General features: G+C 51.8%; 1 protein-coding gene and 1 long non-coding RNA gene across 3 annotated transcripts; both read right to left on the bottom strand.

Annotated features, from left to right (window-relative positions):
• Positions 1-7555: 7555 nt before the first annotated feature.
• LOC140193667 (uncharacterized) lies at positions 7556-10935 on the bottom strand. Of its 2 annotated transcripts, XR_011884912.1 has the most exons (3): positions 10728-10935; positions 8745-8919; positions 7556-7831 (listed from the first exon to the last, which is right to left on the bottom strand). It is a non-coding gene; the product is annotated as an uncharacterized lncRNA (long non-coding RNA). The 2 variants fall into 2 exon arrangements; XR_011884913.1 differs by lacking the exon at positions 8745-8919.
• Positions 10936-30588: 19653 nt separating this feature from the next.
• LOC140193665 (protein phosphatase 1B-like) lies at positions 30589-65071 on the bottom strand. Its single transcript, XM_072250820.1, has 7 exons — positions 64594-65071; positions 56091-56360; positions 54535-55124; positions 45287-45404; positions 35312-35423; positions 34105-34159; positions 30589-31375 (listed from the first exon to the last, which is right to left on the bottom strand). The coding sequence occupies exons 2-7, from the start codon at positions 56347-56349 to the stop codon at positions 31346-31348; spliced, it is 1164 nt and encodes a 387-aa protein (XP_072106921.1). The 5' UTR covers positions 56350-56360; positions 64594-65071; the 3' UTR covers positions 30589-31345.
• Positions 65072-70763: the final 5692 nt, after the last annotated feature.

The raw sequence follows: 70763 nt of genomic DNA, 5'->3' as shown, positions 1-70763 counted from the left end.
CACCGAGGCACGCGAGCCTCCAAACCCTACGACGAGGTTGAGGCCCACTTGGAGAGTTTATGTATGTACACACATCTTATTCCGTATCCATACCTCAACCTGTAACCCTATTAGTGTTTTTGTATAGTTCTTTCTTTACAGCTGTTGAACGCTGCTTTTGTTGTCTATTGCCCTGACAACACACCACAGCAAATTCCCTACACTTGTAAGTGTATATATTGAATACAGTTGACCCTTGATACTAGATCAATCTACCCCTCCCACATGGCCCTCCGTTTTTCCATCATCCATGTGTATATCTAAGAGTTTCTTAAATGTCCCTAATATATCTGCTTCTATCACCAGCCCAGGCAGGGTGATCCACACACCCAGCACTCTCTGTGTAAAAAAACCTATCTCTGACATCGACCCCCCCCCCCCCATACTTTAATAGAACATAGGAACAGGTACAGTATAGGAACAAGCCATTCGGCCCACAATGTTGTGCCGACCCAGCTAAAAAGCAAATCAAAAACACCCAAACACTAATCCCTCCTACCTATACCATGTCCATATCTCTCCATCTTTCTCACAACCATGTGCCCATCCAAACGTCTCTTAAGAGCCTCTAATGTATTTGTCTCTACCACCATATCAGGCATCCACCACTCTCAGAGTTAAAAAACTTACCCCTCACATCCCCCTTGAACCTACCCCCTCTCACCTTCAATGCCCTCTGTTAGGTATTTCTACCCTGGGAAACAGATACTCCCTGTCCACTCTGTCAAAGCCGGCCGGTGGTGTAGCAGCATCCGAACAGGATTTCGAGGCAAGTGGTCTCGGGTTCGAATCCAGCCAGCTCCTCGCACGCTTTCCGCCCGTGCTGGGTTGAGTGTCGAGCTGACAACTCGGCCTCGAAAAGAAAAGCAGACAAAATGCAAAGGCTGCTGCATGATGTGCCACAAGGCACGGGGAGGACACAGAACAGAGAAATCTACAGCACATTACAGGCCCTTCGGCCCACAGTGTTGTGCTGACCATGTAACCTACTCTAGAAACTGCCTAGAATTACCCTACCCATTATTTTTCTAAGCTCCATGTACCTATCTAAGAGGCTGTTAAAAGACCCTGTTATATCCACTTCCACCACCGTCACTGGCAGCCCATTCCACACACTCACCACTTTCTGCGTAAAAAACTTACCCCTGACATCTCCTCTGTACCTGCTTCCAAGCACCTTAAAACTGTGCCCTCTCGTGCTAGCCATTTCAACCCTGGGGAAAAAGCCTCTGACTATCCACACGATCAATGCCTCTCATCATGTTATACACCTCTATCAGGTCACCTCTCATCCTCCGTCGCTCCAAGGAGAAAAGGCCGAGTTCACTCAACCTGTTCTCAGAAGTCATGCTCCCCAATCCGGGGATAACAACGAACTCCATGCCTCTCATAGTCTTATAAACCTCTATCTGATTTCCTTCAATCACCTTAAAATTATGACCCTGGTACTAACCACCTCCTCCCCTGGGAAAAAGGCAGTGTCTGTTAACGTGCATCTTCTCCTCTGGAATATGTTCCAATCACTATCCACTTCCCTGAACTCCCCAGTCGAAACAACTTTCTCCATGGTAAACACAGATACTCTCCTGAGAATTATTCCCTCATCACGGCTGAAGCATTGTGCTGTTAAAAGAGAGAATTTCACATAAAGCAGTCAAACGAAAAAAGAACCCAAGGGAAGCAATCAATGAAAAGCTACAGTCGAACGAAGACCATGTACAGAAGGAGACAAACTGCACAAATATAAAATAATACTGACAGCACGAGTTGTAAGGGGCCCTCGAAAGTGAGCCTGTAGGTTGTGGAGTCGGTTCAGAGTCGAGGTGAGTGAAGATGTCCACGCCAATTCAAGAGCCTGATGTAATAAATCGTCCCGGTTTAAGATGGCGCTCGTGACGCCCAGCGACTGCTTAACGGCGGCAAAACACAAAGCTGTGAAATACCTTGTTAATAACACTTTTTAATAACGATCAAAGCTACCAACGCAGGGGCGGGCCAGAGAGACGGCCGAGGGAAGCAGAGGCGGGCGGGGGCACAGGGAAGACATGTCGAGGCAAGCGAAGGCGGAGACGGGGTCGAAGCAGAACCGCGGCGGCCCCGAGAGCGAGAAAAGTCCCCGTGTCTGATCGACTTAAGCGCCAGGCCGAACGGGGAAGGTCAGGTACGGGTCGAATCGTGGCTGTGGGGTCCAGGCCCCACAGAGCTCCCCAAGAGCGAGAACCGGCCGGATGTTTGAACGATTTAAGCGCTGGACCAGATTGAAAAGGGTCAGGGTGTTGGCATCAGAGGCAAGGGATGGGCCAGTTCAGCTCCCTGCTCTGTGACGTTCACTCGGCTCTGCGCTGAACTGAGGCTCTGGCCTACTGAGGCTGCAGTGAGGCCTGGCTTCGTGTCTGTGATCCCGTGATGTTCACTCAGCTCTTTCCTGAACTGAGGCTCTGGCCTACTGAGGCTGCAGTGAGGCCTGGCTCCATGTCTGTGATCCCGTGATGTTCACTCAGCTCTTTCCTGAACTGAGGCCTGGCCTACTGAGGCTGCAGTGAGGCCTGGCTCCATGTCTGTGATCCCGTGATGTTCACTCAGCTCTTTCCTGAACTGAGGCTCTGGCCTACTGAGGCTGCAGTGAGGCCTGGCTTCGTGTCTGTGATCCCGTGATGTTCACTCAGCTCTTTCCTGAACTGAGGCTCTGGCCTACTGAGGCTGCAGTGAGGCCTGGCTCCATGTCTGTGATCCCGTGATGTTCACTCAGCTCTTTCCTGAACTGAGGCCTGGCCTACTGAGGCTGCAGTGAGGCCTGGCTCCATGTCTGTGATCCCGTGATGTTCACTCAGCTCTTTCCTGAACTGAGGCTCTGGCCTACTGAGGCTGCAGTGAGGCCTGGCTCCATGTCTGTGATCCGTGATGTTCACTCAGCTCTTTCCTGAACTGAGGCCTGGCTTTGAATCTTTCGTAAAGCTTCAGTTCTGAATGCCATTTGCTGATTTTTAATGTTTTTTCTTCCTGTTTTTTTATTGTTTTTTTAAATTCTTTTTTTTCTCTTTGCGTACTGGGTGTTTGATGGTCTTTTCTTGCGGGTTCTTTGCTTTGCGGCCGCGGGAAGACAAATCTCAAGGTTTCTATAATATACACGCTTTGATAATAAACGAACTTTGAACTTTTGGACACCCCCAGACACCCCATTTGCCTTTAAACAGTTTAACACACCCCTCTCCCCACCGCCAGGCCAACAGCTCCAGCGAGTTTACACAAATGTTTACCACTGGCCGTTACAGGGAGTCCCAGGTCAGAGCGTCCATGCCAAATCATCTGCTGTTTGTCCGCAGAGAAACCCGATCTGTCCTCCCATTTAAAAAAAAACAGGCCCAGATAATTCCGTCCAGGTTCCAGGAAGCCAACGTTTAGCGGAATGGAATGTGCTGTGAGTTGTTGTTTAACCAGGGAGAGGGCCAGGGAGGCAAAGGGGTAGCAATGAGTGTGGAGAGGGAGTGAGTCCGAGTGAGGGTCACAGGCATGATTGAGAATGTGGAGGGGGTGAGGGGGGAAGGAGGTGGAGGGAGGGAGGTGATAGAGGGAGTTGTGAGAAGGAGAGAGACTTACACAGTCAGGGGGAGGGAGAAATGGGGAGAGAATGTGCTCCAGGAAATTTTCACCGACCCTCTCCTGTGGGATGGGGGCATTACATTTCAGAACAATACTGGTGAATAATCAAGTGGCCACGACACAGCGAGCAGCCGTCAGCGTCGGCAGCCCGAGGGACGACAGGCAGCAGAGGAAAGCCAGGGCTAGAAAGAGTAGAGAGAAAATAAAATTTACAAGGGTGTTGCCGGGACTAGGACCTCCCAGCACCCAGGACATGCCCTTTTCTCACTGTTACCATCGGGTAGGAGGTACAGAAGCCTGAAGGCTCACACTCAGCGATTCAGGAACAGCTTCTTCCCCTCTGCCATCCGATTCCTAAATGGACACTGAACTCATGAGCACCACCTCACTTTTTTTTTAATATACAGTATTTCTGTTTTTGTACATTTGTTTTAAATCTATTCAATATAGGTAATTGATTTACTTGTTTATTTATTATTATTTTTTAAATTTTATTTATTATTTTTTTCTTTCTGCCAGATTACTGCAGTTGTACAAGGCCTTGGTGAGACCACATCTGGAGTATTGTGTGCAGTTTTGGTCCCCTAATCTGAGGAAAGACATCCTTGCCATAGAGGGAGTACAAAGAAGGTTCACCAGATTGATTATTGGGATGGCAGGACTTTCATGTGATGAAAGACTGGATGAACTGGGCTTGTACTCGTTGGAATTTAGAAGATTGAGGGGGGATCTGATTGAAACGTATAAAATCCTAAAGGGATTGGACAGGCTAGATGCAGGAAGATTGTTCCCGATGTTGGGGAAGTCCAGAACGAGGGGTCACAGTTTGAGGATAAAGGGGAAGCCTTTTAGGACCGAGATTAGGAAAAACTTCTTCACACAGAGAGTGGTGAATCTGTGGAATTCTCTGCCACAGGAAACAGTTGAGGCCAGTTCATTGGCTATATTTAAGAGGGAGTTAGATATGGCCCTTGTGGCTATGGGGATCAGGGGGTATGGAGGGAAGGCTGGGGCGGGGTTCTGAGTTGGATGATCAGCCACGATCATAATGAATGGCGGTGCAGGCTCAAAGGGCCGAATGGCCTACTCCTGCACCTATTTTCTATGTTTCTATGTTTCTATTACGTATCGCATTGAACCGCTGCCGCTAAGTTAACAAATTTCACGACACATGCCAGTGATAATAAACCTGATTCTGATTCTGATTTGAGTTATCGGGAAAGGTTGAATAATTTAGGACTGTATTCCCTGGAGTGCAGGAGAATGAGGGGAGATTTGATAGAGGTATACAAAATTATGAGGGGTATAGACAGGGTAAATGCAAGCAGGCTTTTTTCCATTGAGGTTCAAGTTGGATGAATTTCTTCCCCATTTAGAAAACAGTCTACACCCTTATTCCTTCTACCAAATTGCATGACCATACACTTCCCTGCACTATATTTCTCCCCCAATTCTTTGCCCATCTCCTAATCTGTCTTTCTGCAGACTCTCTGCTTCCTCAAAACTACCTGCTCCTCCTTCTATCTTCATCTCATCTGCAAATGTGGCCACAAAGCCATCAATTCCGGCATCCAAGTCATTGACATATAACGTAAAAAGGATCGGTCCCAACACAGACCCCTGTGGAACACCACTAGTCACTGGCAGCCAGACAGAAAAGGCTCCCTTTATTCCCACTCTTTGCCTCCTGCCCATCAGCCACTTGTTTACCCATGCTAGAAACTTTTCTGTAATACCATGGGCTCGTAGCTTGTTAAGCAGCCTCATGTGTGGCACGTTGTCAAAGGCCTTCTGAAAATCCAAGTACACAACATCAACTGATTCTCCTTTGTCTCTCCTGCTTGTTCTTTCTTCAAAGGATCCCAGCAGATTTGTCAGGCAAGATTTTTCCTTAAGGAAACCATGCTTACCTGGGTCTATTTTATCATGTGCCTCCAAGTACCCAAAACCACATTCTTAGCAATCGACTCCCAACATCTTCCCAACCACTGAGGTTATTCTAGCTGACCTATAATTTCCTTTCTTCTGCCTCTCTCCCTTCTTAAGGAGCGGAGTGACATTTCAAATTTCCCGGTCTTCCAGGACCATTCCAGAATCTAGTGATTCTTGAAAGATCATTACTAATGCCTCCACAATCTCTTCAGCCCCCTGTTTCAGAACCCTGAGGTGTACACCATCTGGTCCAGGTGACTTATCTACCCTCAGACCTTTCAGTTTCCCAAGAACCTTCTCCCTAGTAACAGCAACTGCACTCACCCCTGCCCCGGCACTCTCGAATCTCGAGCACACTGCTAGTATCTTCCACAGCGAAGACAGACACAAAATATTTATTACATTCATCCACCATTTCTTTGTCCCCCCCCCCCCCATTACTACCTCTCCTGCCAAAGGATCTCGGCCCGAAATGTCGACTGTTTACTCTTTTCCACAGATGCTGCCTGGCCTGCTGAGTTCCTCCAGCATTTTGTGTGTGTCGCTGCCTCTCCAGCATCGTTTTCTGGTGATTTTGTGCAAGGCCACAAATGTCATGACCTGCACACAGGTTCTACTTCATCAGTTAACGGAGAGGAACGCGGTGCGGTCTTCTGCTGCTGCAGCCCGTCCACTACAAGGTCCGACGTGTTGTGCGTTCAGAGATGCTCTTCTGCCCACTGCCGTTGTAACGTGTGGTTAATCTGAGTTACTGTCGCCTTCCTGTCAGCTTGAACCAGTCTGGCCATTCTCCTCTGAATCAGAATCAGGTTTAATGTCACCGGCATGTGTCGTGAAATTTGTTAACTTAGCAGCAGCAGTTCAATGCAATACATAATGTAGAAGAAATGAATAAATAAATCAATTACAGTATATGTATATTGAACAGATTAAAAATCATGCAAAAATGGAAATAATATATATTAAGAAAGTGAGGTAGCGTTCACGGGTTCAGTGTCCATTTAGGAATCAGATGGCAGAGGGGAAGAAGCTGTTCCTGAATCGCTGAGTGTGTGTCTTTAGGCTCCTGTACCTCCTCCCTGATGGTAGCAATGAGAAGAGGGCACGTCCCGGGTGATGGGGGTCTTTAATGAAATATAGCCACTGCCATGCCCTCTTTGTAGATGCATTGATATTTTGGGTCCAGATTAGACACCCAGGAACTTGAAATTGGAAGTAGCAAGTCCCTCTGTAAGGATTTGTGTGTGTTCCCTCCTCTTACCCTTTCTGAGACACCACTCCCTGAAGACGTTCTGGGTATTTGTAGGCTAGTTGCTGCCACGTGATTGGCTGATTAGATATTTGCATTAACAAGCTGGTGTATCTAATAAAGTGGCCACTCAGTGAATGTTCGGGATAATAAACAAGAATTGATTTTATGTTCGTTCTGAGGGAGGTTTTGAATTTATTGAGAAGTTGGTCTCTCGAACTTTCATCCGCCATTCGCCCTCCTCACCAGGACTGCAGGATTGTGCCTCTGGGTTGAAGGTCGCTGCTTTGTTTGTGCCAATTGTTCAGGAATAATTCACTCTGGCTCATTGAGCAGAGGCGAGACGGAATGCACCCACCGCATATCAGTCGCTGACGGACAAAATCGGCTTCATTCCGTGGGAGTTTGTGGCATCTTGTCAGGGCAGCCCCTCGAATGTGGCACACCCCCGTCATCGCCCCAACCATCAGCGGTCCGAGCTGGGGAGAGGGGCCTTGCTTAGTCCTCATCCTCACATAACCCTCCCGTCACCTAGCCCATCCCTTGCATAACACTCCCCCTCGCATTAACCCCACCCTCTGCTGTAGGGAAAGCACAGAGAGGGTTAACGACTAGCAACTAGGGATGTGGATTGTGCTAACGTGGTAACGGGGAACCGCAGACAAAGAGATATGGAATGTAGCCGTGACAACATCAAAGTTTCAGAAACTTCACTGATCATGTTACAGTGTGCAGTCATTATTATAGAAAATTATATTTACTGTTCGACCTGCGGGGAATCATTTGACCCTGTAATCAGGACCCAGTCTGTTATTGAATGAAGTTTTCCTGTCGCCACCAATCTCTTATCAAACTGTAGTTGTTCTGGTAATGTCGTCAACTGAGAATACAGAATCTATAACAAATCCATCCTCGGGTAGATCAGCTTTGTCTGGCCTCCTGGTACGAACCAGTTTTTAATAAATCGCCCGATATTTCCAACTCCAACTCCCTGTGACCTTTCTGTTGTCTCTGAAATGAAACAAATTTCAAATCAAAGTCCGGGACTTCAACCAGGCTTGTTTAAAGAAATCCCTTCCCAATCACCATCAGCATATAACCTGTGGAGGTCCCGACACACTAGACCACTGTTATACTAAGAGAAGGAACGCCTACCGTCCGAGCCCAGACCGCATTGCGGTAAATCTGATCACTGGGCTGAACTTCTCCTACCTGCTAAAGGGCAAAGTTCCAGAGATGAGGACAACAAAGGGGTGGTTGTTCGAGGTGGAGGAGAGGCCCTGGGATTGCTGAGAGTCAGTGGACAAAGACTCATCTGGGGATCTGAATAAATATATCCTGCTTGTCATGGACTTTATTAAAATGGTTGCAGGTGAGTCTGTCCACACAAAATCATTCAGTCTTCCCCCAAGCAGAAGCCTTGGATAAACCATAAGGTCGGCACTCTGCTGAGGGCCGGATCAGAGACGTTCAGGCCTGGTGACCAAGAAAGTCACAGGAGATCAGGGTACGATCTCCAAAAACCCCATCTCACCGGCGAAGCGGCAATTCTGGACCAGACTTGAAACAACGAAGGACGCCCAACAGTTGCGGCAGGGCTTGAATGCCATCAGCTCTTATTAAAGTTCAATTCAGCAACACAGAGCCTCCCCTCCAGATGAGTTCAATACCTTCTCTGCCTGCTTTGACTGTCAAAACCTGGAGGAACCGTCTCAGACTCCCACAGACCCCAGCGATCGCACAATTTCCAGGGCCGACGTGCGAGCAGCCCTCAGGATGGTGCGCCCACTGAGAGCATCCGGTCCAGACGGGGTACCTGGCCGTCACTAAGGACCTGTGCTGACCAACTGGCTGGGGTGCTCACCGAGATGTTTAACCTCCCGCCCCGGCCGTCCGAGTGCCCCAGAAGAACGCGGTGACCTGCCTCAACGACTATTATCCAGTAGCACTTCCATCCGCTGTGATGAAGAGTTTTGAGGGGTTGGTGTTGAAACATATCAACTCCTGCCTGAGAAGCGACCTGGATCTGCTCCAGTTTCCGTCACAACAGGTCCTCAGCAGATACCATCCCGTTGGCCCTTCACTCAACCCTGGAACATCTGGACAGCAAAGGTGCATACATCAGGACGCTCTTTATTGACTACAGCTCAACATTCAATACCAGCATCCCCTCAAAACTAATCAATAAGCTCCAAGACCTTGGCCTCAACACCCCTTTGTGCAACTGGACCCTCGATTCCCTCACTTGCAGACACCACTCAGTTCAGACTGGCAACATCTCCTCCACGATCTCCATCAGCACGGGTGTGAACTTCACCCCCCCCCCCCCCAGCTCTCCTCGCTTTACACCCATGTCTGTGCGGATAAGCACAGATCCAATGCCATGTTCAGGTTTGCTGACGACACCGCTGTCCTTGGCCAAATCAAAGGAGGTGATGAATCAGCACACAGGAGGGAGATTGACAAGCTGGCTGAGCGGTTCCACAACAGCGACCTCTCACTCAACGTCAGCAAGACCGGGGAGATGATTGTCGACTTCAGGAGAGGGAAACCAAAGGTCCATGAGCCAGTCCTTATCAGAGGATCAGAAACTTTAAACTCCTCAATGTTATCATTTCAGAGGACCTGTTCTGGACACGGTACATGAAAGTAATTACCAAGAAAGCACAGCAGCCTCTAATTCCTCAGGAGTTTGTGAAGATTTGGCATGACATCTAAAACTTTGTCAAACTCCTATAAATGTGCAGTGGAGAGTGTATTGACTGGCTGCATCACAGCCTGGGATGGAAACACTAATGAATGGAAAATTCTACAAAACGCAGTGGATACAGCCCAGTCCATCACGGGTAACTCTGCCATAGTTGGATGCATCAGCAGGGGAGATGAGGCTGAGTACAGGGCTACGGTAGGAAACTTTGTCACATGGTGTGAGCAGAATTATCTGCAGCTTAATGTGAAAAAGACTAAGGAGCTGGTGGTGGACCTGAGGAGAGCTAAGGTACCGGTGACCCCTGTTTCCATCCAGGGGGTCAGTGTGGACATGGTGGAGGATTACAAATACCTGGGGATACGAATTGACAATAAACTGGACTGGTCAAAGAACACTGAAGCTGTCTACAAGAAGGGTCAGAGCCGTCTCTATTTCCTGAGGAGACTGAGGTCCTTTAACATCTGCCAGACGATGCTGAGGATGTTCTACGAGTCTGTGGTGGCCAGTGCTATCATGTTTGCTGTTGTGTGCTGGGGCAGCAGGGTGAGGGTAGCAGACACCAACAGAATCAACAAAGTCATTCGTAAGGCCAGTGATGTTGTGGGGATGGAACTGGACTCTCTGACGGTGGTGTCTGAAAAGAGGATGCTGTCTAAGTTGCATGCCATCTTGGTCAATGTCTCCCATCCACTACATAATGTACTGGTTGGGCACAGGAGTACATTCAGCCAGAGACTCATTCCACCGAGATGCAACACAGAGCGTCATAGGAAGTCATTCCTGCCTGTGGCCATCAAACTTTACAACTCCTCCCTTGGAGGATCAGACACCCTGAGCCAATAGGCTGGTCCTGGACTTATTTCCTGGTATAATTTACATATTACTATTTAACTATTTATGGTTTTATTACTATTTATTATCTATGGTGCAACTGTAACGAAAACCAATTTTTCGTTAAAGTATGACTACTACTACTAAAGCCCTCCCAACTATTGAGCACATCTACGTGAACACTGTCGCGGGAAAGCAGCATCCATCATCGGGACCCCCACCACCCAGGACCTGCTCCCTTCTCGCTGCTGACAGCAAGGAGCAGGTACAGGAGCCTCAGGACCCACACCTTCAGGTTCAGGAGCAGTTGACACCCCTCAACCGTCAGGCTCCCGGACCGGAGGGACGCAGCACGCACAATCTCACCGGGCTCGACGCTCTCTTTACTTCGGCCTCTCTCTGCGTTCAGCGGGAGGGAGGCGGCTCTGCTGCCGACGGGCTGAAACGTCAGTGCGGCCAAGGAGCAGATTAGCGGGGTCACTAAGTATCCGGGGCAGGCGAATTGGTCGGCCGGTCACCATGGGGACCGGGCTCAGGCTGAATCCGCAGACAATGCCACCACTGTGTGGACAGGTCCCCGGGGGCCGTGAGACATTAGCAATACTTAAAAGGCACTCGCACCGTACATGGATAGAAAAGCATTAAAGGGATACGCTCCATACCGCCGGACAAGATCGGCTTCAGTCTGAGCGCGTTTGTGGCAACTTCCCAGCACAGTTGGTTAAGGCTTTTGTGGCCTGGGGAGATAGAGGGGACAAGCTCCCACTACCTATTAAATGGTGTGTGTCTCAAATCGCCTTCGACAACCAAGTCCAGCTCCTGGCTTTCACTGGCTTAGTTACTAAACCCCTGGTGGAACCCAGGTTCTACTGACAGGAGAAGGGGCAAAGGGGCGCCTTAAATCCAGTCTCTTCGGGCAGACAGGGCTCGCCAGCCGCGGTTGGCAGCTCATCTCAGAGAAGGAAGACTCTGATCTCAAACCCCCGCTGCCTTGGGACGGTACTCCGCCCGTGGGGAAAGGCTTCGGGAGTGAACCCCGGAGCTGGAGTCCCTGAGGGAGTCCCACAATGGCTGCCAACTCCTGCGATGCCGCTGGTGCCAAACTGTGCCGGTCTCTGCCGGTCCTTTGGGTTCATCAGATGCGTGGAGAGGGCGACCCCGCTGTGTGGGCAACAGCTGGCCCTCCGCATCGTACTGCCCTGGCCTGTGTATGACACCCGTGGTCAACCTCAACCAACGGAGGGCCTCTATCTGGCAGGGCAGCCCCTCGACTGGGGTCCTGGGAGTGGTGGGGCGCCCCATCAGTACCTTCCAGCCGTCGGGCTCCTTGTCCGGGGTGGAAAACTTCACTCGCCCGGAACTGATTTCACGGCCGTGGACTCGCTCTGTTCTCAGTGTTATTTATTTCATTCTTTGAACTATTTGCCCTCTTTGGCACGTCGGATGTTTGTTGGTCCTTGTGAATGTGTCTTTTTCATGATAGTCTGTTCTGTTTTCCTCTGGGTGCCCAGAAGAAAATCAATTTCCAGTTTGTAATATGACAAACACACTTTGAGGCACTTTGAGGTAGTGGAGCGGTTAGCGCAACGCTCCACAGTGCAGGCGACCAGGTTCAATTCCTGCTCCTGCCTGGAAGGGTTTTCTACTCTCTCCCCGTGAGTGCTGGGATTTCCCCCGGGTGCTCCCCCTCCTCCTCTGGATGTGCCTGGACACATCCTCCTTCCCCTTCCCCAGGGAGTGTTAGCCTGGACACATCCCCTCTCCCCGGGGGTGGTCACGCACTCCGGAGGAGCCTGGACACATCCCCTCTCCCCGGGGGTGCTCACGCACTCCGGAGGAGCCTGGACACATCCCCTCTCCCCGGGGGTGGTCACGCACTCCGGAGGAGCCTGGACACATCCCCTCTCCCCGGGGGTGGTCACGCACTCCGGAGGAGCCTGGACACATCCCCTCTCCCCGGGGGTGGTCACGCACTCCGGAGGAGCCTGGACACATCCCCTCTCCCCGGGGGTGCTCACGCACTCCGGAGGAGCCTGGACACATCCCCTCTCCCCGGGGGTGCTCACGCACTCCAGAGGAGCCTGGACACATCCCCTCTCCCCGGGGGTGCTCACACACTCCGGAGGAGCCTGGACATATCCCCTCTCCCCGGGGGTGGTCACACACTCCGGAGGAGCCTGGACATATGCTCCCTCCCCTGACGAAGAGTTCCGGCCCGAAACGTCGACTGATCTTTTCCACGGATGCTGCCCGACCTGCTGAGTTCCTCCAGCGTGTTGTGAGTGTTGCTCCCCCTCCCCCCCCCCCGGGGGTGGTCACACAATACGGAGTCTGGACACATCCATTGTTGGCAGAATCTCACATGGTGATGTGAGGGCGAGATACCTCAGCTGGTGGAGAGGTGCCACAGCAACTCCGCGTCAGTCAGACCAAAGAACTGATTGTTTCCTTCAGAAAGGGTAAGAGGAGGGAACACACACAAGTCCTTATAGAGGGACTTTCTACTTCCAATTTCAAGTTCCTGGGTGTCTAACCTGGATCCAAAATATCAATGCATCTACAAAGAGGGCATGGCAGTGGCTATATTTCATTACGGACCCCCATCACCCGGGACGTGCCCTCTTCTCATTGCTACCATCAGGAAGGAGGTACAGGAGCCTGAAGACACACACTCAACGATTCAGGAACAGCCTCTTCCCCTCTGCCATCCGATTTCTGAATGGACATTGAATCCATGAACACTACCTCACTACTGATTTAATTTAACTATTTGATATATATACTGTAATTCACATTAATTTTCTCTATTATTCTGCACTGCATTGTACCTCTGCCGCAAAGACAACAAGTCTGACGGCATACGCCGGTGATATTAAACTGATTCTGATCATAAATCTTCAGGGGGTTTCTGTAGTCGCCGGGCAGCAGGGGTAACAGCTGGGGTAAGTCGTAACAGCGCCAGCGAGGATGGATCACAGTGCAGTATACATTTATTACCACAGTACATATATGTCATCCTAAGAGCTGTTGATTTGAGGTGGAATGTGAGCGCTGGTTCCCGGGATTGTAAACCCGCCAGCGAACAGTCCCTCCGGACGGTGAGCGAGAGGTCCCCCGGGGATCTGTCCACACAGTGGTGGCATTGTCTGCGGATTCAGCCTGAGCCCGGTCCCCATGGTGACCACCGACCAATTTGCCTGCCCCGGATACTTAGTGACCCCGCTAATCTGTTCCTTGGCCGCACTGACGTTTCTGCCCGTCGGCAGCAGAGCCGCCTCCCTCCCGCTGAATGCAGAGGCCGAAAGTAAAGAGAGCTTCGAGCTCGGTGAGATTGTGCGTGCTGCGTCCCTGACTCGACACATTCGTACAGCAAGGAAACAGGCCCTTCGGCCCCACTCGGCCATGCTGACCAAGATATCCGTCGGAGCTCTTTGTCCCGCCTTTGGCCTCTATTGTCTAAATCTTTCCTATCCATGTACCTGTCCATATCCCTCTAAACCTTTCCTATCCAAATACCTGTCCATATCCCTCTAAACCTTTCCTATCCGTGTACCTGTCCATATCCCTCTAAACCTTTCCTATCCGTGTACCTGTCCGTATCTCTCTAAACCTTTCCTATCCGTGTACCTGTCCGTATCCCTCTAAACCTTTCCTATCCGTGTACCTGTCCATATCCCTCTAAACCTTTCCTATCCGTGTACCTGTCCATATCCCTCTAAACCTTTCCTATCCGTGTACCTGTCTGTATCCCTCTAAACCTTTCCTATCCGTGTACCTGTCCATGTCCCTCTAAACCTTTCCTATCTGTGTACCTGTCCGTATCCCTCTAAACCTTTCCTGTCCGTGTACCTGTCCCTATCCCTCTAAACCTTTCCTGTCCGTGTACCTGTCCATATCCCTCTAAACCTTTCCTATCTGTGTACCTGTCCATATCCCTCTAATCCTTTCCTATCCGTGTACCTGTCCATATCCCTCTAAACCTTTCCTATCCATGTACCTGTCCATATCCCTCTAAACCTTTCCTATCCAAATACCTGTTCATATCCCTCTGAAACTTTCCTATCCATGTACCTGTCCAGGTGTCCTTTAAACGTTGTTAATGTACCTGCCTCAACCACTTCCTCTGGCAGCTCATTCCAGATACGGACCACCCTCTGTGTGAAGAAGTTGCCCCTCAGGTCCCAGTTAAATCTCTCCCCTCTCACCTCAAACCTCTAGTCCTAGACTCCCCTACCCTGGGGAAAAGTCTGGGACAGTGCATGTCTCTTATTTATTTAGAGACACAGTGTGGAATTGGCCCTTCTGGCACTTCAAGATAACCCCAATTTAACCCTGACCTAATTGCGGGACAATTTACAATGATTAATTAACCTACTGACCGGTACGTCTTTGGGCTGTGGGAGGAAACCAGAGCACCCGGAGGAAACCCACACAGTCACAAATTCCTTGCAGACGTTGGCAGGAACTAAACCCGACTCTCTTCTCACTACCACCTCAATGCTCCTGAGACTGATATTCTTTATTTGCACAGTCTGGCTCTTTTCCAGATTTGCTGTTTGGCAGTCTTTGATAAAGTTCAAAGTAAATTTATTATCAGGGTGCAAATATGTCACCATATACAACCCTGGGGTTCATTTTCCAGTGGGCACACTCAGTATATTCTATATCGTAATAGAATTCCCACCAACCAGGACGTACTCTTTTCTCACTGCCACCAGGAAGGAGGTACAGGAGCCTCAGGTCCCACACCACCAGGTTCAGGAACAGTTATTACCCCTCGACCATCAGGCTCTTGAACAAAAGGAGATAACTACACTCACTTGCCCATCCATTGAGATGTTCCCACAACCAATGATCTCACTTTAAGGACTCTTTATCTCATGTTCTCGTTATTTATTTATATCTGCATTTGCACAGTCTGTTGTTCATTGATCCTGTTTACAGTTACTATTCTATAGATTTGCTGAGTATGCCTGCAGGAAAATCAGTCTCAGGGTTGTATGTGGTGACGTGTGTGGACTCTGATAATAAACTTTACTTTGAACTTTGAGAACCAATGATAGACAGCACCCAATGGGGCAAACAGACAACGAGCTATGAAAATACAAAAATAAAGAAATAATAATAATAACAAATAATTAAGCAATAACTATCGAGAACAAGAGAGGAAGAGTCCTTGAAAGTGAGTCCATAGGTCGTGGGAACAGTTCACTGTTGGGGTGAGTGAAGTTATCCCCTCTGGTTCAGGAATCTGATGGTTGAGGGGTAATAACTGTTCCTAAACCTGATGGTGTGGGACCTGAGGCTCCTGTTACTCCTTCCTGATGCTTAAGGGGTAATAACTGTTCCTGAAGCTGGTGGTGCGAGTCCTGAGGCTCCTGTACCTCCTGCCTGATGGCACAGCAGTGAGAAGAGAGCACGGCCTGGGTGGTGGGGGTCCCTGACAATGGATGCTGCTTTCCTGCGACAGTGTTTCATGTCGATGTGCTCAATGGTGGGGAGGGCTTTACCCGTGATGGACTGGGCCAAATCCACAACCTTTTGTAGGATTTTCCATTCATTGGTGTTTCCATACCAGGCTGTGATGCAGCCAGTCGATATACTCTCCACCACACTCCTACAGAAGTTTGTCAAAGTTTGAGATGTCATGCCGAACCCTCACAGACTCCTGAGGAAGTAGATGCACTGCTGGGTTTCCTTTGCAATTGCTCTTACGTGATGGGCCCAAGACAGGTCCTCTGAAATGATAACACTGAGGAATTTAAAGTTGCTAACCCTCTACACTCCTGATCCCTCGATGAGAACTGGCTCATGGGCCTCTGGTTTCCTCCTCCTGAGGCCTACGATCAGCCCCCTGGCCTTGCTGACGTTGAGTGAGAGGTCGCTGTTGTGGGACTGCTCAGCCAGATTTCCAGTCTCCCTCCTGTGAGCTGATTCATCACCACCTTCGATTCTTCCAACAACACCATCGTCAGCCACCTTGAATGTGATATTAGAGCTGTGCTTAGCCACACAGTCATAGGTGTAAAGCAGGTAGAGCAGGGGTGAAGCACACGGCCTCATGGTGTACCTGTGCTGATAGAGATTGAGGAGGAGATGTTGTTGCCAATCTGAAGACTGAATGATTTCATGGGGACACACTCGTTTACAACTGTTTTTATGAAGTCCGTGACAACCATGGTGTAATATTGAAATTCACAGATGAGTCCTTGAACACGGCCTAGTCCACTGACTCTCAGCAATCCCAGGGCCTCTCCTCCACCTCGAACAACCACTCCTTTGTTGTCTTCATCTCTGGAGCTTTGCCCTTTAGCAGGTAGGAGAAGTTCAGCCCAGTGATCAGATTTACCGCAATGCGGTCTGGGCTCGGACGGTAGGCGTTCCTTCTCTTAGTATAACAGTGGTCTAGTGTGTCGGGACCTCCACAAGTTATATGCTGATGGTGATTGGGAAGGGATTTCTTTAAACAAGCCTGGTCTAAGTACCGGACTTTGATTTGAAATTTGTTTCATTTCAGAAACAACAGAAAGATCACAGGGAGTTGGAGTTGGAAATATCCGGCGATTTATTAAAAACTGGTTCGTACCAGGAGGCCAGACAAAGCTGATCTACCCGAGGATGGATTTGTTATAGATTCTGTATTCTCAGCTGACGAGATTACCAGAACAACTACAGTTTGATAAGAGATTGGTGGCGACAGGAAAACTTCATTCAATAACAGACTGGGTCCTGATTACAGGGTCAAATGATTCCCCGCAGGTCGAACAGTAAATACAATTTTCTACAACAATGGCTGCACACTGTAACATGATCAGTGAAGTTCCTGAAACTTTGGTGTTGTCACGGCTACATTCCATATCTCTTTGTCTGCGGTTCCCCGTTACCACGTTAGCACAATCCACATCCCTAGTTGCTAGTTGTTAACCCTCTCTGTGCTTTCCCTACAGCAGAGGGTGGGGTTAATGTGAGGGAGGGAGGGAGGGTAACTCAAGGTCAAGGGCTATGCAATGATGGGAGTAACGTGAGGCTGTGTTATTCGAGGGTTAGGCTATCATGAGATTGAGGGTAATGGAGGGCGAGGGCTATGCAAAACCTAGGTTAACACAAGGGCCAGTTTACAGTTCTCCCTCCCCTCCCCACCCCGCCACACAGAATTGGGCTCCTAGGGCAACCCTCCAAAGGGTTAATTCCTGTTTCCAGCGAGCGGTGGGCCTGCAGAACACCCTGCCTGGGTGGCGGCAGAGACAGATACATCGGGGGGAAATTTTCCTACCTCTGGTTGGAGGTACAGAAGCCTGAAGGCACACATTCAGCGATTCAGGAACAGCTTCTTCCCCTCTGCCATCCGATTTCTTTCTTTCTTTTAAAATATTTTTATTAATTTTCAAATTCATAAACATAGCAACAATACTAATACAAAGCGATTGGGATTACATTATTGATAATTGCCATACGCAAGTAAAAACTATGGATAATTCAAGTATATTAGGCCTCCCAAACTCTTAATATAATTAAACACGATAGGAAGAAAAATGAAAAAATATCAAGAAAAAAAACCCAAAATAAAAAAAACTAAACTAAAAAAAGCTGGGCATCGAATACAATCATTAATGTCGTTAACTCCACTCCTCTGTCCGTATACTTTAGGTTAATAAAAAGGATTCGGAAAAGGTCAAGCTATGTCATATGAAAGCGTTGAATAAATGGCCTCCAAGCCTCTTCAAATTTAACCGAAAGATCAAAAGTGACACTTCGGATTTTTTTCTAAATTTAAACAAGATATAGTTTGGGAAAACCATTGAAATGTTGTAGGGGGATTGATCTCTTTCCAATTCAATAAAATGGATCTTCTAGCCATTAATGTAACAAATGCGATCATCCAACGAGCTGAAGAGAATAAATAACTATGTTCCATCATCGGTAAACCAAAAATTGCCGTAATAGGATGAGGTTGTAAATCAATACGCAAAACTGTTGAAATAATATCAGAGATGTCTTTCCAAAAGAGGGCAGGACCAGAACATATGAGTCAAAGAAGCCACCTCAGAGTGACATCTATCACAAACAGGACTTATGTCAGAGTAAAAACGAGTTAGTTTATCTTTAGACATGTGGGTCCTATGCATTACCTTAAATTGTATCAGCGTATGTTTAGCACATATAGAGGAAGAGCTATATCCAAGAATAAATCACAAAAACATATTATACCGCAAACAACAGGAATTCAGCAGATGCTGGAAATTCAAGCAACACACATCAAAGTTGCTGGTGAACGCAGCAGGCCAGGCAGCATCTCTAGGAAGAGGAAGTCCTGACGAAGGGTCTCGGCCCGAAACGTCGACTGTACCTCTTCCTAGAGATGCTGCCTGGCCTGCTGCGTTCACCAGCAACTTTGATGTGTGTTGCAACATATTATACCCTTCATTTTCCATATCAAAAAGACGATCCATAACAGAGGGTTGGAAAAAAAATTAGATATAATAGGGCTTGTTAAAATAAATTTACAAAATTGAAACCATATTCGTAATGTGTATTTAATTATTGGATTAACCATTTGTTTATTCAAATTAGAGAGAACAAAGGAAAGCAAAGTCCCTAAAATAGACACCAGTGAAAAGCCCTGTACAGATTTACATTCAAGGTTTACCCATTGTGGACTTGAAATTAAATCCAAATCTTGTGTCCAAAATATTAAATATTGAATATTAATTGCCCAGTAATAAAATCTTAAATTTGGCAATGCCAAACCACCATTCTTTTTGGACTTCTGTAAGTATTTTCTACTTAGTCTAGGATTTTTATTCTGCCATATATAAGAGGAAATTTTAGAATCAACAGTATCAATAAAGGATTTAGAAATAAAAATTGGTACCGCTTGAAATAGATATAAAAATTTAGGTAGAATAATCATCTTAGTAGCATTGATTTGGCCAATCAGTGATAAAGACAATGGAGACCATTTAGTAAACAATTGTTTAACCTGATTAATTAACTGTAAAAAAAATTGAGCTTAAACAAATCCTTATGCTGCTTAGTAATTTTAACACCCAGATAGGTAAAATAGTCAGTAACCAGTCTGAATGGTGAACGTCTATAAATGGGAACCTGCATATTTAATGGGAAGAGTTCACTCTTATTAAGATTCAGTTTGTAGCCAGAGAAGTTACTAAACTGAGCAAGCAGGGATATTACTGCAGGAATGGATTTCTCAGGGTTAGAGAAACAAATCATCTGCATATAGTGATCACTTGTGTATCTCATTCCCACGGGTAATGCCAAGTACGTTAGGTGAATCACGAAAAGCAGTAGCTAAAGATTCCAAGGCAATATTAAATGATAATGGGCTAAGAGGACAACCCTGCCCTAGTGTCACGAAGCAACTGAAAACAGGGAGATCTAGACTGGAGAATGTATTTCTGTTGACCAGACTGGATTTATTAAAAATCATTATTTCTTTTTAATATTAGGAGATTAATAAATATTGTTTATACTTCTTCACCTAGAACTCCAGAATGTGTCATTTCACTGGACACTGAGAAAGCGTTTGACAGAGTCGAATGGGCAGATTTATTTAGTACGCTTGAGAAATTTAATTTTAGTCCGATTGTTATATCTTGGATTAAACTGATATGCCTTACCTCTTCGGCTTTGGTATTTACCAATAATCAAAGACCAGATTTCTGAATGGACATTGAACCTGTGAACACTACCTCACTTTTTTAATATATATTATTTCTGTTTTTGAACGATGTTTAATCTATTCGATACACATTTACTGTAACTGATTTACTAATTGTATTTAATTCATTTTCTCCTTTGATATTATGCATTGCATTGACCTGCTGCTGCTAAGTTAACAAATTTCACGACACATGCCGGTGACAATAACCCTGATTCTGACCTTTAGGAGACTCTTAGACAGGCTCAAGGATGATAGAAATATGGAAGCTATGTGGAAGGGAAGGGTTAGATTGATCTTGGAGCGGGTTAAAGGGTCAGCACAACGTTGTGGGCCGAATGGCCTGCAGTGTGCTGTACTGCCCCATGTTCTAATGTGATGTCGTCGGCTGTCAGAACCAGGCAAAGTCCCTCTCCCCAGCTCCGACCACTGACAGTCGGGGCGGTGCCAAGGGTGTGCCACGCTGCCCCCAGGACCACAGCCAAGGGGCTGCCCTGACGAGATGGCACAAACTCCCACAGGATGAAGCCAGCCATGGCTGATATCCGGCGGGTGCATTCCGCGGAATCTCGTCTCTGCTCGACGCTCCAGAGTTAATTATTCCTGCACAATTGGCACAAAGCAATGGACTTCAACCTGGAGGCACGATTCTGGAGTTCTGGTGAGGAACGCTAATTACAGTGATAAAAGATCGAGAGTCCAACTGAGGGAATTAAAGTCCTCAATAAATTGAAACCCTTCCAGTCAGAGTGAACGTAGATCAGTAGAATCAGAATCTGGTTCAGCATCCCTGACGTATGTTGTGAAACTTGTTGTTTCGCAGCCCAGACTAGTCACAAACCTATCAACCTCTGCTTTAAATCTACCCAGCAGCTAGTACGTTCTCCCTGTGCCCACGCGGATTTCCTGCGGGAGCTCTGGTTTCCTCCCACAATCCAAAAGCACACCCCTCGGCAGGTTAATTGGGCTTTGTAAATTGTTCCGTGATTAGGTTCTGATTAGATTAGGGGGTTGCTGGGCAGTGTGATCCCATTTTCACAGGACCTGCTCTCTGCTGCATCTCAATCAGTAAATAAATGTCATCATATTTCTCCATTTTCCTGTAAATGCCTCCAAGCTGATGAATCGCAAGGTAGTGCATATATGGTAACACATAAATTTCTGTGACTATGCTTTTCTGCTATTGTAATTATGCGTGACTTGTGCTGTGAATGACTGTTGGTGTTGCATTTTGCACCTTGACCCCAGGGAAACACTGCTTCATTTGGCTGTGTGGGTGAATAACAAATAACCTTGAACTTGATTAAACTTAAACATATACGTACTTTGATGATACAATCACTTTGACTCAAACCTGCAAGTTAACCTTCGAGGAATCCTGCGCCTGTCTCTTTGCGCCTCTGATCTCTGTATTTTCCTTCCGTTAAGAAAATAGTCTACACCCTTGTTCTTTCTACCTAGAAGTGTCAGGCTGTCGGGAAGGAGAAGCGAGATTGGGTTTGGAAGAGCTGCCCTGGGTGCAGACCGTGCTGCCGCCTGCTACTCGGATGTGGCACGAAGGCGGCCGCGCAGTGAGACAGCCAGTGACTGTCTCGGACGTTTCTTCTGCAATCACAAGAACCCGCTTCCCTTGTTTCATGGTGAGACGGGTGGCAAGGCAGCGTGTTGCTTCAGTTGTAGCGAAGAGTAGGCCTCAGGCCGTGGGCTTACATCGTAGTGTGACGTCCGGGGGCAGCCTCTCCCGTCAGTGCCGCGCTCCAGCATTGGATTGGTGGAGTTACGGGCTGGGCTGCCAAGAACCATTAATTAGCGGGACGTTTCTCTCAGGAGCTTGGACGAAGAATGTGTTTTCTATGTTCCACCCCCCCACCCCCCTTTTTCATTATTTTGAATGCGCGTGAACGTTTTTTCAGCTTGGCCCCAGAGGAACTCTGTCTCATTCGCCTGTATCCATGCCTGGTTTGAATGATAATTAAACTCAATTTGATTTGATGCACTTCCCCACACTATATTCCATCTGCTCACGCCATGAGGGAATGTGACAGAGTGTGCTCAGTAAAGACACTCCTGACACTAACACACACACATGGCCTTGTCATTCTGCTGAGTGTGCGCACCTGAATGTCTTCCCATGGAATATTCTCAGATTGGGTCCGAAACCGTAAGACTATAAGATATAGGAGCAGAATTAGGCCATTCGGCCCATCGAGTCTGCTCTACTATTCAATCATGGGCTGATCCAATTCTTCCAGTCATCCCCACTCCCCTGCCTTCTCCCCATACCATTTGATGCCCTGGCTAATCAAGAACCTGTCTATCTCTGCCTTAAATACACCCAAATGACTTGGCCTCCACAGCCGCTCGTAGCAACAAATTCCACAGATTTACCACCCTTTGACTAAAGTAATTTCTCCACATCTCTGTTCTAAATGAATGTCCTTCAGTCCTGAAGTTGTGCCTTCTTGTCCTAGATTCCCCTACCATGGGAAATAACTTTGCCATATCTAATCTGTTCAGGCCTTTTAACATTTGGAATGTTTCTATGAGATTCCCCCCTCATTCTCCTGAACTCCAGGGAATACAGCCCAAGAGCAGCCAGACGTTCCTCATACGGTAACCCTTCCATTCCTGGAATTATTCTCGTGAATCTTCTCTGAACCCTCTCCAATGTCAGTATATCCTTTCTAAAATAAAGAGCCCAAAACTGCACACAATACCCCAAGTGTGGTCTCATGAGTGCCTTATAGAGCCTCAACATCACATCCCGGCTCTTATATTCTATACCTCTAGAAATGAATGCCAACATTGCATTCACCTTCTTCAAAACCACCTCAACCTGGAGGTTAACCTTTAGGATATCCTGCACAAGGGCTCCCAAGTCCCTTTGCATCCCTGCATTTTGTATTCTCTCCCCATCTAAATAATACTCTGCCCATTTATTTCTTCCACCAAAGTGCATGACCATACACTTTCCAACATTGTATTTTATTTGCCACTTCTTTGCCCATTCCCCTAATCTATCCAAGTCTCTCTGCAGGCTCTCTGTTTCCTCACCACTACCCACTCCTCCACCTATCTTTGTATCATTGGAAAATTTAGCCACAAATCCATTAATTCTGTAGTCCAAATCACTGACATACATCGTAAAAAGCAGCAGTCCCAACACCGACCCCTGTGGAACTCCACTGGTAACCAGCAGCCAGCCAGAATAGGATCCCTTTATTCCCACTCCCTGTTTTCTGCCAATCATCCAATGCTCCACCCATGCTAGTAACTCCCCTGTAATTCCATGGGCTCTTATCTTAAGCAGCCTCATGTGCAGCACCCTGTCAAAGGCCTTCTGAAAATCCAAATACACCACGTCCACTGCATCTCCTTTGTCTACCCTGCTTGTAATTTCCTCAACAAATTTGCAGTAGGTTAGTCAGGCAGGATTTTCCTTTCAGGAGACTATGCTGGTTTTGGCCCATCTTGTCATGTGCCTCCAGGTATTCCATAATCTCATGCCTAACAATCGATTCCAACAATTTCCCAACTACTGATGTCAGACTAACAGGTCTATAGTTTCCTTTCTGCGGCCAACCTGAGCTGTTGTAGTTGTGTTGGCTTTAGGGAGCCTTTCCCACCATACACAGTGGAAAATTCCATTTCTTTAGTAATGGAGATGTGTAAATATGTATACTGTATATTATTTGTATACTATATTTAAGGTAGATAATTCTGTTTAGTTTGCAGTATGATCGTAACTACATTGTGGGGTGCATCGTATTCTGATCCACGTGTAGTCTGAAGTTGACTTTGTTGGTAAATAAAGGTGGTGTGTCCCAGTGCCTAATAAACAGGGTTCATCGCTCTCAGTAACAGAGATAGGGAGTGCACACTGGACGAAAATATTTTTGTATTTTCTGCTAGATACCTTTTTGTAAATATTGGCAATTTTTGAGAGTTTGATTTTTGACGCACCAAATAAACTCCCTTGCACAAAAGTGCTGAGCGACCCCAGCTATCTTTCGCTTTGGCTGTAACCCATCAACTGGCCAAGCCAATTCTGGATCCAATCTGTTTCCCTGCATCTTTAGCTTCTAGAATCTAGATTAACCTAGATCCACATAGACACCCACTGGGTTACAACCATCTGTCATCTTCACCACTCAGGTTTGGAAGGTGTGCCCTTCCCCAGACTACCTATTCCCAATGAGCCCCAGTTATTCCTAACGGGTTCCCGTGATGCCGAGCAGCTGGTGTTCCGGACCCCATTCCGTTTCCTGGGATGGCTCTGCTGCTGGAGTTTGGGCTCACACGTGAAGACGATGGGACAGTATTGCCTTCTGCATCATAGAGCCATAGCAAAATACAGCACAGATACAGGACCTTCGGCCCATCTAGTCCATCCTAAAACTATTAAAGCTGCCTTCTCCCATTGAACTACACTGGAACCATAGCCCTCCATACCCCTACCATCCATGTACCTCTCCAAACTTCTCTCAAACATTGAAATCGAGCTGGCATCCACCAGTTGTGCTGTCAGCTCATTCCACACTCTCACCACCCTCCGAGGGAAGAAGTTTCCCCTCGTGTTCCCCTTAAACTCCTCACCTTTCACCCTTAACCCATGACCTGTGGTTGTCGTCCCACCCAACCTCAGTGGAAAACCCTGCTTGCATTTACCCTATCTATACCCCTCATAATTTTGTATACCTCCATCAAATCTCCTCTCGATCCTCTACATTCCAAGGAATGAAGTTTTAACCTATTCAATCTTTCCTTATAACTCAGGTCCTCCAGACCCGCCAACATGCTTGTAAATTTTCTCTGTACTCTTTCAACATTGTTTACATTTCCTGCATGTAGGTGACCAAAACTGTACACAATGCTCACCAACGTCTTGTACAACTTCAGCGTAACACCCCAACTCCTGTACTCAATCAATACTTGAAGCCAGTGGTGCCAAAAGCTTTCCTTAGGTGTTAAGGAAGGATGCAAGGCTGCCCACTAACTAGGGGACAATTATTTTAACTTCCGACTATTGTCGGTAGTTAGCTTGTAATCTCTATTGACTTTTAACATGAATGCTGACTGATCTGCTACATTAATATCTGCATTTACTGTTTGTTACCTTCTGCACTCTAGTTGAGTACACTAGTTGGGCAGTTGTTCATTGATTCTGTTATAGTTTCTATTCTCATGGTTCAAAGTAAGCTAATTATCAAAGCTAATGGCATGCTGGCCTTCATAACAAGGGCAGTTGAGTATAAGAGCAAAGAGGTCCTTCTGCAGCTGTACAGGGCCCTGGTGAGACCACACCTGGAGTACTGTGTGCAGTTTTGGTCTCCAAATTTGAGGAAGGACATTCTTGCTATTGAGGGAGTGCAGCGTAGGTTCACAAGGTTAATTCCCGGGATGGCGGGACTGTCATATGTCGAAAGATTGGAGCGACTGGGCTTGTATACTCTGGAATTTAGAAGGCTGAGAGGGGATCTTATTGAAACATATAAGATTATTAAGGGATTGGACACGCTGGAGGCAGGAAGCATGTTTCTGCTGATGGGTGAGTCCAGACCCAAAGGCCACAGTTTAAGAATTAGGGGTAGGCCATTTAGAACAGAGTTGAGGAAAAACGTTTTCACCCAGAGAGTGGAGGATATATGGAATGCTCTGCCCCAGAAGGCTGTGGAGGCCAAGTCTCTGGATGCTTTCAAGAAAGAGATGGATAGAGCTCTTAAAGATAGTGGAATCAAAGGTTATGGGAATAAGGCAGAAACTGGATACTGATAGTGGATGATCAGCCATGATCACAGTGAATGGCAGTGCTGGCTCAGAGGGCCGAAGGGCCTACTCCTGCACCTGTTGTCTATAAAGAATTATAAAACCTTGAGACTCGTCTCTTTACAAGCAGCCACAAAACAAAGAGCCTGAAAGAACCCACAAAAAACAAGACCAACAAACACCCAATGCACAAAACCGAGTCCTCAGCCTCAGCTCATCACACAGCGGGGCAAAAAGTCACCGAGCTCACAGCTGCGGAGAGGGGAGGGGAGGGGAACAAGCGTCGCGGAGTAGTGATCAGAACCGGACCAACCCCCACCTCCGGCCCCGACAGTCCCTCTGGCCAGCATTTAAATTGTCCGAGCGCCACATCATTTTCCACTCCAGGACCCAGGCCCCAGCATTTCAATCTTCCCGACCTTTCCAAACCAGCCCGAAGGTTAGATCGATCAGACACCGCTCTCGGTTTCAGTGGATGGGCCCCTGAAGCTCATCCACTCCCACTCATCTCCACTTCGCACACCCTAACCATGTCTCAGCCTTGCTCCAACGACTTCTCCTTGAGGTTCCTCTAACTGCATCTCACGGCCCCAGGCCTCAACCCTCGGGTCAACCTCACCTCTTTGTTGTTTGTCATGATCATTTGCCGCAATTTTCCACTGAGGTGTGTTATTAATGAGGAATTTAGTTCTATTTCTTGCTTTATGAACCACCAGCAAGTTGTCACCCGACTCTAGCAGTGCCATCTTAAACCGGAAATTCTATAGATTTGCCTAGTATGCCTGCAAGAAAATGAATGCCAGGTTGTAGATGGTGACATGTGTATTCGATAATAAAATTTACTTTGAACTTTAATCCTGCAAGTTAGGAATTTGAACATAAACCATTTACCAAATGGTCAATATCCGTAACTGAGTCAATTGCGTATAAAAATGGCATTTCTCATCAGACTTCAGAACAGATTGGTGACGCTGTTCTCCATGTGAATAAAGTGCAGTTGAGGAACGACTGTGGGTTTTCAGAGTCTGGAGAATCGGTGACAATTCCACCATCAATCTAAGCTTTCTCTCCAACACAGCCTTTGCCTTACATCCATGTACCCAAGAGAGTCTTTTAAATTCCTCTGATCTTAAAGACCATAAGATATAGGAGCAGAACTAGGCCATCTGGCCCATCGAGTCTGCTCTGCCATTTCATCATGGCTGATCCATTTTCCTCTCAACCTCCTGCCTTCTCCCCATATCCCTTCATGCCCTGACTAATCAGAAATCTATCAACCCCTGCCTTAAATATACCCAATCGCTCAGCCCCTACAGCCTCCTTTGGCAATGAATTCCACAGTTTCACCACTCTCTGAAATTCCTCATCTCCGTTCTAAATGGACATCCCCTCTACTCCAAGGCTGTGCCTTCTGGTCCTAGACTCTCCCCACTATAGGAAACATCCTCTCCTCGTCTACTCCATCTAGGCCTTTCAATATTCAAGAGGTTTCAATAAGATTCCAACACCCCCCCCCCCCACCAAAATCTTCTGAATTCCAGTGAGTACAGGCCCAGAGCCATCAAATGCTCTTCATCTGACAAGCCTTTCAATCCCAGAACCATTTCGGTGGATCCCTTTTGAACCCTCTCCATATATCAGCCTCCAACACCGTACCCCAATCAGAAAATGATAAATTGGTTGCTCTGGAAGTCGAAAATTAAAAGCATAGAGAGTGGAAATTACAGGGGAGAGTTGGAGACTTCACACTATTGAGTAGCTTCCGATCGGCTCAGCAGCGCCACCCGCTGGTCCCAGCCCTCACTGCACCCTTGCCTTCAGCACATCACGGAACAGTACAGGCCCTTCGGCCGACTATGTTGTGCCGAGCTTTTAACCTGCTCCAAGATCAATCTAACTCTTCCCTCCCACAGAGCCCTCCATTTTTCTATCATCCTCGTGCCCAAGTGTCTTTTAAAAAGTCCCTGATGTATCTGCCCCTAACACCACCTGGCCAGGGAGATCCACACACCCACCACACTCTGTGTAAAAACAAACCTAAACCTACCTGACATCCCCCCACCCCGCCATACTTTCCTCCAATCACCTTAAAATTATGTCCCCTCCTATGAGCCATTTCCTCCCTGGTTCAAAGCCTCTAGCTGTCCACTCGATCTATGCCTCTAATCCTCCTTCACCCCAGAGACAAAAGACCCAGCTCGCTCAACCTCTCCTCATAAGACATGCTCCCTAACCCAGGCAGCATCCTGGTGAATCTCCTCTGCACCCTCTCCAAAGCTTCCACATCCTTCCTAAAATGAGGCCACCAGAACTGAACTCAATATTCCAAGTCTGTAGAGCTGCAACATTACCTCACGGCTCCTGAACTCAGTCCCCCCGACTAATGAAGGCCAACACACCAAACGCCTTCTTAGCCACCCAATCAACTTGTGCAGCAACTTTGAGGGATCTGTGGACGTGGAGCCCAGGATATCTCTGTTACTCCACACTGCCAGGAGTCCCCCCCCCCCCATTAACCCTGTACTTCACCTTCAACCAAGTACAGCGAGCACACCGGGGTGAGGCTGTCCCAGAGCTGTGTTCTGTCCACACTCCTGCGTGGGTCAGAATGCTGGCGCAAGGAAGTTGCCTCACAGGTGGATAGGGTAGTTAAGAAAGCTTATGGGGTGTTAGCTTTCATTAAGTCGAGGGATAGAGTTTAAGAGTTGCGAGGTAATGATGCAGCTCTATAAAACTCTGGTTAGGCCACACTTGGAGTATTGTGTCCAGTTCTGGTCACCTCGCTATCGGAGGGATGTGAAAGCATTGGAAAGGGTACAGAGGAGATTTATCAGGATGCTGCCCGGTTTAGAGAGTATGCATTATGATCAGAGATTAAGGGAGCTAGGGCTTTACTCTTTGGAGAGGAGGAGGATGAGAGGAGACGTGATAGAGGTGTACAAGATAATAAGAGGAATAGATAGAGTGGATAGCCAGCACCTCTTCCCCAGGGCACCACTGCTCAATACAAGAGGACATGGCTTTAAGGTAAGGGGTGGGAAGTTCAAGGGGGATATTAGAGGAAGGTTTTTTACTCAGAGAGTGGTTGGTGCGTGGAATGCACTGCCTGAGTCAGTGGTGGAGGCAGATACACTAGTGAAGTTTAAGAGACTACTAGGCAGGTATATGGAGGAATCTAAGGTGGGGGCTTATATGGGAGGCAGGATTTGAGGGTCGGCACAACATTGTGGGCCGAAGGGCCTGCACTGTGCTGTACTATTCTATGTTCTATCTATCTAAGACAGAGAGCGACCCTGCCAAGCAGCCGTCATTCCACACCACGAGCCTCCGGAAGACCCCCCCCACCTATTTTCTGGCCAAGAAAGGTCTCCAACCATGCTCTACTCCTTCAGGGAGGCCACCATCACCATGAGGAAACGCTGGAGATGGATTGGGCAGGTGATGGGAAGAGAGGCCAACTCCATCACCAACATAGCACTTCATTGGAGCCCGAAAGGGCAGAGGAAATACAGGAGACCAAAGGCATTTCTACCGCAGAGGCAGAACTGAGGACCCTGAACCACACCAGAGAAGATGGCCAAAGATGGAGACTGAGGTCCTTCATTACTGATCTAAAAGCCAATGGCATAACAGACAGTAACTAACTACTCATGTCTGATGATCCAAAAGTGTAAAAGTAGTCAGCAGGTTAATTGCCCACTGTGAATCGACCCTCTCAGAAGTTTGGAGAAGAGGAGGGTGAATGCTGAACTGAGTGGACCCTTCCCCGTCCAAAAAAAAGACAAAAAGTGTACAAAAATTGGAGTTGGAAATATTTTAATTATAATCTCAGGTTTTAAAAGTTGCGGAGTCCCTTATTTTCTCCCCCACTGTTTACATAGTTACAACAGAAGGCTTTAAAAGGAAGTCGACGGCGAGAGAGAACTCCCGGGGGGGGGGGTTGTTACCTGGAACGAGGACGAGCACTAGGACCCAGGAGAAGCCCACAGGGAAAGCTCCCAGCCCCCACGGGAGGGGTAAGGAAGTGGGGGGGTGGGGTGGGGAGGGCTTTCAGGCCACTGGGCAAAGCAAGCGAAAAGTCCAGGGAGACAGGGAACATTGTTGAAGTTAGTGCACCCCACCTCCGACTCAGTTGGCGAGGTGGACAGTGTTCAAACTCCGTCCCGTCGAACCACTCCTGTGACATTACTCACTTCCCCACCCCTCCCACCCCAACCCGACCCTGCAAACACCAAGCGATCCCCCCCCTCTATAAAACAGTGGCATTATTAAAAACACCATGACAAATATCTGTACATCTTTCAGGAAGAACACAGCTGGGCCCAGACAAGGTGCCCTAGTCTCCCCCGCCCAGGGGAGCCAGCGGGGAGGAGGGGGGTGGGTAGGGGATGGGAGCTGCTAACTAGGCCAACCACCAACACCCTCCCACCCCCCCAACCACCCCAAATTGCCCCTCAGCCCCGGGGCAATGGGGTTTTTGCAGAGCAGATCCCACACTAATGCACGCCCACACGCTCGCTCGCTCTCTCAGGCGCACTCCCGACTTAACCAAACGCGCAGCCCTGCGCAGGAACGGACTTACCCGCTCAACCGTACGCACCCGCAGGGGACACCTGGTACGCGCGCGCACCCCGTGCCCCCTTGTGTACTGAGGGAAGTCTATTCCCACCCCCCCCGCCCCCACCCCACACACGAACATACACACATGCCAAAGGGCACCCCCCCCCACCCCCGCCACCATACCTGACCTTCAGCGCCCCCCCCCCCCCGCCACCACCTCTCCAGAAGCGGCGCTGGACGAGTGATCATAGATTATTGCCTCCCCCGCAGAAAACCCGCACGCCCTCCCAAGGCTCAGGAGACCCCCACCCCCCCCACAATCGCTCGGGGGGGGGACGCCACCAGCCCACCCAATGGTGGGGACTTCACCCACCCCCTCTATCTCTGCTCCCTGAGGAGAGGGGGGAGTGAAACGCCTGCCACCCACCCACCGTCCTGCCCTCCCCTGCCCAGCCCTCGTGACCACCGTCCTGGCCAACGCACACAAGCGGTGACTCGCCCCCTCCCAGCATGACACAAACACGCCCTCCTCCCCCCCAGGCGCCAGCCCGGACCCCACTGTCGGGGTGTTAACACTGTGCAAGAATTAGTGCAGTACAGGTCAGGGCCGAAAGTTTTTTTAAAAACTAGGTAAACAATTATTAAGCGAAAAGCCCTTCGCACAGCCCCGGAGGGTCCAACGTGAGCGGAATTCCATCGGATGGGAGGGTGGGGAGCGGGGGCTGGGGTGGCGGACTCGGGGGGGGGGGGGGAGGTGGCTTGAGTAATGAGCAGAGGCGAACAGCGATGATGCGAAAGGGGCTATCACAGGGTGACCGGCGAAAGGGAGACGCTTCATAAATATGGCGTGGGATTCTCTTCTACACGCGCGCACACACACACGCACACGCACACACGCGCGCACACGCAACAGGCGTCTCCTCGAGATCCGGGCTGAGACTGTCGGGCGCCTCCCACGCCAATCCACCGGCACCGCCCGTTACAACGAGCCGCCTGCATCTTCCAGCTCCTGCGGGGGGAAAACGGAGACTGTTTACAGCACGGGACGCGGGGACCCCCACCCCCCCCGGCCCACGTCCGGTCACCCCGTCCCCTGGGATCTCCAATTTCAGATTCAGCACGTCAGCAGGGAGATTCGGAGTCCAATTCCCGCCGCTGCCCACTGTCTCCCCGTGACCGCGTGGGTTTCCTCCGGGTGCTCCGGTTTCCTCCCACAGTCTGAAGACGCACCGGTCAGCAGATTAATTGGTCATTGTCAATCGTCCTGTGATTAGGCCAGGGCTGGACTGGGGGATTGCTGACCAGCCTGGCTCACTGTTCCACCATGTCTCTCTAACTCAGGGCTGCCCAAACTGGGGTCCACGGACCCCTCGGTTAACAGTAGGGGTCCGTGGCATAAAAAGGGTTGGGAGCCCACCATGCTTCGGGGCTTTGTCACGAAACTATAAAGACAAGCCTCAGCCTCCATCACCTCAGGCAGTGTGCTCCAAACTCCAGCCAGGACGTTGAGGGGAATTCCTCCCCCTCAGACCCTCCCAACTTCAACCCATCCCCTTGTCAGGAAGCAGGCTGGGGCAGCCACCCCTCCCTCTGTCCGTGGTGCTCAAGTGGAGACGCCAAAACGTCTGGGTAGCCTCCAACCTGACGGCATGAACTTTCATTTCTCCAGCTTCTGGTAACTTCTCCTCTTCTCTCAGTACCTTGTTCCATTCTCTATTCTTACCCCTTCTCCTCACATGCCCATCACTTCCAACCGGTTCCCCTTCTTCCCTTTCTCCCATGGTCCACTCTCCTCTCCGATCAGATTCCTTCTTCTTCAGCCCTTTACCTCTTTCACCTATCACATCCCAGCTTCTTACTCTACCTGGTCTCACCCATCACCTCCCAGTGTCTCACTTCATCCCCCCCTCTCCCCCACCCACCCACCTTCCCCCTCACCTGGTCTCACCTATCACCTCCCAGTACCTCACTTCATCCCCCCTCTCCCCCACCCAACCTTCCCCCTCTCCTGGTCTCACCTATCACCCCCCCAGTGTCTCACTTCATCCCCCCTCTCCCCCACCCACCTTCCCCCTCACCTGGTCTCACCTATTACCTCCCAAAGTTTCACTTCATCCCCCTCTCCCCCACCCACCTTCCCCCTCACCTGGTCTCACCCATCACCTCCCAGTGTCTCACTTCATCCCCCCTCTCCCGCTTCATCCCCCCATCTCCCCCACCCACCCACCTTCCCCCTCACCTGGTCTCACCCATCACCTCCCAGTGTCTCACTTCATCCCCTCTCTCCCCCACCCACTCACCTTCCCCCTCACCTGGTCTCCCCTATCACCTGCCCGTTTATACTCCTCCCACTGTCCCCCACCCTCTTATTCTGGGTTCTTCCCCCTTCCTCTACACTCCTGATGAAGGGTCACAGCCTGAAACTTTGGCTGTTATTCCCCTCCATAGATGCTGCCTGGGCCTGCTGAGTTCTTCCACCATTCTGTGTGCGTCGCTCGACGTGTAATCATTATGTTAATGCACCAAGCTAGCGAGAGAGAGAGGATTTCCCTTTACCGCAGACACAAAGGCAACAAAGGGATCTGGGAATACAGGTTCATAATTCGCTGAAAGTGGTGTCAGAGGTGGATAGGGTCGTAAAGAAAGCTTTTGGCACACTGGCCTTCATAAATCAAAGTACTGAGTACAGGAGATGGGCTGTCACGTTGAAGTTGTAAAGACATTGATGAGACCTGATTTGGAGTGTTGTGTGCAGTTCTGGTCACCTACCTACAGGAAATACGTAAATAAGGTTGAAAGAGTGCAGAGAAAATTTACAATGATGTTCCCGGGTCTGGAGGACCTGAGTTATAAGGAAAGATTGAATAGATGAGGACTTTACTCTTCAGAACATAGAAGAATGAGGGGAGATTTGATAGCGGTACACAAAGCGATGAGGGGTATAGATGGGGTAAATGCAAGTAGGCTTTTTCCATTAAGGTTGGGTGGGCCTAGAGCTAGAGGTCATAGGTTAAGGGTGAAAGTGAGAAGTTTAAGAGGAACACGAAGGGAAATTTCTTCACTCAGGAGAGAAGTGACAGTGTGGAATGAGCTTGATTTCAACATCTAAGCAAAGTCTGGATTGGTACGTGGATGGGAAGGGCATGGAGAGCTATGGCCCTGGTGGAGTAGGCAGTTAAAATAGTCTTGGGATGGACTAGATGGGCCAAAGGTCCTATTTCTGCGCAGTACTTCTCTGTATATCACAGACACTGTGGAAATATATCTGTAGCCCCGAAGTCTTCATGAATTTGTAACTTTTGTAAAATGTAATGTGACAAAACGGAACCTGTGAAATTCCAAGGTGCTCTGTTGATTTGGATGGGAGGCTTACAAGGGTCTGTGTGTATCTTGTGATAGGAAACTGTGTTTTGACCACAGAGGTAAACAAGACAGAGCTGCTAAGGAACAAATGTCAGAACCAGATAAGGATGAAGATAACAGAGGAATGTTACGGAATGGGGCAAACTAATTACCGCTCTCTGTAAAAAGTATAAGAGTGCTTTGTTTGAGATACAAGATCAAAGCTATTTTCCAGATGATACTTGCGTGAAGACAGAATTTCCTTGCAAGCAAATAACGAATGTGTCTATAAATTGATTCACTCTGAATTTGCTGTAATTTGCCTCTGTATATTAGAAGTCTGAGCTAAACGGTACACGACAATGCTAAACGGCCGTTGTTAATTTTTTGTTTTACCTGATCGGCCTGCTCCGGGACCAGCTGGTTGTAGACAGATTCAATGACGCTCCGCCTGAAACAGCAGGAAGTGAAGGATTTTCCCGGTTAAACCCAGACGGTGCCAGCATAAGATTTGACAGGGTTGAGAACGGACCGCTCCCCCCACCTCCCAAACCAACCGGTGTCACCGGGAGTGCCACCCACCCCGTCTTCAAATGTCATCGGACACAAACACACCAGCCTCCCCCCGTGACTCTGTCTGCACTCCACACTGCAACCGGCAAAATCAAAGACCCGCCCCACCCCAGACATTCTCCCTTCTCCGCCTCCCATCGGGCAGAAGATACCAAAGCCTGAAAGCTCGTCCCACCAGGCTCGAGGACAGATTCTACCCTGACGTTATCGGAGCCCTGACCTCACAGTCCACCTCGTCATGGCCCCTGTGCCTCATTGCCTACCTGCACCACACCTTCTCAGTAACCGTAACACTCTAGTCTGCATTCTGTCACTGCACGACCTCGTTCTACCCTCAGCGCACTGTGTAACAATCCGATCTGTATGGACAGCGCACAGGACAAGCCCCTCACTGTGTCTCGGTGCCTGTGATGATGCAAATGTCCGCGGGGGTATTGCTGAAAGCGTGCCGACCGCTCGCATCGATCGCGCAGGGATGCGAGACGGTGGCGGTCTCAGCCCAGTACGGCCCTCTCCACCGTCAGCAGCGCCTCCAGAGGTCAGAGATCCCCACCACCCGGGATCACAGTCTCACAGTCCCATCGGGCAGGGGGTACAGGAGCCTCAAGTCCCACGCCACCAGGTTCAGGAGCAGCTACCTCCCTTTGACCATTGGGTTTTGCACGAACACCCACCCCTACCTCAACAACAGAAGCCCACCGATCAGCCCCTGGCACAACCGGGGACTTGCATCTCATCCTCCGAGGACCACCGACCCGGGAGGAAGTGTTGCCGGTCAGGCGACGACCCTTCGCCTGTACCCTGACGCACCCCTGCCCACGGCTACGGCCCTGACTCGGGAGCACTCGGGGGGGGGGAGAGAGGCAAGGAGACCGAGAGAGATCGGGGGTGAGGGGAGAAGGGGAATGAGGGGGAGAGAAGGGGACGGGGGAGGAGAAGGGTGCGAGAGGGGCAGACGAGGGTCGGGGGGAGGGGTAAAGAGGACGGGGGTGGAAGAAGGAGGGAGGAAGGGGTCAAGGCACTTGCTTACTTGCTGGTGAGCCCCCCTCCTGGGGGCAGGTTGGGAATATTCTCGATGAGCATGGTGTGCATAACGTCCAGCATTCCCGGCGGCCCATCCGGCCCGGCGTTGGTCACCAGCTCTGCGGGGAGGGGGTGGGGGGGGGAGAGAGAACAGGAGAGAGACCTGTGGTACTTGGGAGGCACGTCACGACGTTGGACCCCTCACCGATACCCTCCGCCTCCCGCCCCCCCCCCCGCCAGACCCCGGGAGCCACATTCTAACCCTCCCGCGAATGTCACAAGCACACGTCCGTCCGCCGGACACTACGGCGACTCCAGACCGGCAGGCCCGGTGGGAATTCCGACTCCGAGCGTGCTGATCAAACGGAATAATCCCTTCCCAACGGCGGTGGGTGTGGGGCATCTTGGCCAGCATGGCCCGATGGGCCGAATGTCCTGCTTCCCTGCTGTAAGTTGGTGACCGCCTCCCAGGCTTCGCCACAGCCCCCATCCAGGGTGCACATTAGCGCACAGCACAGAAACAGGCCCTTCAACCCATCAAACCCCTGCTAACCCTCAACCACCCGTTCTCACTGAATCATCTCCCCACCTCGACCCCCCCAACAGATTCCACTCCTCATCCTCAAACCAGCAAAACCACATGTTGGGTGTGGGAGGGAACTGGAGAAGGGGTGAGGGGAGAGAGGGTGGGGGGGCCAGGGAGGAGAGGGAGGGGGGGCCAGGGGAGAGAGGGGAGCGAGGGGGTCAGAGCTTGGGGAGAGGGGGGAGAGAGGGGGTCAGAGCTTGGGGAAAGGGGAGAGAGGGGGTCAGAGCTTGGGGAAAGGGGAGAGAGGGGGTCAGAGCTTGGGGAAAGGGGAGAGAGGGAGTCAGAGCTTGGGGAAAGGGGAGAGAGGGGGGCAGAGCTTGGGGAAAGGGGAGAGAGGGGAGAGAGGGGAGAGAGGGGGTCAGAGCTTGGGGAAAGGGGAGAGAGGGGGTCAGAGCTTGGGGAAAGGGGAGAGAGGGGGTCAGAGCTTGGGGAAAGGGGAGAGAGGGGGTCAGAGCTTGGGGAAAGGGGAGAGAGGGGAGAGAGGGGGTCAGAGCTTGGGGAAAGGGGAGAGAGGGGGGCAGAGCTTGGGGAAAGGGGAGAGAGGGGGGCAGAGCTTGGGGAAAGGGGAGAGAGGGGGTCAGAGCTTGGGGAAAGGGGAGAGAGGGGGGCAGAGCTTGGGGAAAGGGGAGAGAGGGGGGCAGAGCTTGGGGAAAGGGGAGAGAGGGGGTCAGAGCTTGGGGAAAGGGGAGAGAGGGGGTCAGAGCTTGGGGAAAGGGGAGAGAGGGGGGCAGAGCTTGGGGAAAGGGGAGAGAGGGGGTCAGAGCTTGGGGAAAGGGGAGAGGGGGGTCAGAGCTTGGGGAAAGGGGAGAGAGGGGGTCAGAGCTTGGGGAAAGGGGAGAGAGGGGGTCAGAGCTTGGGGAAAGGGGAGAGAGGGGGTCAGAGCTTGGGGAAAGGGGAGAGAGGGGAGAGAGGGGAGAGAGGGGGTCAGAGCTTGGGGAAAGGGGAGAGAGGGGGTCAGAGCTTGGGGAAAGGGGAGAGAGGGGGGCAGAGCTTGGGGAAAGGGGAGAGAGGGGGTCAGAGCTTGGGGAAAGGGGAGAGAGGGGGTCAGAGCTTGGGGAAAGGGGAGAGAGGGGGGCAGAGCTTGGGGAAAGGGGAGAGAGGGGGTCAGAGCTTGGGGAAAGGGGAGAGAGGGGGTCAGAGCTTGGGGAAAGGGGAGAGAGGGGAGAGAGGGGAGAGAGGGGGTCAGAGCTTGGGGAAAGGGGAGAGAGGGGAGAGAGGGGGTCAGAGCTTGGGGAAAGGGGAGAGAGGGGGTCAGAGCTTGGGGAAAGGGGAGAGAGGGGAGCAGAGCTTGGGGAAAGGGGAGAGAGGGGGTCAGAGCTTGGGGAAAGGGGAGAGAGGGGGTCAGAGCTTGGGGAAAGGGGAGAGGGGGGCAGAGCTTGGGGAAAGGGGAGAGAGGGGGGCAGAGCTTGGGGAAAGGGGAGAGAGGGGGTCAGAGCTTGGGGAAAGGGGAGAGAGGGGGTCAGAGCTTGGGGAAAGGGGAGAGAGGGGGTCAGAGCTTGGGGAAAGGGGAGAGAGGGGGTCAGAGCTTGGGGAAAGGGGAGAGAGGGGGTCAGAGCTTGGGGAAAGGGGAGAGAGGGGGTCAGAGCTTGGGGAAAGGGGAGAGAGGGGAGAGAGGGGAGAGAGGGGGTCAGAGCTTGGGGAAAGGGGAGAGAGGGGGTCAGAGCTTGGGGAAAGGGGAGAGAGGGGGTCAGAGCTTGGGGAAAGGGGAGAGAGGGGAGAGAGGGGGTCAGAGCTTGGGGAAAGGGGAGAGAGGGGGGCAGAGCTTGGGGAAAGGGGAGAGAGGGGGTCAGAGCTTGGGGAAAGGGGAGAGAGGGGGTCAGAGCTTGGGGAAAGGGGAGAGAGGGGGGCAGAGCTTGGGGAAAGGGGAGAGAGGGGGGGGAGAGAGGGAGGGCAGAGCTTGGGGAAAGGGGAGAGAGGGGGTCAGAGCTTGGGGAAAGGGAGAGAGGGGGTCAGAGCTTGGGAGAAAGGGAGAGAGAGAGGGGGGCAGAGCTTGGGGAAAGGGAGGAGAGAGGGGGGTCAGAGCTTGGGGGAAAGGGGAGAGAGGGGGGCAGAGCTTGGGGAAAAAGGGAGAGAGGGGGCAGAGCTTGGGGGAAAGGGGAGAGAGGGGGTCAGAGCTTGGGGAAAGGGGAGAGAGGGGGTCAGAGCTTGGGAAGGGAGAGGGGAGGGGAGAGGGAGGGGGCAGAGCTTGGGGAAAGGGGAGAGAGGGGGTCAGAGCTTGGGGAAAGGGGAGAGAGGGGGGCAGAGCTTGGGAGAAAGGGGAGAGAGGGGGGTCAGAGCTTGGGAAAGGGGAGAGAGGGGGTCAGAGCTTGGGGAAAGGGGAGAGAGGGGGGCAGAGCTTGGGGAAAGGGGAGAGAGGGGGGCAGAGCTTGGGGAAAGGGGGAGAGAGGGGGTCAGAGCTTGGGAAAGGGGAGAGAGGGGGCAGAGCTTGGGGAAAGGGGAGAGAGGGGGGCAGAGCTTGGGGAAAGGGGAGAGAGGGGGGCAGAGCTTGGGGAAAGGGGAGAGAGGGGGTCAGAGCTTGGGAAAGGGAGAGAGGGGAGAGAGGGAGAGAGGGGGTCAGAGCTTGGGGAAAGGGGAGAGAGGGGGTCAGAGCTTGGGGAAAGGGGAGAGAGGGGGTCAGAGCTTGGGGAAAGGGGAGAGAGGGGGCAGAGCTTGGGGAAAGGGGAGAGAGGGGGTCAGAGCTTGGGGAAAGGGGGAGAGAGGGGGGCAGAGCTTGGGGAAAGGGGAGAAGAGGGGGGCAGAGCTTGGGGAAGGGGAGAGAGGGGGTCAGAGCTTGGGGAGAGGGGAGAGAGGGGGGCAGAGCTTGGGGAGAGGGGGAGAGAGGGGGGCAGAGCTTGGGGAAAGGGGAGAGAGGGGGTCAGAGCTTGGGGAAAGGGGAGAGAGAGGGGGCAGAGCTTGGGGAAAGGGGAGAGAGGGGGTCAGAGCTTGGGGAAAGGGGAGAGGGGGAGAGAGGGGAAGAGGGGAGAGAGGGGGTCAGAGCTTGGGGAAAGGGGAGAGAGGGGGTCAGAGCTTGGGGAAAGGGGAGAGAGGGGGGCAGAGCTTGGGGAAAGGGGAGAGAGGGGGTCAGAGCTTGGGGAGAGTGAGAGAGGGGGGCAGAGCTTGGGGAAAGGGGAGAGAGGGGTCAGAGCTTGGGGAAAGGGGAGAGAGGGGGTCAGAGCTTGGGGAAAGGGGAGAGAGGGGGGTCAGAGCTTGGGGAAAGGGGAGAGAGGGGGTCAGAGCTTGGGGAAAGGGGAGAGAGGGGAGAGAGGGGAGAGAGGGGGTCAGAGCTTGGGGAAAGGGGAGAGAGGGGGGGCAGAGCTTGGGGAAAGGGGAGAGAGGGGGGCAGAGCTTGGGGAAAGGGGAGAGAGGGGGTCAGAGCTTGGGGAAAGGGGAGAGAGGGGAGAGAGGGGAGAGAGGGGGGTCAGAGCTTGGGGAAAGGGGAGAGAGGGGGGTCAGAGCTTGGGGAAAGGGGAGATAGGGGGTCAGAGCTTGGGGGAAAGGGGAGAGAGGGGGTCAGAGCTTGGGGAAAGGGGAGAGAGGGGGTCAGAGCTTGGGGAAAGGGGAGAGAGGGGGGGCAGAGCTTGGGGAAAGGGGAGAGAGGGGGGTCAGAGCTTGGGGAAAGGGGAGAGAGGGGGGCAGAGCTTGGGGAAAGGGGAGAGAGGGGGTCAGAGCTTGGGGAAAGGGGAGAGAGGGGGTCAGAGCTTGGGGCAAAGGGGAGAGAGGGGAGAGAGGGGAGAGAGGGGGTCAGAGCTTGGGGAAAGGGGAGAGAGGGGGGCAGAGCTTGGGGAAAGGGGAGAGAGGGGGGCAGAGCTTGGGGAAAGGGGAGAGAGGGGGGCAGAGCTTGGGGAGAGGGGAGAGAGGGGGTCAGAGCTTGGGGAAGAGGGGAGAGAGAGGGGGTCAGAGCTTGGGGAAAGGGGAGAGAGGGGGTCAGAGCTTGGGGAAAGGGGAGAGAGGGGGTCAGAGCTTGGGGAAAGGGGGGAGAGAGGGGGTCAGAGCTTGGGGAAAGGGGAGAGAGGGGGTCAGAGCTTGGGGAAAGGGAGAGAGGGGGGCAGAGCTTGGGGAAAGGGGAGAGAGGGGGGTCAGAGCTTGGGGAAAGGGGAGAGAGGGGGTCAGAGCTTGGGAAGGGGAGAGAGGGAGAGAGGGAGAGAGGGGGTCAGAGCTTGGGGAAAGGGGAGAGAGGGGGGCAGAGCTTGGGGAAAGGGGAGAGAGGGGGGCAGAGCTTGGGGAGAGGGGAGAGAGGGGTCAGAGCTTGGGGAGAGGGGAGAGAGGGGGTCAGAGCTTGGGGAAAGGGGAGAGAGGGGGTCAGAGCTTGGGGAAAGGGGAGAGAGGGGGTCAGAGCTTGGGGAAAGGGGAGAGAGGGGGTCAGAGCTTGGGGAAAGGGGAGAGAGGGGGGCAGAGCTTGGGGAAAGGGGGAGAGAGGGGGGCAGAGCTTGGGGAAAGGGGAGAGAGGGGGTCAGAGCTTGGGGAAAGGGGAGAGAGGGGGGCAGAGCTTGGGGAAAGGGGAGAGAGGGGGGCAGACCTTGGGGAAAGGGGAGAGAGGGGGGCAGAGCTTGGGGAAAGGGAGAGAGGGGGTCAGAGCTTGGGGAAAGGGGAGAGAGGGGGTCAGAGCTTGGGGAAAGGGGAGAGAGGGGGGTCAGAGCTTGGGGAAAGGGGAGAGAGGGGGTCAGAGCTTGGGGAAAGGGGAGAGAGGGGGTCAGAGCTTGGGGAAAGGGGAGAGAGGGGTCAGAGCTTGGGGAAAGGGGAGAGAGGGGGTCAGAGCTTGGGGAGAGGGGGAGAGAGGGGGGCAGAGCTTGGGGAGAGGGGAGAGAGGGGGGCAGAGCTTGGGGAAAGGGGAGAGAGGGGGTCAGAGCTTGGGGAAAGGGGAGAGAGGGGGCAGAGCTTGGGGAAAGGGGAGAGAGGGGGTCAGAGCTTGGGAAAGGGGAGAGAGGGGAGAGAGGAGAGAGGGGTCAGAGCTTGGGGAAAGGGGAGAGAGGGGGGCAGAGCTTGGGGAAAGGGGAGAGAGGGGGGCAGAGCTTGGGGAAAGGGGAGAGAGGGGGTCAGAGCTTGGGAAGGGGAGAGAGGGGGTCAGAGCTTGGGGAAAGGGGAGAGAGGGGGTCAGAGCTTGGGGAAAGGGGAGAGAGGGGGTCAGAGCTTGGGGAAAGGGGAGAGAGGGGGTCAGAGCTTGGGGAAAGGGGAGAGGGGGGTCAGAGCTGGGGGAGGGGGGGGGGGTCAGAGCTTGGGGAAAGGGGAGAGAGGGGAGAGAGGGGAGAGAGGGGGTCAGAGCTTGGGGAAAGGGGAGAGAGGGGGGCAGAGCTTGGGGAAAGGGGAGAGAGGGGGTCAGAGCTTGGGGAAAGGGGAGAGAGGGGGGTCAGAGCTTGGGGAAAGGGGAGAGAGGGGAGAGAGGGGAGAGAGGGGGTCAGAGCTTGGGGAAAGGGGAGAGAGGGGGTCAGAGCTTGGGGAAAGGGGAGATAGGGGGTCAGAGCTTGGGGAAAGGGGGAGAGAGGGGGTCAGAGCTTGGGGAAAGGGGAGAGAGGGGGGTCAGAGCTTGGGGAAAGGGGAGAGAGGGGGGGCAGAGCTTGGGAAAGGGGAGAGAGGGGGTCAGAGCTTGGGGGAAAGGGGAGAGAGGGGGGCAGAGCTTGGGGAAAGGGGAGAGAGGGGGTCAGAGCTTGGGAAAGGGGAGAGAGGGGGTCAGAGCTTGGGCAAAGGGGGAGAGAGGGGGAGAGAGGGGAGAGAGGGGGTCAGAGCTTGGGGAAAGGGGAGAGAGGGGGGCAGAGCTTGGGGAAAGGGGAGAGAGGGGGGCAGAGCTTGGGGAAAGGGGAGAGAGGGGGGCAGAGCTTGGGGAGAGGGGAGAGAGGGGGTCAGAGCTTGGGAGAGGGGAGAGAGGGGGGCAGAGCTTGGGGAAAGGGGAGAGAGGGGGCAGAGCTTGGGGAAAGGGGAGAGAGGGGGTCAGAGCTTGGGGAAAGGGGAGAGAGGGGGTCAGAGCTTGGGGAAAGGGGGAGAGAGGGGGTCAGAGCTTGGGGAAAGGGGAGAGAGGGGGGCAGAGCTTGGGGAAAGGGGAGAGAGGGGGTCAGAGCTTGGGGAAAGGGGAGAGAGGGGTCAGAGCTTGGGGAAAGGGAGAGAGAGGGGAGAGAGGGGAGAGAGGGGGTCAGAGCTTGGGGAAAGGGGAGAGAGGGGGGCAGAGCTTGGGGAAAGGGGAGAGAGGGGGGCAGAGCTTGGGGAGAGGGGAGAGAGGGGGTCAGAGCTTGGGGGAGAGGGGAGAGAGGGGGGTCAGAGCTTGGGGAAAGGGGAGAGAGGGGGTCAGAGCTTGGGGAAAGGGGAGAGAGGGGGTCAGAGCTTGGGGAAAGGGGAGAGAGGGGGTCAGAGCTTGGGGAAAGGGGAGAGAGGGGGGCAGAGCTTGGGGAAAGGGGAGAGAGGGGGTCAGAGCTTGGGGAAAGGGGAGAGAGGGGGTCAGAGCTTGGGGAAAGGGGAGAGAGGGGGGCAGAGCTTGGGGAAAGGGGAGAGAGGGGGCAAACCTTGGGGAAAGGGGAGAGAGGGGGTCAGAGCTTGGGAAAGGGGAGAGAGGGGGTCAGAGCTTGGGGAAAGGGGAGAGAGGGGGTCAGAGCTTGGGGAAAGGGGAGAGAGGGGGGCAGAGCTTGGGAAAGGGGAGAGAGGGGGTCAGAGCTTGGGGAAAGGGGAGAGAGGGGGTCAGAGCTTGGGGAAAGGGGAGAGAGGGGGTCAGAGCTTGGGGAAAGGGGGAGAGAGGGGGGCAGAGCTTGGGGAAAGGCGGAGAGAGGGGGTCAGAGCTTGGGGAAAGGGGAGAGAGGGGGTCAGAGCTTGGGGAAAGGGGAGAGAGGGGGTCAGAGCTTGGGGAAAGGGGAGAGAGGGGGGCAGAGCTTGGGGAAAGGGGAGAGAGGGGGGCAGAGCTTGGGGAAAGGGGAAGAGGGGAGAGAGGGGAGAGAGGGGGTCAGAGCTTGGGGAAAGGGGAGAGAGGGGGTCAGAGCTTGGGGAAAGGGGGAGAGAGGGGGAGAGAGGGGAGAGAGGGGGGCAGAGCTTGGGGAAAGGGGGAGAGAGGGGGGCAGAGCTTGGGGAAAGGGGAGAGAGGGGGGCAGAGCTTGGGGAAAGGGGAGAGAGGAGGGGGCAGAGCTTGGGGAAAAGGGGAGAGAGGGGGTCAGAGCTTGGGGAAAGGGGAGAGAGGGGGGCAGAGCTTGGGGAAAGGGGAGAGAGGGGGGCAGAGCTTGGGAAAGGGGAGAGAGGGGGGTCAGAGCTTGGGGAAAGGGGGAGAGAGGGGGGTCAGAGCTTGGGGAAAGGGGAGAGAGGGGGGCAGAGCTTGGGGAAAGGGGAGAGAGGGGGTCAGAGCTTGGGGAAAGGGGAGAGAGGGGGCAGAGCTTGGGGAAAGGGGAGAGAGGGGGGCAGAGCTTGGGGAAAGGGGAGAGAGGGGGGTCAGAGCTTGGGGAAAGGGAGAGAGGGGGTCAGAGCTTGGGGAAAGGGGAGAGAGGGGAGAGAGAGGGGAGGAGAGGGGGTCAGAGCTTGGGAAAGGGGAGAGAGGGGGTCAGAGCTTGGGGAAAGGGGAGAGAGGGGGTCAGAGCTTGGGGAAAGGGGAGAGAGGGGCTCAGAGCTTGGGGAAAGGGGAGAGGGGGGGCAGATCTTGGGGAAAGGGGGAGAGAGGGGGGTCAGAGCTTGGGGAATGGGGAGAGAGGGGGTCAGAGCTTGGGGAAAGGGGAGAGAAGGGGTCAGAGCTTGGGAAAGGGGAGAGAGGGGGTCAGAGCTTGGGGAAAGGGAGAGAGGGGGTCAGAGCTTGGGGAAAGGGGAGAGAGGGGGGCAGGAGCTTGGGGAAAGGGGAGAGAGGGGGGTCAGAGCTTGGGGAAAGGGGAGAGAGGGGAGAGAGGGGAGAGAGGGGGTCAGAGCTTGGGGAAAGGGGGAGAGAGGGGGTCAGAGCTTGGGGAAAGGGGAAGAGAGGGGGAGAGGGGAGAGAGGGGGGCAGAGCTTGGGGAAAGGGGAGAGAGGGGGGGCAGAGCTTGGGGAAAGGGGAGAGAGGGGGGCAGAGCTTGGGGAAAGGGGAGAGAGGGGGTCAGAGCTTGGGGAAAGGGGAGAGAGGGGGTCAGAGCTTGGGGAAAGGGGAGAGAGGGGGGGCAGAGCTTGGGGAAAGGGGAGAGAGGGGGTCAGAGCTTGGGGAAAGGGGAGAGAGGGGGGCAGAGCTTGGGGAAAGGGGAGAGAGGGGGTCAGAGCTTGGGGAAAGGGGAGAGAGGGGGTCAGAGCTTGGGGAAAGGGGAGAGAGGGGGGCAGAGCTTGGGGAAAGGGGAGAGAGGGGGGCCAGAGCTTGGGGAAAGGGGAGAGAGGGGGGCAGTGCTTGGGGAAAGGGGAGAGAGGGGGGCAGAGCTTGGGGAAAGGGGAGAGAGGAGGTCAGAGCTTGGGGAAAGGGGAGAGAGGGGGTCAGAGCTTGGGGAAAGGGGAAAGAGGGGAGAGAGGGGAGAGAGGGGGTCAGAGCTTGGGGAAAGGGGAGAGAGGGGGGTCAGAGCTTGGGGAAAGGGGAGAGAGGGGGGGCAGAGCTTGGGGAAAGGGGAGAGAGGGGGGCAGAGCTTGGGGAAAGGGGAGAGAGGGGGTCAGAGCTTGGGGAAAGGGGAGAGAGGGGGTCAGAGCTTGGGGAAAGGGGAGAGAGGGGGGCAGAGCTTGGGGAAAGGGGAGAGAGGGGAGAGAGGGGAGAGAGGGGGTCAGAGCTTGGGGAAAGGGGAGAGAGGGGGTCAGAGCTTGGGGAAAGGGGAGAGAGGGGGTCAGAGCTTGGGGAAAGGGGAGAGAGGGGGGCAGAGCTTGGGGAAAGGGGAGAGAGGGGGGCAGAGCTTGGGGAAAGGGGAGAGAGGGGGTCAGAGCTTGGGGAAAGGGGAGAGAGGGGAGAGAGGGGAGAGAGGGGGTCAGAGCTTGGGGAAAGGGGAGAGAGGGGGTCAGAGCTTGGGGAAAGGGGAGAGAGGGGGTCAGAGCTTGGGGAAAGGGGGAGAGAGGGGGGCAGAGCTTGGGGAAAGGGGAGAGAGGGGGGCAGAGCTTGGGGAAAGGGGAGAGAGGGGGTCAGAGCTTGGGGAAAGGGGAGAGAGGGGGTCAGAGCTTGGGGAAAGGGGAGAGAGGGGGTCAGAGCTTGGGAAAGGGGAGAGAGGGGGTCAGAGCTTGGGGAAAGGGGAGAGAGGGGGGCAGAGCTTGGGGAAAGGGGAGAGAGGGGGGCAGAGCTTGGGGAAAGGGGAGTGGGACAGAGGGAGATGAAACCCAGGTCTCTGGTGCTGAGGGACAGCAGCTTGACACACTGTACCCTCCTCTCGCTGGTCTGGGGGTCCCAAGGCTAAACCCACCACAGTCGAGTACCGGAGGGACAGGACAGGAAAAGTCGGTGGGGGGGCGGGGGTGTTGAGGTCAGGGAGTGGTGCTAGGAGCCCGGGGGCAGGGGTTCAGGCCGACCGCCGTGCGGGGATGCTTCCTGACCTTTGACCCGTGCCTCCAGGTAGGCGTCGAGCTCGGCTTCCCTCCGTTTGGCCTCCTCCGAGGGCCTGGGTGCATTCTCGAAGCAGACCAGCTCAATGCTCATGTTATCGCGGCTCCCCTGAGGAAAACGAAGCGAAGCCGCAGTCAGTCCCTGTTCTCCACAAACCCCCACCACGACCCCATCTGACAACCAGAAAGGGGGAGCTGTTTCAGGTTCCAGCGGATCTATCCTGCGCCAATTACAAAGACAGCAGCTACGTTTCACAAGGAGTTTGAGGAGATCTGGTCTGTCACTGAATTCTCCACAGATGAGCCCTGGAGAGCGTTGGGACTGGCCACATCACTGTCCGGCCACGGCACAGGATTGGGAAAAGCCGCAGAGAGTTGGAAACTCAGCCGGCCCCAGCGTGGGCGCCAGTCTCCCCGTCATCGAGGCCACCTCCTCAGGAAGGCAGTGCCCACCTCTCAGAAGCCACACCACCCCAGGACTTTACCCGTCTCGTTACGGAAATCCTACAAAAACTCGTGGATGCGGCCCAGTCCATCACGGGTAAAGCCCTCCCCATTACTGAGCACATCGACACGAAACGTTGTCACGGGAAAGCAGCATCCGTCATCAGGGACCCCCACCACCCAGGACAGACTCTCTTCTCACTGCTGCCATCAGGAAGGAGCTACAGGAGCCCCAGGTCCCACACCACCAGGTTCAGGAACAGTTATTACCCCTCAACCATCAGGCAGGAGGTACAGGAGCCTCAGGACCCACACCACCAGGTTCAGAAACAGTTATTACCCCTCAACCATCAGGCAGGAGGTACAGGAGCCCCAGGTCTCACACCACCAGGTTCAGGAACAGTTATTACCCCTCAATCATCAGGAAGGAGGTACAGGAGCCTCAGGACCCACACCACCAGGTTCAGGAACAGTTATTACCCCTCAACCATCAGGAAGGAGGTACAGGAGCCTCAGGTCCCACACCACCAGGTTCAGGAACAGTTATTACCCTCAACCATCAGGAAGGAGGTACAGGAGCCTCAGGACCCACACCACCAGGTTCAGGAACAGTTATTACCCTACAACCATCAGGAAGGAGGTACAGGAGCCTCAGGACCCACACCACCAGGTTCAGGAACAGTTATTACCCCTCAACCATCAGGAAGGAGGTAGAGGAGCTTCACGTTCACACCACCAGGTTCAGGAACAGTTATTACCCCTCAACCATCAGGAAGGAGGTACAGGAGCTTCACGTTCACACCACCAGGTTCAGGAACAGTTATTACCCCTCAACCATCAGGAAGGAGGTACAGGAGCCTCAGGACCCACACCACCAGGTTCAGGAACAGTTATTACCCTACAACCATCAGGAAGGAGGTACAGGAGCCTCAGGACCCACACCACCAGGTTCAGGAACAGTTATTACCCCTCAACCATCAGGAAGGAGGTACAGGAGCCCCAGGTCTCACACCACCAGGTTCAGGAACAGTTGTTACCCCTCAACCATCAGGAAGGAGGTACAGGAGCCTCAGGACCCACACCACCAGGTTCAGGAACAGTTGTTACCCCTCAACCATCAGGTAGAAGGTACAGGAGCCTCAGGACCCACACCACCAGGTTCAGGAACAGTTATTACCCCTCAACCGTCAGGCTCCTGAACCAGAGGGGTTAACTCCACTCACCCCATCACTGAACTGTTCCCACAACCTAGGACAACTTTCAAGGACTCTTCATCTCCTGTTCTCGATATTTATTGCTTATTTATTTATCATTATTTCTTTCTTTTTGTATTTGCACAGTTTGTTGTCTTTGCACTGTGGTTGAACACCCAAGTTGGGCCATCTTTCATTGTAGATACTATTCTATAGATTTGTTGAGTATGCCCACAGGAAAATAAATCTACACGTACTTTCATAATGACTTTTACCTTGAACCGCCACCGGGGAGGAGGTACAGGAACCTGGAGACACACACTCAATGTTTCTGAGACGGCTTCTGCCATCAGAGTTCTGTACAGGCATTGAACCCGTGAACTGTTTTGGCACTACTTTTTGAAACAGAATAATTTACGGCACATTTCATGTGCTGCACCGGACTGCTGCCACAACCTGGAGTCCTGTGCCCGAGTCTCAGGCGCATATATGTGTCCAGGGAGCCCAAGACAAAGGGCTGCCACAAAAAAAACACAAATTCCATGACATGTGTGAGTGATGATAAACTGATTCTGATCTGGGTCTCTGTTGTGGACTGGGAGTGGGAAGGGGGCAGGGAGAGGGGAATCATTGTTGGGGAGAGGGGACGGAGCAGGAAGCACCAGAGAGACATTCTGTAATGATCAATAAACGAGTTGTTTGGAATCAAATGCCCTTGCCTGGTGTCTCAGGGCCGGGTGTGCCTGCCCCCTCCACCTGTCCCACACCCCTCCCACGGCGATCCACCCTCGCCATTCCCAACATCCTTTGTTCCCGCCAGATTTACAAGCTCGATCTCTGCTCCAGGTTGACAAATTCAGCATTGCCCAAAAGTCACTGAAAGCAAGCATGCAAGTACAGCAGGCAGTGAAGAAAGCTAATGGCATGCTGGCCTTCATAACAAGGGGAATTGAGTATAAGAGCAAAGAGGTCCTTCTGCAGTTGTACAGGGCCCTGGTGAGACCACATCTGGAGTACTGTGTGCAGTTTTGGTCTCCAAATTTGAGGAAGGACATTCTTGCTATTGAGGGAGTGCAGCGCAGGTTCACAAGGTTAATTCCCGGGATGGCGGGGCTGTCATATGTCGAAAGATTGGAGCGACTGGGCTTGTATACACTGGAATTTAGAAGGTTGAGAGGGGATCTTATTGAAACATATAAGAATATTAAGGGATTGGACACACTGGAGGCAGGAGGCATGTTCCCGCTGATGGGTGAGTCCAGAACCAGAGGCCACAGTTTAAGAATAAGGGGTAGGCCATTTAGAACGGAGTTGAGGAAAAACCTTTTCACGCAGAGGATTATGGTTCTGTGGAATGCTCTGCCTCAGAAGGCAGTGGAGGCCAAGTCGCTGGATGCTTTCAGGAAAGAGATGTATAGAGCTCTTAAAGACAGCAGAATCAAAGGTTATGAGGATAAGGCGGGAACTGGATACTGATAGTGATGATCAGCCAGGATCACAGTGAATGGCGGTGCTGGCTCGAAGGGCCAAATAGCCTACTCCTGCACCTGTTGTCTATTGTCTGTTGTCTTAGGCACCCTGGTGATATGTATGTGCCCAAGAATTTTACACAGCGCTGGACTCGAGTGATAATAAACCCAATTCTGACTGACACACACAAAACACTCAGCCGGTCAGGGGTCACCGACGGAGAGGAATAAACAGTCGAAGGCCGAGACCCTACCTCAGGGCCTCCGATTCCCGTCTGTTTGCTCACAGTGGCAGTGCCGAGCAAAGGCAAAAAGTTTACTACAAAACAGTGAGGCATGGAAACAGAATGATGAAGCCTGTTTTAGAGTGCTGTGTGCAGTTGTGGTCACCCAGGAGTAAATAAGTTTGCAAGAGTGCAGAGAAAATTCACAAGGATGTTGCCGGGTCTGGAGGACCGGAGTTATAAGGAAAGATTGAATAGGTACGGACTTTATTCCTTGGAACGTTAAAAGATTGAGAGGAGATTTGATAGAGGTAGACAAAATTATCAAGGGTATAGATCGAGCTAAATGCAAGCAGGCCTTTTCACTGAGGTTGGGTGGGACGACAACCAGAGGTCATTGGGTTAAGGGTGAAAGGTGAAAAGTTTAAGGGGAATAACTTCTTCACTCAGAGGATGGTGGGAGTGAGAAACTCAAGAGGGGCATGTGAGCCCGATTTCAACGTTTAATGTCTGGATATGTCCATGGATGGCAGGGCTATGGAAGGCTTTGGTCCTGGTGCTGGTTGATGGGAGCAAGCAGTTTAAATGAGGAGAAGATGGCGGCGCGACGACAGCGCGCACGGCCTCTCCGGTGAAGGACATCTGTAATCTGTCAAGTAGGGGACCGTGCACAATTTTGATTTGATGGAGACGGACGTGAGAGTACGGAGGAACATCTGGAAAACTTCTGAAATGCTGCTTCGCTGCCACTGTGTGGTAACCGGAATCTCCAGAGCAGAAGGCCCAAAATCCTCGGCTTTGCTTGTTTCAGCGGCCAGGGCGAGGTCAAAGGCGCTGGGCAGAGGATGGCGCTCCGGAGGCTGTATCGGAGAGGCTGGTCGGAGGCTCAGAGTTTTCGGATGGACGGACTCAGTGTTGGCTGTGGTCGGCTGCTTCCAAGGCATCGGCAAGTTGACGGTGCCTGGAGGTTTACGGCAGGGAGTTTCTCCCTTTTGCAGCCTGCTATCGGGGACTCAGGAGTCGATCGACTTGGGACTTCGAGACTTTTTTTTTTTACCGTGCCCATGGTCTGTTCTTTATCAAATTATGGTATTGTTTTGCACTGCTATAACTATATGTTATAATTACGCGATTCTGTCAGTGTTAGTCTTTGGTTTGTCCTGTTTTCTGTGATATCACTCCAGAGAAACATTGTATCATTTCTTAATGCATGTATGCATTTCTAAATGACAATAAGAGGACTGAGTGTTAAATAATCTTAAGAAAAGGGTTCAGCACAGACTAGATGGGCTGAAGGACCTGTTTCTGTGCTGTACCATTCAGAACTCTGAAGGGAGTTGTCAGAACATCACACGAAATGCCGGGGGAACTCAGCAGGTCAGACAGAGTCTTTGGAAATGAACAAACGGTCAACGTTTCGGGCCGAGACCCTTCATCGGGGCCGGAAAGGAAGGGGGAAGAGGCTGGAACAAGGAGGGAGAGGAAGGACAAGCTGGAAGATGATAGGTGCAGCCAGGTGGGTTTGGGAGAGGGTACAAAGCAAGAAGCTGGGAGGTGATTGGTGGAAGAGGTAACGAGCTGAAGGAGGTGGGATCTGATAGGAGAGGAGAGTGGACCATGGGAGAAAGGGAAGGAGGAAGGACACCAGAGGGAGGAGATAGGTAAGGTGAGGGGAAGAGGTGAGAAGACTCTTCGGTTCTGGTTGCCTCACTGGGGCAAGGCCGGGGAGGCTTTACTGAGGGTGCAGAGGCAATCTACCTGGATTACAGAGCGCAAGAGATTCTGCAAGGCAACAAGACAAACCCCTTGCCCCCACCCCCCCCATCGTCTACCCCTCGCATTAGAGAGCACGTCTCACGAGGGTAGGAAATGAATAAACGGTCGACACTCCGGGCTGCAGGCTGCCAAATATTTCGACATTTTGTGGGTGTTGCTCAACCTGCAGAATTTCCTGTGCTCAGAACACCACGTTCAAGCAACAGGACATCAAAACCAGGATGTGAACACTGAGGCTTTATAAGGCATCGGTCAGACCACACTTGGAACACTGAGGGCTGTTTTGGGCCCTTTATCTAGGAACAGATGTGCTGGCCTTCGGGACGGTCCGGAGGCGGCTCAGGAGAATGAGTCTGGGAACGAAAGGGTTAACATACAAGGAGCGTTTTGGTGGCTCCGGGCCTTTCCTCACCGGAGTTTAGAAGAATGAGGAGGGATTCTCATTGAAGCCTATGTAAGGCCTAGATAGAGTGGACATGGAGAGAATGTTTCCTATAGTGGGGGAGTCTAGGACCAGAGGACACAGATAGAGTGGATGTGGAGAGGATGTTTCCTATAGTGGGGGAGTCTAGGACCAGAGGACACAGATAGAGTGGATATGGAGAGGATCTTTCCTATAGTGGGGAATCTAGCACCAGAGGACACAGATAGAGTGGATGTGGAGAGGATGCTTCCTATAGTGGGGAGTCTAGGACCAGAGGACACAGATAGAGTGGATGTGGAGAGGGTCTTTCCTGTAGTGGGGGAGTCTAGGACCATAGGACACAGATAGAGTGGACGTGGAGAGGGTGTTTCCTGTAGTGAGGGAGTCTAGGACCAGAGGGCACAGATGGAGTGGATGTGGAGAGGGTGTTTCCTGTAGTGAGGGAGTCTAGGACCAGAGGGCACAGATAGAGTGGATGTAGAGAGGATGTTTCCTATAGTGGGGTATCTGGGACCAGAGGACACAGATAGAGTGGATGTGGAGATGATGTTTCCTATAGTGGGGGAGTCTAGGACCTGAGGACACAGATAGAGTGGATGTGGAGAGGATGCTTCCTATGGTGGGGGAGTCTAGGACCAGAGGACACAGATAGAGTGGATGTGGAGAGGATGCTTCCTATGGTGGGGGAGTCTAGGACCAGAGGACACAGATAGAGTGGATGTGGAGAGGGTGTTTCCTATAGTGGGGGAGTCTAGGACCAGAGGACACAGATAGAGTGAATGTGGAGAGGGTCTTTCCTGTAGTGGGGGAGTCTAGGACCAGAGGACACAGATAGAGTGGACGTGGAGAGGATGTTTCCTATAGTGGGGGAGTCTAGGACCAGAGGACACAGATAGAGTGGATGTGGAGAGGATGTTTCCTATAGTGGGGGAGTCTAGGACCAGAGGACACAGATAAGATGGATGTGGAGAGGATGTTTCCTATAGTGGGGGAGTCTAGGACCAGAGGACACAGATAAGGTGGATGTGGAGAGGATGTTTCCTATAGTAGGGGAGTCTAGGACCAGAGGACACAGATAGAGTGAATGTGGAGAGGGTCTTTCCTGTAGTGGGGGAGTCTAGGACCAGAGGACACAGATAGAGTGGATGTGGAGAGGATGCTTCCTATAGTGGGGGAGTCTAGGACCAGAGGACACAGATAGAGTGGATGTGGAGAGGATGTTTCCTATGGTGGGGGAGTCTAGGACCAGAGGACACAGATAGAGTGGATGTGGAGAGGATGTTTCCTATGGTGGGGGAGTCTAGAACCAGAAGGCACAGACTCAGAATAGAGAGACATCCATTTAGAACAGAGATGAGGAGAAATTTCTTTAGCCGGAGAGTGGTGAATCTGTGGAATTCATTGCCAGAGACGGCTGTGGAGGCCAGGTCATTGGGTATATTTGAAGCTGAGGTTGATAGGTTCTTGATTAGTCAGGGTGTCAAAGGTTACGGGGAGAAGGCAGGAGAACAGGGTGGAGAGCGATAAGAAACCGACGGTCTGAATGGCCCTAATTCTGCTCCTGCGTTTTACGGTGTTACAAACTCTCCTGGAGCTAGCAACGCTAACGGGGGAACTTCACTCGGGGCGGAGGGGGGGTGAGTGCAGATCCAGCTGCCGTTGCAAGTGGTGAATACAGGCTTGGCTCAACAGTTGATAGAAGTTTGGACGGGTACACGGACGGGAGAGCTGTGGTTCCGGTCCAGGCAGTGGGCAGTTTAAATGGGTCAACATGGACCAGAGGGGCCGAAGGGCCTGTTTCTGTGCCAGTGTTCCCCATCATGGGCAAACAGGAGCAGGGCCGTGCGAGCGGGTCAGAGGGTGGGGATCCCGCGTTAACTCGCCACCGGCACCAGGCCCCGCGTCAGCAGCGTGTTCACAACGTGAGCCACACAACACAAGGGCCGAATCAGGCCACTCAACCCCTTGAACTGCTGCTGCACTGTGCTCGGCTGATCTCTGAGGCACCCATATCCTCCCCTGGAGGTGTCTGACTGTCCTTGGGGAGTGCAGTGGAACAGAGGGACCTCGGGGCACAGGGACATGGTACCCTGAAAGCCGGGCCACCAGACAGGGCAGAGAAGGGGTCATTTGCCACCTGGCCTTCACCGGCCAGGGCACCGAGTACAGGAGCTCAGACACCAGGTTGGTGCCAGCTAGACGTTGGCCAGGCCACGTTTGGAGTATCGCGTTCCGTCTCGGCCGCCCTGCCAAAGGAAAAATGCCGCTGAGCTGGAGAGAGTGGAGAGGAGTTTTACGAGGGTGTGGCCAGGACTGAGTTATGGAGAGAGGCTGGGCAGGCTAGGACTTTATACCTTGGAGCACAGGAGACTGAGGGGTGACCTTATAGAGGTGTGTAGAACCATGAGGGATACAGATAGGGTGAATACACGCAGTGTTTTTCCCAGGATTAGAGAATCACCAAATAGAGGACACAGATTTGAGGTGAGGGGGAAGAGATTTAATAAGAGCCTAAGGGGCAACTTCTGCACCTAGAGGGTTCAAAGTCCAAAGTAAATTTTATTACCAAAGTACATATATGTCACCATAAACAACCCCAAGATTCATTTTCCTGAGGGCATACTCAATAAATCTATTGTAACTATAACAGCATCAATGAAAGAATGCAGAAGACAACAGACCGTGCAAATGCAAATATAAATAATTAGCAATAAATAACGAGAACAGGAGATAAAGAGTCCTTAAAGTGAGATCATTGGTTGTGGGAGCATCTCAATGAGTGAAGTTATCCCCTTTCGTTCCAGAGCCTGATGGTTGAGGGGTAGTAACTGTTCCTGAACCTGGTGGTGCGAGTCCTGAGGCTCTTGTACCTTCTACCTGATGGTAGCAGTGAGAAGAGAGCGTGGACTGGGTGGTGGGGGTCTCTGATGATGGGTGCTGCTTTCCTGCGACAACGCTCCGTGTAGATGTGCTCAGTGGTGGGGAGGGATTTACCCGTGGTAGACTGGGCCGTACCCACCACCTTTTGTAGGATTTGCCGTTTGAGGGCATCGATGTTTCCATCCCAGTGAGGCAGCCAGTCAACACACTCTCCCCGGCACATCTACAGAAGTCTATCGAAGTTTTAAATGTCAACTAGTGGTCGGCATCTGGAACCAACTGTCAGAGGAAGTGGTTGAGACAGATACGATAGTATCATTTAAGAAGCACTTATCCGGAGGAATAATTGGACAGGTACGTGGATAGGAGAAGTTTAAAGCAGGGTTTCCCGAACTTTTTGTTTTAATGCCACAAACCAAAACCATTAACCAAGGGGTCTGTAGACCCCAGTTTGGAAACCCCTGGTCTAGGGGGACACGGGTCGAATGCAGTGAAGTGCGTCGATTCGCACCAGTGACCCACAGGGGCTGAGAATGTGCTGGGGGGGAGGGGGCAGCCCGCACGTGTGCCAACACGGCACGCTCACAACGCACCCACTCCACCCTTTGTACTGTGGGAGGAAACTGGAGCGCCTGGGGGAAACCCGCGCGGTCGCAGGACAGCGTGCAAACTCATCACAGGCCGCGGTGGGGAATTGGACCCGGGCTGCCACTGGCACTGTGATAACCGCTACGCCACCTGGCCGCCCGCTAACCGGTACCAGCTTTGGCGGGGATCTTTGACTCCAGACCTCTAGTGCGGCGTGGCAAGCAAAAACCCGCCCGCTCACCTTGTACAGGCAGGTGTCCGCCACCATGTTACAGATGAGCTCCAGGTTGTCGGTGATCTCGAGCCGCGACCGGACGAAGGCGCACAGCTCCTCGTTGGTCATGACGTCCCAGATGCCGTCGCAGGCCAGCACGGCGAACTCGTCCTGCGGGGAGCGCTCGATCACCATCACCTCCGGCTCGGGCGACACCAGCTGCTCGGTGGGACCCTTGCCGTCGACGCACTTGTAGTCGTAGTCGCCCAGGGCGCGGGAGACGGCCAGCGAGCCGTTCACGCGCTGCACCATGACGCTGCCCCCCGCCCGCTGGATCCTCTCCTTCTCGCGCGGGTTGCAGGGCTTGTGGTCCTCGGTGCAGAAGTGCTCGGAGCTGCCCCGCTGTAGCACGCCCCTCGAGTCCCCGCAGTTGATGAGGTAGACGTGGGTGGGGGAGACCAGCAGGGCCACCGCCGTGGAGCCGCTCCGGTCCATGTCGTTGTCGGCCAGCGCCGAGTCGCTGCGCATCCGCTCGTCGATGTTCAGGAAGCCGGTACGGATGGCGCGGCGCACGCTCTCCACTGCAGCCGGCGTGTCCAGGCGCCCCTCCAACAGCCCTGGAGAAGAGCGAAGATCAGCGATAGGCGGCTGGGTGGGTGAGGTCTCGTCACTGGGACAGAGAGCTGCTTATCGCTCGTCTGTCCTACCCGCTACTTGTGTTTTCAGTTAAAAATTCATAATCTGATTTGTGGAGGTATTTCAATTTGCGCAGTGTGTGTATGTCAGATTGATTCCTGGGATGGCAGGACTTTCATATGATGAAAGACTGGATCGACTAGGCTTATACTCTCTGGAATTTAGAAGATTGAGGGGGGATCTGATTGAAACATATAAAATCCTAAAGGGATTGGACAGGCTAGATGCAGGAAGATTGTTCCCGATGTTGGGGAAGTCCAGAACAAGGGGTCACAGTTTGAGGATAAAGGGGAAGCCTTTTAGGACCGAGATGAGGAAAAACTGCTTCACACAGAGAGTGGTGAATCTGTGGAATTCTCTGCCACAGGAAACAGTTGAGGCCAGTTCATTGGCTATATTTAGGAGGGAGTTAGATATGGCCCTTGTGGCTAAAGGGATCAGGGGGTATGGAGAGAAGGCAGGTACAGGGTTCTGAGTTGGATGATCAGCCATGATCATACTGAATGGTGGTGCCGGCTCGAAGGGCCGAATGGCCTACTCCTACACCTATTTTCTGTGTTTTCTACATGTGCTTCATGGGTGCTCTGCGCTCCGGAGGAACATGGTTTTGTTTGGTTGTATATACGTACGGTCAGGGCCCAACGCACCTGAGGGGAGAGCACAGAAATCCGGGGAGGAGGGAGGCGAGAAGCAACCTCGCAGGACTAGAGCCGGAGGGACACTCAACGGGGGTTTGACAAGCGGAGGGAGTCTGCCGTTTAACGGCAGGTGGGGGGGGGCTCGAGGCAATGGAGATGCAGGAGGCGTTTTGGAGGGAAGAGGGACGAGAGGAGCGCATGGGAGGGAGAGTAAGGACCGTGGAGGGGGGGGGGGTCACTGTCTCCCACCTGTGAACTCGCGGCTGCCGGTGATGTGGTGCAGGAGGTGCTGGGCGCAGTAGCGGGCCACGCCCGAGCCCGCGTGCCCGTCGTAGATGGCGAAGAAGGACCAGTTCTTCAGCCGGTCGCCCAGCTCGGGCATGGCTGAGTGGGCGTCCTCCATGTCCACTCGCCAGCCCTGCATACTGCACAGCCCGTAGCGCAGTCCGTTCCCCTCCCCGCGCTCGTTCAGCTTCTCCGTCTTCGGGCGGTCCAGGAAGGCCCCCATCTCGATCCCACCTGCAACGTGTCACAGGAGAGAAGGGGCATTCAGCAATAACAGTACCAACACACCCCCTGGGACCCCCTGTAAGTACCAGGACCCTCCCCGGGACATTTGTAAATACCCTGAGTTCCCCTCGAAACCTCCTGTGTAACACTCATGGAGCTCTGCAGGAGTTGGGACCGCTTCTTTTCACATTATATGTCAATGACTTGAATGACAGAATCGATGGCTTTTTGTTCAAGCTTGAGAACGATACAAAGTTTGTTCGCATTGAGGGCGAAGAGAGTCTGCAGAAAGACTTACGAGAAATTGGGAGAATGAGCAAACAAGTAGCAGATGGGATACAGTGTTTGGTCGTGCACTTTGGCAGAAGGAATAAAGGCAGAGACTACTTCCGAAACGGGAGGCAACATTCGGGAATCACAGGTGCAAAGGGATTTGGGCGCGCTCGTGCAGGATTCCCTGAAGGTTAACTTGCAGGTTGAGTCCACGGTGAGGACGGCAAGCTAGCATTCGCTTCAAGAGGGCCAGAATGAAAAGCAAGGATGTAACGCTGGCACTGGTCAGACCACACTTGGGAGCTTTGTGAACCGTCCTAAGAAAGGATGCGCTGGCCTTGGAGAGGGTCCGGAGGAGGCCCACTGTAACGATGTTGGTAATGAAAGGGTTAATGCATGAGGAGCGTCTGATGGCTTTGGACTGGGTGGAGTTTACAGGAATGATGGGGGGGATGAGAGAGAGAGAATCTCATTAAAACCTAATGAATATTGAAAGGTCTGGACAGAGCAGACGTAGAGGAGATGCTCCTTAGAGTGGGTACGTCTCCGACCAGTGGGCACAGCCTCAGAGCAGAGCAGCAGTTCCCACCTTTGTTATGCTGAGGAGCCTTTAACCGAGAGTTTGTGGAGCCCAGGAACATCCCTTTAGTACAGAGATGAGAAGCAACAATCGCTCTCATTTTTTTTTTACAGCTGTGCGGGCTGACCATTGTCCTGAGCAGGAATTACCTTTTTTTAAAAAAAAAACAGCCTTTAAAATGCCAAAACTTCAGATAATTTTTTGTAATCTGCATACTTTGAATACCGAGCATGAAAATTGAAAAGTCTTTGGATTTTATTTATTAATTAAGGGGTACAATGAATTACACTCCAAGTGGACAACAGCCTTGTCGTAGGGTTTGGAGGCTTGCCTGCCTCAGTTACCCAGAGAGCTGTGCTGGCTGGAGTCAGGACTTTGTGCTTTGGCTCTTGATAGGGGAGTTAAGAAAGCTTGTGGGGTGTTAGCTTTCATAAGTCGAGGGACTTAAGAGTCGCGAGGTAATGATGCAGCTCTATAAAACTCTGGTTAGGCCACACTTGGAGTACTGTGTCCAGTTCTGGTCGCCTCACTATAGGAAGGATGTGGAAGCATTGGAAAGGGTACAGAGGAGATTTACCAGGATGCTGCCTGGTTTAGAGAGTATGCATTATGATCGGAGATTAAGGGAGCTAGGGCTTTACTCTTTGGAGGGGAGGAGGATGAGAGGAGACATGATAGAGGTGTACAAGATAATAAGAGGAATAGATAGAGTGGATAGCCAGCGCCTCTTCCCCAGGGCACCACTGCTCAATACAAGAGGACATGGCTTTAAGGTAAGGGGTGGGAAGTTCAAGGGGGATATTAGAGGAAGGTTTTTTACTCAGAGAGTGGTTGGTGCGTGGAATGCACTGCCTGAGTCAGTGGTGGAGGCAGATACATTCGTGAAGTTTAAGAGACTGCTAGACAGGTATATGGAGGAATTTAAGGTGGGGGGGGGTATATGGGAGGCAGGGTTTGATGGTCTGCACAACATTATGGGCCGAAGGGCCTGTACTGTGCTGTACTATTCTGTGTTGGTAGGGTCACCCACACCAAACAGGGTCAAAGGGTAGAGGCCAGTCTAAGACTGGTCCACCAGTCTGGCAGGTTCAGGACTAACACTCCCGGGCCAGTCAAACAAAATTGTTACAGGAACAGCAATGAAGAATCCTTCCCCATCTGAGTGTGACAGTATTCCTAAGTCTCCACCCGGGACTTAAATGACTGACAGCAGAGAAGCTACTGACACCATGCCCAACCGCCTACCTGCCTGTCATCTCAATACAATGTGCATCTTTGGACATTAAGCTCCCAGCTATAATCTTCTTTCAGCCACGATTCAGTGATGCCCACACCATACCTGCCAATCTGTAACTGTGCAGAAAGTTCATCTCCCATATCCTGTATACTGCACACATTCCAGTATTAACATCTTCAGACCCCCATTCACCCTTTTTGATTTTGTCCACCTTTTATGCTACAACTCATCTGTCGACTGCAAAATCAACAGCCTCTCCTTGCTAGCAGTCTCACTACACATTGCCTCTGTTTGTAAACCAACTACCTCATCCTCAACCTTGTCACTTCGGTTCCCAGCTCCTTGTAAAGACACTGCCCAGAAGACAACAAATGGCAAACCACTTCTGCAGAAAAAACACTGCCAAGAACAATCATGGTAATGGAAAGACCATGATCGCCCCACGTCACATGATGATGATATCATACGACACTGCACATAATGATGCTGTCATATGACAAGGCACATGATGATATTGACCAATCACTAGTGTGCTTGTTAACAACTTCTGGTGTGGTATCTTATGCAAGACTGTTACAAAATCCAATAATTCAACCACAGGTGATCAGGAGCAACCTCAGGAGTCTGTGACCTAAAACACTGACCCCGTTTCCCTCTGCACAGATGCTGCCTCACCCAGTTTTATTTCCCTCTTCCACTCCGTGTTCTCTGGTTTCGTTTTGGACTAACGGCATCTGCAGGTTTTTTTTTGAAACAGAACCCGGCTGCGTATCACTGGCATGTCATGGAATTTGTCAACTTTGCGACAGCAGTAGATTGCAATACATAAAGAGTACAGAAAAAACTGGATTAAAGTGTCTATATACATGCACACACACACACACACACACATTTTCAAAATAGTTAAATTAAGTAGTGCAAAAACAGAAATGGAAAAAGTAGTGGGCAGCGTTCACGGGTTCAATGTCCATTCAGAAATCGGATGGCAGAGGGGAAGAAGCTGTTCCTGAATCGTTGAGTGTGTGTCTTCAGGCTCCTGTACCTCCTCCCTGATGGTAGCAATGAGAAGAGGGCATGTCCTGGATGATGGGGGTCCGTAATGATGGACGCTGCCTTTCTGAGGCATCGCTCCTTGAAGATGTCCTGGATACGGCGGAGGCCGGTGCCAATGATGGAGCTGACTGAGTTTACAACTCTCTGCAGTTTACTTCGACCCTGTGCAGTAGCCTCCCGTTCCCCCCCCCCCGCCCCATATCAGACGGTGGTGCAGCCAGTCAGAATGCTCTCCATGGTACATCTGTAGAAATTTGTCAGGTGTCTTTGGTGACAAACCAAATCTCCTCAAACTCCTACTTAAGTATAGCCACTGTCGGGCCTTCTTTGTAACTGCATCGGGATGTTGGGACCAGGTTAGATCCTCAGAGATCTTGACACCCAGGAACTCGAAACTGCTCACTCTCTCCACTTCTGATCCCTCCATGAGGATTGGTATGTGTTCCCTTGACTTTCTGAAGTCCACAATCAGCTCTTTGGTCTTACTGACGCTGAGTGCCAGGTTGTTGCTGCGACACCACTCCACCAGCTGGTGTATCTCGCTCCTGCACGCCCTCTCCTCACCACCTGAGAATCTGCCGACACTGGTTGTATGGTCAGCAAATTTACAGATGGTATTTGAGCAGTGCCCAGCCCCACAGACGCGGCCGCGGAGAGTGGGCCAACTACACATCCCTGAGGTGCGCCAGAGTTGATTATCAGCGAGGTAGAGATTGTTAATACCACTCGGCAGACATGGCGGTCTTCCGGTTTTTGATCTTTGCCATGTGCTCTGGTTATCTGCCCACCAACAGGCCACTCGGCCCATTCTATCTGTACTGGCCATCTACTCAAGTCCCTTTTACCAGCTCTTGGTCTGTGCCTCCAATGCACAAGATCAGAACCAGGCCACAGAGGGTCGTAGGCTCCAACACAGTCCCAACCCTCCCCACCCTCCAGGTGTCTTTCAAAGTTGGGGCCTCAAGGAGACAGCATCCATCACCCAGGACATGCCCTCTCCTCATCTCTACCCTCAGGGAGGAGGTACAGGAGCCTGAAGACACACATTCACTAACGGGGAGGCCAGCTAGTGGTACGGAGACATGGCAGGAGGCCTCCGCCCTCGAGTGACTGCTCGATGGCGAGAAAGGGGCTGCTGATTCTCGAGTTGGGGGAAACAAAATAAGCAACGTTTCAGAGTGTGACATCGAAACAGCGAGCTGTTGGCCCCCCTCCCAACTCACTGTGGCAGAGTCGATATCTCCCCCCACCTCATACAGGTTCTGGGCCTGCATTCACTGGAATTCAGAACAATGAGGAGGGGACCTCATTGAAACCTATCGAATGGTGAAAGGCCTCGATAGAGTGGATGTGGAGAGGATGTTTCCTATAGTGGGGGAGTCTAGGACCAGAGGACACAGATAGAGTGGATGTGAAGAGGATGTTTCCTATAGTGGGGGAGTCTAGGACCAGAAGGCACAGATAGAGTGGATGTGGAGAGGATGTTTCCTATGGTGGGAGAGTCTAGGTCCAGAGGGCACAGATAGAGTGGATGTGGAGAGGATGTTTCCTGTAGTGGGGGAGTCTAGGACCAGAGGACACAGATAGAGTGGATGTTGAGAGGATGTTTCCTGTAGTGGGGGAGTCTAGGACCAGAGGACACAGATAGAGTGGATGTGGAGAGGATGTTTCCTATAGTGGGGAGTCTAGGAAGTGGAGAAGATGTTTCCTATAGTGGGGAGTCTAGGACCAGAGGACACAGATAGAGTGGATGTGGAGAGGATGTTTCCTATAGTGGGGGAGTCCAGGACCAGTGGACACAGATAGAGTGGACATGGAGAAGATGTTTCCTATAGTGGGGAGTCTAGGACGTGGAGAGGATGTTTCCTATAGTGGGGAGCCTAGGACCAGAGGGCACAGGTAGAGTGGATGTGGAGAGGATGTTTCCTATGGTGGGGGAGTCTGGGATCAGAGGACACAGCCTCAGAATAGAGGGACACCCTTTTAGAATGGAGACGAGGAGGAATTTCTTTAGCCAGCGAGTGCTGAATCTGTGGAATTCGTTGCTACAGGCAGATGGAGAGGCCAAATCATTGGGTATATTTAAGGCAGAGGTTGATAGGTTCTTGACTGGTCAGGGCATGAAGGGATACGGGGAGAAGGCAGGAGATTGGGGCTGAGAGCGAAAATGGATCAGCCATGATGAAATGGGGGAGCAAACTCAATGGGCCAAATGGCCCAATTCTGCTCCTGTGTCTTGTGGTCTTACAGTGAGAGTCTTCAAAGGGTTGGGATGGGCAGTGGTTTTTGACAGACTCTAGACTGTGGTGTCTGGGGGCTTTGCTGTTGCTTGGTGGGTGGTGGGTTGAGGCTTTTTGCTGGAACAAGTTGGGGTTCGGGGAGATGGGAGGGTTGATGCTTTGTTGCTGCTTGTGTGTGGGAGGTGGGAGTCAGGGTTCCTAACATTTCCCTGTCATTCATTCCTTGGTTTTTTTTTCCTCTCCGTTTCGTGGAAGTCTGTGAAGAGTAAGAATTTCAGGTTGTATACGATAGTCCTTCAAGTTGCCCACTGGTGTAGCCCGACTTCAAAGATCCTTCTTCTCCCAGGGGTGAGGTCTTTGGAGCTTCTGTTAGCCTTTCGTAGCTCTGAATCTTAATGGGATGAGGTTTCTAGCCCCGGTGGCCAACCCGGGATTGGGACTGTCCATGGCATAATTACTCGGGGATTGGAATCAGATTATTGTTATTATATGTACTGAGGTACAGTGAAAAGGCTTCAAGCCCACTTCTACCTCCACTGGGATTTTGTCCGAAGGCTCATTCCTTTCATCCCAGGATGTGTTCCTTTGAGCTCGGCACAGCTCAGATGCCATCTATAAATTTGCTGACAACACACCACTGCTGGCAGATTCCCAGGTGGTGACGAGAGGGCGTAAGGGAGCGAGATCTACCAGCTCGTGGAGTGGAGTGGTGCCGTAGCAACAACTCTGCACTCAGCATCAGCAAGACCAAAGAGCTGATTGTGGACTTCAGGAAAGGTAAGACGAAGGAACACATACCAATCCTCACAGAGGGATCAGAAGTGGAGAGAGTGAGCAGTTTCAAGTTCCTGGGTGTCAAGATCTCTGAGGATCTAACCCGGTCCCGACATATTGAAGTAGTTATAAAGAAGGCAAGACAGCGGCTATACTTCATTAGGAGTTTGAAGGGATTTGGCATGTCAACAAATACACTCAAAAACTTCTATTGTTGTACCATGGAGAGCATTCTGACAGGCTGCATCACTGTCTGGTATGGAGGGGCTACTGCACAGGACCGAAATAAGCTGCAGGGAGTTGTAAACTCAGTCAGCTCCGTCACGGGCACCGGCCTCCGTAGTATCCAGGACATCTTCAAGGAGCGATGCCTCAGAAAGGCAGCATCCATCATTACGGACCCCCATCACCCAGGACATGCCCTCTTCTCATTGCTACCATCAGGGAGGAGGTACAGGAACCTGAAGACACACACTCAACGATTCAGGAACAGCCTCTTCCCCTCCGCCATCTGATTTCTGAATGGACATTTATCCCATGAACACCACCTCTGCATTTTTTTGGGTATTACTATTTTTGCCCTACTTAATTTAATGACCTAACATAGATACTTACTATAATTACTGTTTTTTTCTCTATTGTTACGTACTGCTGTGCAAAGTTAACAACTCTCATGACTCAATCCGGTGATATGAAATCGGATTCCGATTCTTCCAAATCTCCCAGTGGATGGCCCAGAGACCCTCTCCCGGTCATAGTTCCCATCCTCACGTCCAAGCATCCTCTCCGTGCCCCCCCCCGTCAAAACCCTACACCAGTTTTACAGAATTCCAGCTCCACCCTCTCTCCCACCCCACGCCCCACCAGCCTCACTTCCTGAGGTGTTCCAAAGGCCAACGAGATTAGCGATGTTGGCCACGTGTGCATTGAAACAATTAGGATTCGGGCTCCATTTAATATCAGAGAGTATACAACCCGAAATTCTTACTCTTCACAGACACCCACGAAACAAGAAACCCCCCTCGCCCCTGTGGAATGAATGATGGGACAGCAAAGGCCCTGCAGCATTTAGCGGAAGGCATTGTTTGGATCAGCGACCAACACAGTCTGTGACTGCGCTGGGGGAGGGGGGCAGACCGCGGGTGTCACCAGCAACGGTTTAAACCCCAATACCTAGTTCCAGGAGTTAGGGGAGAGACAGACAGCAATTTGAAGATACACACACACACACACACACAGTGAGAAGTTTGTACGCTCCCTCCCCGTGACCGCGTGGGTTTCCTCCAGGTGCTCCAGTTTCCTCCCACAGCCCGGAGACGCACCCAGTAGAGTCAGTAAACTGTGGAGATGCTTAGCGGGACACTTTCGGGCTGCCCCCCAGCACATCCCGCCAACTGTCGTTGGTCTTTGACGCCAAAAGTAACACATTTGCCTGAACATTTTGATATACGTGTGACAAGGCTAATTTTTAAAAACACACGCACGTCATGTGATACATAGCTACATACACATTCTTGAATGCATACACACACTCTATCTGTCTAACAGACACACAGGGTTGAAATTACAGGGGAGGATTAGGCTTCCCGTCCAGCGGGCCAGCCGGAGACGAGACCCCCCCAGCCCCCAGCACCTCCACCAACTTTCCTCTCCCTGGGCCAGATGCTCAACGGGGAAGATTTCTGTTCCCCCCTCAACCCCTCCACAGTTCCCCACAATCCAGGGTTACCCCTTGACACCAGATACTATGGTCGATCCTCGAGGAGAGAGGAAAGAAGGAAAACGGGAGGGGAACGGGGACGAGAGGGGAAGGTATTTGTCCATTTCTTCCTCCAACCGGTGGAAACCGGAATGGGACGGCGGGGGGCGGGGGTGAAATCCCTTAATGATCGCTCCCACGAGCAATTACCGCGATGAAGCGCTATCTAGCTGCCGGGCCAGAAGGGGACAGGGTCTGGAAAAATCTGCCGAGGCTGGGAGAGGGGGAGGGAGCAGGTACAGAGCCAAGCTGGCCTTCAGGAGCCCAGAACTACGGGAGAACTCCCTCTCCCGCGACCTCCTTTCCAAAATCCTCCGTCTACTCACCCTCTCCGCCTCTGCTCCGGATTACACTGGTGTAGCCTCGCTCCTAGGAACAGCCATTTCCAATCCTAAAAAATCCCTGTACGCTCGTTTTAATGCTTCAAAAAAAAATAATTAAAACCCCTTCTTCCCCCTCCCCGGGGACTCCGCGGCTCCGCAAATAACAGCCTTACAGACTGCGAAATGTATTTATAATTCAAATCACACAGGGAGCTTTAAAAAGGGAATTTTAAATTGCTGGGGGGGGGAAAATTTGCAACAAGATTAAGGAAGTGGGTGGGAATTGGGCGGTTTGCAAAAACAACCCTCTCCCCTCCCCTTTTTATCTTTTGCCTTCCCTCCTTCCTGAAGTAAACGCAGGCGTTTGTTCAGCCCAGGCCCTCGACTGGAGGGGGGCAATTGCGCAAAAAAAAACGAAATAAAAAACGAGAGGAGGGGAGGGGGGACAGAACCCGTGAGAGAGAGCGGAGAGAGAGGGCGAGGTACCCGGATCTGCTGGAATGACATCACCGCCGGCCAATGGCCAGCCGCCACGTCACGCGATATTGACATGCTACACTCACTGGCAACATTGTATCCGGGGGAATCCGGGCAGGATTCCAAATCGCGGCGCTCCGGCTCTGCCGGGGCTCCCGTTGCGTTCATTTGGAGGTATTTAATCTCTGGGAGGGGAGACGAGGGGGGGTGGTTTAACCCTTCCAACTTCACCCTGGACGTTTGATTCGGCGGGGGGGGCGGAGGGTCAGGGATGGGAAACTGCAAACCCGGCCAGTTCCCATTTTCCAGTGTAATCGGGGAAATTTCCTGTGTAACTCCGGATCCGATCCAGCATTAAAAAAGTACACAGTTAGCCAAAAAAAAAACACGAGTAGAAAATATTGAGGAGATTCATATTGAATAAATATTTTTTAAAAAACACTCGCAGATTCCTATAGAGAGCATTCTGACTGGCTGTGTCACCGCCTGGTACGGGTGGCGAGATGGTGCACAGAATCGAGTGAAGTTGCGGGGAGTTTAAATTCAGCTCCATCACGGGCACCAGCCTCCGTAGTATCCAGGGCATCTTCAAGGAGCGATGCCCCAGAAAGGTGACGTCCATCATTACGGGCCCCCATCACCCAGGACATGCCCTCTTCCCATTGCTACCATCAGGGAGGAGGTACAGGAGCCTGAAGACACACACTCAACGATTCAGGAACAGCTTCTTCCCCTCTGCTGTCCGATTTCTGAATGGACATTGAACCCATGGACACTACCTCACTACTTTTTTATTTCTAGTTCTGCACTACTTTTATATTCACGATAGTTCACAGTTTTTCCTATTATTTTCCTATTATTAATGGCACTGATATTAAACCTGATTCTGACAGTCCTTCAAGAGGACCACAACCTTGTCGTAGCGTTTGGAGTCTCGCGTGCCTCAGTGACCCAGACAGCTACATTGGCTGGAGTCAAAAAGACTAAGGAGCTGGTGGTAGACCTGAGGAGAGCTAAGGTACTGGTGACCCCTGTTTCCATCCAGGGGGTCAGTGTGGACATGGTGGAGGATTACAAATACCTGGGGATACGAATTGACAATAAACTGGACTGATCTAAAAACACTGAGGCTGTCTACAAGAAGGGTCAGAGCCGTCTCTATTTCCTGAGGAGACTGAGGCCCTTTAACATCTGCCGGACGATGCTGAGGATGTTCTACGAGTCTGTGGTGGCCAGTGCGATCATGTTTGCTGTTGTGTGCTGGGGCAGCAGGCTGAGGGTGGCAGACACCAACAGAATCAACAAACTCATTTGTAAGGCCAGTGATGTTGTGGGGATGGAACTGGACTCTCTCACGGTGGTGTGAGCAGAAGAGGATGCTGTCTCAGTTGCATGACATCTTGGTCAATGTCTCCCATCCACTACATAATGTATTGGGTGGGCACAGGAGTACATTCAGCCAGAGACTCATTCCACCGAGATGCAGCACTGAGCGTCATAGGAAGTCATTCCTGCCTGTGGCCATCAAACTTTACAACTCCTCCCTTGGAGGGTCAGACACCCTGAGCCAATAGGTTGGTCCTGGACTTATTTCATAATTTACTGGCATAATTTACATATTACTATTTAACTATTTATGGTTCTATTACTATTTATTATTTATGGTGCAACTGTAATGAAAACCAATTTCCCCCCGGGATCAATAAAGTATGACTATGACTATGACTATGTCAGCGCTTTGTGCTTTGGCTCTTGGTAGGGTCACCCATGCCAAACAGGGTCAAAGGGTAGAGGTCAAAGAGTGGTCCACCGGTCCCTGATTGATCAGACAAAACTGTTACGGAAACAGCAATGAAGAATCGTTCTACGTCTGAGTGTGACAGTATTCCTGAGACTCCACCCGGGACTTGCGTGACTGACAGTAGTGAAAACCGCGAGGAAGCCACTGACACGATGGTGGGAGCCCTGAACACCGCCAGAGATGGAGGATCTTCACCGGTACCCCAAACGCCAGCGGCATAATGGGCAGGAATCCAAAAAAAAACACAATCTGCAAATATATACTCAAATGTGCACAGACTGATCCTACGTACGGGAAAGTACACAGACAGATGGTACATATGAAAATCCACACGGACTGATGGTACGTATGGAAATGTACACAGTCTGTCGGTATGTACAGAAAGGGCGGGAGGAGAAGGTGGCGGCGTGATGCAGCGCGCGCAGCTCTCCGGTGAAATGATATCGTATTTGTAAGTAGGATGCCGTGCACAATTCTGATTTGATGGAGACAGACGTAAGAAGCAGAGAAACATCTGGAGAAATTTCTGAAATGCCTGGTTCGCTGCCGCTGCTACTGTGCGATCGAGAATCTCCGGAGGGAAGGCCCCAAAATCCCCGGCTTTGCCTGCTGCTGGTGACCGAGGCTGGGGTCGAAACATTCGGCAGAGATGGTGCTTGATACCCGGTGTCGGAGGGCTGATCAGAGCTCGGAGTTTTCGGACGACTCAGAGTCGGACTGTGGTCAGGCATGGCAGGGAGAGTTTTCTTCCTTCTCCCGTCTGCGTGAGATGTGGGACTTTCGAGAGACTTTGAACTTTGTTACTGTGCCATGGCCTGTTCTTCATCAAGTTATGGTATTGTTGCACTGTTGTAACTATATGTTATAATCATGTGGTTTTTGTTAGCTTTTCAGTCTTGATCTGTCCTGTGTTTCTGTGATATCACACTGGAGGGATAGTGTATCATTTCTTAATGCATGCATTACTAAATGACAATAAAAGAGGACTGTGTGTCCTCATAATCTAATCTAAAAAGAAATGTACACAGACCGATGGTACGTATGGAAATGTACATGTTCGATCTATGTACAGAAACTTCCTGTTTAAGATGTTGCTATCGAAGATGTGTGACAGCTTGCTATTAGTTCGTAAGCAAAGGAATTTGATGAAAAACGTTGTTAATCGCAGTTTTTCTGAAGTAATTTGTGGTAGTCAATCACTGCAAAGAAGGAAGAGGTGAGCGAAGGCAAAGCAGATTTGCGGGATGCAAGGTGGACGGGCTTGGAGCTGGAGCTGTGCTGGTTGGAGTGGATGATTCAGGGGGAAGAAGTGACAAGGGACAGGGGAGTTCCATCTGACCCGGGTGCAAGGGTGGATCATTCCAAAGGCTGAGCTGATTTGGTGAGATCGAGAACAGCTTCTCCCGCAGCAAAATCTAGGTCCAAAGCACATTGCTGGGCAGTCCCAAGGCTTTGGGCTTCCTCCGAGCTGCTCCATGGATTCGAATCTCAAGATTCAGGTTCGTTGGGAATGCTGGTGGTGCTGCTCGCTTCCATTGTTTACAAGATTTGTTTTTTTCTTTTCTCTCTCTGGGCACTGGGGGTTGGTCTTATTTTTATTAATTGGGCTCTTTCGGGTTCCATGCTCTGCGGCTACCTGTAAGCAAACAACTCTCAAGGTTGTATAACTTATACATTCTTTGATCATAAATGGACTTTGAATCTTTGAACCTGAAAAGTGGCGACGTGATGTGTATGTAGTGGTGAGGGGGGTGGGGGATGTGGGGTGGGTTAATGGGTGGAAATCTAGAGTAACACACAAAATGCTAGAAGAACTCGGCAGGTCAGGCAGCGTCTATGAAGAGGAATAAATACTTGATGTTTAGAGCTGACGCCCTTCATCAGGACTGATGTCCACTCTTTATTCCTCTCCAGAGACGCTGCCTGACCTGCTGAGTTCCTCCAGCATTTTGGTTAACCTATCTGTGCCCTCTGGTCCTACACTCCCCACTATAGGAAACATCCTCTCCACATCCACTCTATCTGTGTCCTCTGGTCCTAGACTCCCCCACTATAGGAAACATCCTCTCCACATCCACTCTATCTGTGTCCTCTGGTCCTAGACTCCCCACTATAGGAAACATCCTCTCCACATCCACTCTATCTGTGTCCTCTGGTCCTAGACTCCCCCACTACAGGAAACACCCTCTCCACATCCACTCTATCTGTGTCCTCTGGTCCTAGACTCCCCCACTATAGGAAACATCCTCTCCACATCCACTCTATCTGTGTCCTCTGGTCCTAGACTCCCCCACTACAGGAAACGTCCTCTCCACATCCACTCTATCTGTGTCCTCTGGTCCTAGACTCCCCCACTACAGGAAACATCCTCTCCACATCCACTCTATCGAGGCCTTTCAATGTTCAATATATTTCAATGAGATCACCTCTCATTGAGCCAGTGAGTCCAGGCCCAGAACCATCAAACACTCCCCATGCATTAACTCTTTCATTCAGTCGAACCTCCTCTGGATCCTGTCCAATGATAGCACACCCTTTCTTCGACAAAAGCCTCCCTCCCCCTATTTGTGATATTTACTGGGAGTGTTGTACATGAAGGCCTGAAGCATTGTCGAGGATCCCTACCACCCATCCCACAATCTCTCTGACCCACTACTGTCAGAAAGGAGGTACAGGAGCATCAGGACTGGGTCTGTCAGACTGTGTGACTGCTTCCTCCCTCAGGCTGTGAGACTATTGAATACCCTGTTACCACTGAGGTCTCGTCATCAGGACACCGAGCTGCTTACTGTTTACCTGTGCTGTGCTCGACATGCACTTTGAATTAAATTTTATAAACTTATTTGTGGTAATATTTTGCTTTCTGGGCCGTGTGTGATGTATGTGTTGTGGGCGCACAGTGCTCCAGAGCAACGTAGTTTCGTTTGGCCGTGCACACGTACAGTCGGATGACGACAAAGTTGAACAAAAACTGGTCACGATACTCCAGGTGTGGTCAGACCAACGCCTTATAAACCCTTCACATTTCTTCCTTACGTACCCCTCAGGCTCGACCAGCACGCGTTCGTCTGGGGAAAACAACTTCTGGCCCCACCAAACTGATAAATCTCGTTTGTCTGGGTGCTGCGTGAAGTGTTGCCTGGTTACAAATCCGAACCGCAAAATATCGGACAGTACACCATATGCAATTAACTGATTGAACTTTATAAATCTTAATCTGGATAGAGGGTTAGTACAGAAAATAAAAAGTAAAAGGGCCCATTTTAAGGAAAAAAATCTATTGCACATCGCTGGAGCCCACTGTTCGTTCATTTGTTCCCATCGACCTCCGAGCGTAGACGACCCTCGGACCCTCACTCCTCAGTCCACCGGGGGTCTTCCGACTCTCTCCATTCATGTCCTCTCTCTCCATCGCTCCCTGACAAAAGACCACGAGAAAACTCTCTTTCAGACTCATTAGAAAGAACAACTTGTCTCCCATTGGATGACAAACGTGCCAAAGCCCCGTTATCTCCAGTCAGAACCCAAACATTGCTGCTACAGAGAAACCATCACCTTAACAGTGGAACATTGCAGAGGGGCCATTACACTTACATAACATTATCGTGTTATGTTCAGGGTTTCCTAACCTTCTCTATGCCAGGGATCAAAGCCATGAAGCAAGGTGGGCATGGACCCCGGGTAGGGGGCCCCTGCTTGAGCATCGTAGCCTCACACTGTTACCTGAAGAGAGAGTTACAAAGGCAATGGAAATCCTGGTAACAAAGGCACGCTGAGTATAAATTATACCAAGTGCACCAAGTTCCTGGGGGTTCATGTCACGGATGGCTTCACATGGTCCCTTAATATCACCTCCACGTCCTAACAAGATCGAGGCAAGCAAAGCTTCCCACCC

The sequence above is a fragment of the Mobula birostris genome, unplaced genomic scaffold (assembly GCF_030028105.1).
Source record: "Mobula birostris isolate sMobBir1 unplaced genomic scaffold, sMobBir1.hap1 scaffold_689, whole genome shotgun sequence".
In the NCBI taxonomy this organism is placed as follows: domain Eukaryota; kingdom Metazoa; phylum Chordata; class Chondrichthyes; order Myliobatiformes; family Myliobatidae; genus Mobula; species Mobula birostris.
The sequence above is the reverse complement of the archived record's forward strand: the minus strand, read 5'-3'. Positions and strand labels throughout refer to the sequence as shown.

Bases quoted from the DNA above. Each gene is read 5' to 3' on its own strand.
- LOC140193665 (XM_072250820.1), bottom strand. From the start codon at position 56,349: ATGGGGGCCTTCCTGGACCGCCCGAAGACGGAGAAGCTGAACGAGCGC. The intron at 55,125-56,090 runs GTGGGAGACAGT...GCTCTTCTCCAG, and splicing joins CGGCAGCCGCGAGTTCACAG to GGCTGTTGGAGGGGCGCCTG. The intron at 45,405-54,534 runs GTGAGCGGGCGG...CGTTTTCCTCAG, and splicing joins CGGACACCTGCCTGTACAAG to GGGAGCCGCGATAACATGAG.